The sequence below is a fragment of the Equus asinus genome, chromosome 2 (assembly GCF_041296235.1).
Source record: "Equus asinus isolate D_3611 breed Donkey chromosome 2, EquAss-T2T_v2, whole genome shotgun sequence".
In the NCBI taxonomy this organism is placed as follows: Eukaryota; Metazoa; Chordata; class Mammalia; order Perissodactyla; family Equidae; genus Equus; species Equus asinus.
In genome coordinates, this window is record NC_091791.1 from 191,249,799 (window position 1) to 191,321,887 (window position 72,089).

General features: G+C 44.1%; 2 long non-coding RNA genes across 2 annotated transcripts in view; both read right to left on the reverse strand.

Moving 5' to 3' along the window:
- Positions 1–19,250: 19,250 nt before the first annotated feature.
- Positions 19,251–56,790, reverse strand: LOC123283126 (uncharacterized). Its single transcript, XR_011506357.1, has 3 exons — positions 56,630–56,790; positions 19,661–19,791; positions 19,251–19,397 (listed from the first exon to the last, which is right to left on the reverse strand). It is a non-coding gene; the product is annotated as an uncharacterized lncRNA (long non-coding RNA).
- Positions 56,791–71,166: 14,376 nt separating this feature from the next.
- LOC123283127 (uncharacterized) overlaps positions 71,167–72,089 on the reverse strand; it is an 8,809-nt gene continuing 7,886 nt past the window's right edge. Inside the window, exon 2 of the long non-coding RNA XR_011506358.1 lies at positions 71,167–71,318. This is a non-coding gene — a long non-coding RNA (uncharacterized lncRNA). The remainder of the gene's footprint in view (positions 71,319–72,089) is intronic.

Consider the following 72,089-nt stretch of genomic DNA (forward strand, 5'->3'; position numbering starts at 1 on the left):
CTCAGGATTGTAAGAGTGGAAGATCCTTGAGGAGGGGAACCGTGTTTTACGTCTCCCATGGAGATTAGCAGAGTGCTAAACACTTACAGTATCAGGTGCTCAAAACCTGTGGAGTTTTTTTTTAATCTTGATATGATTGCTGATGCTTGAATAACTGATTCTTACACTCTAAAGTATGTCATTTAGTAGCACAAAAATCACAGAGTAATTCTTAAGGATGATGGGAGAAGACACCTATCTATTGATAGGCAACTTTCCCTCTCAGACTGAGGGTCGCCCCGTTCCTCACCGTTAGGCTGCCTGGACTGTGCGCCCCACTGTTCGCCCATCTCAGGAACGTAAGAAGGGCTGCAGCATCCTCCAGGGAAACTCTCTTACCTGCACTTCCCGCAGCCCATCCACTTGAATTTAGCCAGAATGGTCACATTTTTAGTCTTCTTACATCACAGCTCTTTGGGCAAGTTCCTTACTACATCGTGTTATCCCATTTATGATTTATATTCCACCTCCTTCCTAAAAGGATTGAAGATGGCTTAAAATATTAAAACGTATGATAGACAAGACCATTAAAAGTAAAAAGGGAGATCAAAAACCGGTTCAGAGTAATGAATAAACATATCAAAAAATGAAAATGACTCCTATGAGACGGCACTAAATTCAACTTCAAGCTTTCTCAAAGTCAAGGAGAAAAGGGAGTCTGCGATGTAAAATATGGTTCTCCTTGACTGATTCAAGGAATTACACAAACTTGTCTGTGGCATAGACAGCCAGGTATCCACCAAAGTCTGCCCTCCTCTTCTTCCACAGCACAGAGCTGTGACTGCACCACAGTAGGGACTGCACTTTCAGCTTCCCTTGCAATGAGGAAAGGCCAGGTTCCTGAGCTCCCGTTAATGTGATGTGAGCAGAACCAATGTGTGCAATTTCTGTGTCTCATGCTTAAGAGGAATTCTATGATCCTGGACTTCTGGTCTTTCCCCTTCGTACTGGCCAGAATAAGAATGACCAGAGTGGTCTTGGAAGCCATGCATTGAAAATGGTGGAGCCTCCATTGGCCTGCATCCCTGACTGACCACAAGGAAACAGAGAAAGTAGGCTTTCTCTTAGGAAATACAGGGTGCCTGACTTGAATAGTTTCCCAATCATCCAAACACTTCAAAAAGGTAATCCAAAAGGGGATATATTTGAGCTAAATAAAAAATGCTACTGATCATCAAAATAAAAGAAGCCTGAGGTCATAGTGATTAGGGTCAGACTGGTTAAAGAATTAAGAAAATAGTATCAAGAAAGACGATGCACTCTGGCTGCCACCTGGGGTCCAATGTTGGCACAATGGGCACCAGGAAAGCACCTCGGTGGCCTGGCACTGCCTACTGCAAAGCGCATTGAAGAGCTTCCCATTAGACTCCTTGGGCCACAGTACCCAGCTGATCATCACGTCACTCAAGTCTCATCCTTCCTTCTTCCTTCCATCACATCCCCCTGATCCCTGGCTCTGCAAAGATTAACTCTCACACCAGCACCCCATGCTCAGCCCCCTTTCTGATTCCTTCTCCCTATCAAATTGTGGTGGTCATGTGCCTCATCCCTTTGGAGACTTGCTATGGAATGAGCTTCTAATCTGATTGTCTGCCACCAAAGCATGTACACAAGGATGTGTGTTATCACAACTCCTTGTCAATGTTTGCCCTACCAGATGCTCCATCTGAAACATAAATGGATTTCCAACATCAAAGCATACACACACAAACACACACACAACTAAATCTTGGAATTTAGAGCATGTTGGCCATTGGAGTAGAAGTTTGGTTTCAAGGAGAGGGGGGAATAGGGAAAGGCCAGACTGTTCCTCTCGGTGTCAAGATCCCACTGTGGCATTCCTGAGTTACAGCACAGCTTAGAGGATAAGAAGTGTTCATTTCCAAAAATGATCTAAGGCAGTTTCAGTCCCTAGAAACCATACAAACAAGCAGTGTCCTGAAGCTTGCAACCCCTGAAAGGGGCTCCTATCCACGGCCCTCTCAGATATTGCCATGGACGTCCACGGACAGCAAGGTCCTCCAGGCGAGCACAGCGGAGTGAGCCAGCTGACACTTTAGAAGATTTGACTGAGGTAAGAGGTGGCCCACAGTGCCACAGGGCTATCTCTTGGTTGGATTCTGACATTCTAAAGGAAAAAAAACATTTAAGTACAAAAGACAAAATCCCTTTTACTATTTCACCATGCAATCTTAATCTTTGTTCTTAACTAGACGATTATCACCAGTTTTCCTTCTCAGAATCTGGTAACACGTTGTTAAGTACTTTGGATCTTAGGTTCTTTCCTCAACTCCTGCATCATTAGATTGAAAATATATATAGAGAGAGAGATTAGATAGATTCTATATATGAGCAGTGAAAGCTGAAGGCAAAGTAGTCTGTGATGAAACAGGAAACGAGTTATGCTCAGACAGCTCTGTTTGACAGATGAGTAACAGAAGGGTGTTTTAAGATGGAGGGCTACCACACTGTTTAGTCCTGGGACACAAAGGGAAGAAAATATTAGCTAGAGAATATATGTACGCATAGGACACAATGTCAAATAGCCTTCCAGTTCCAGCTTCCATTGCATTTTCAGTTCCCACAACAATCTTGCCAGGTAGGTATTGTTGACTCACTTTTAGTAAAGAAAACAGTTTCAGACATCAGTCAAGACCCATTTCTGTATTTACCAGGATGCTTTCACTTGCACAAGATCAAAATCCAGTTCAAACCATCCTAAGTCAAAAAGGAAAATCACTAGTTTATACAAACAAATGCTCAGAGGGAGATGTGGCCTGAAGCACGGCTGGACATGGGCACTCAGATGGTCTCTCCAGGACCCTATGTTCTCTTCATCCCTTAGAAAAGAGATGAGCATGGTGGGAGCACGATGGCCATTAGCAGCCCAAGAATCAGATCTTTAGAGTTTAGCAAACCCATCGTAAAGAGAGTATTTCCGCCAAGCTCTGGTTGGGGTTGCACATCCTTTCCTGAACCAAGCCCTGTGAGCAGGAACATGACTGTTCAGGCCTAGTCTATTCCACGCCCCTGTGATAGAGGGAGGAGGTGGGTTCCTAGTGGAGGAGCCCCCCTACCAGGACCTAGAATGGTCCTCCCTACCTGCCACCTGCACACAGGGTATTATCTGTTTAGAGAAAGGGGGAAATGGGTTCTGGGCAAAAAAACCTAGGACGTATCTACTATATTCATCACCCTTAACCTCCAAGCATACTGCAATTCTTTTTCTCATACATATAAATATAAAATTACTTCACTTAGCACAATGCAAATATTCACATACAACCAATAAGGCATTTTCCCAAGAGACATGATCCAAATTCTTGTAAACTCAGAATTTCTGAATATTTTACACACTTTTCCATCAGGATTGAATGTGGTTCCTCCAGATCTAGCAATCTGTGGCCACTTGATTAATTTAACCTCCATTTGCAGACATAGAAGGAAAACAGAATAATGACAAATGATGTCTATTTAGGAAAGGAGAGAAAGGGAAGCAATATTCAATGGTTAGCGGTTCCCAGCATTGTCCATTCTGTTGGACAAGAATAGCAAGGACTCACTGCCTCGATGGTGAAGTGAGTTCCTTTACCAGCTGGCTCACTCCGCTGTGCTCGCCTGGAGGACCTTGCTGTCCGTGGACGTCCATGGCAATATCTGAGAGGGCCGTGGATAGGAGCCCCTTTCAGGGGTTGCAAGCTTCAGGACACTGCTTGTTTGTATGGTTTCTAGGGACTGAAACGGCCTTAGATCTTAAGCAATCGCATCCTATATGCAAGTCCTGGAGTTTCTTCTTAAATACAGCCTCCTGAGAAGGCCCTGAACTCTCTGGGACACATACACTGTTCCTGAAAGTCTAGTTGAGCCTTCTTCTCAGCCCTAGTAAACAACACTAGGAAATCTTGCTACCTCAGCCCTCAGGGAACTGGACTGAGAACCAATTCTCAGAATCAGAGAACAGCACCATAATATCAGTTTCCTTTTTTCTGGCATTATTTAACACAATTCTTGAGATTTTCATAATTTAAGTACTGATTATAAAAGTTACAAGAGCTTAATAAAACCTAGAAGCTTCCTCGAGAGTCCACAATACTCTTTCAGAACAACTTGGAATTGTTAAATTAGATAGACTTTGCTCCCGAGAAATGAAGCCTGGCTTTTCAGTCTGAGAGCCAGGTCTCCCCATCAACCAGACCACTGCTTCCCTACGACAACAAGCACCAAGGCGAGTTTAATGGAGGTTTGTGTGGTAAGGCACTCCCCCTTCACCCCCAATACACACAGACACACATGCAAAGGTCCAAAAAGCCTGATTTCCATTACCATAAGAGAGACACAATTTGTTTGTTTTTGTTTGTTTTCTGCTCTTCAGAAGCCACTGTGTCTGGAACCACCACCGCCGTACTTGGCGCGGGAAACATTCGTCTTGCCAGCGAGTTAATAGCAGTTCTTCAATTCCAGTCAACAATGTCTGTTACACAACCCAGCACCCACGCCCCGCTTGACACCACCTCCACTCGGAGGCAGCGAGCTTTCTTTTTACTTCCAACTTATTTCTATAATAACTGTGAAGTTGCTACATTTAGGATAACGGTTCGGCCAAATTGCAATTTTCCTTATGCACAGTGAGTGAAAACTCTCCTTATATGTTGCTACACAGGGAGAAACTGAAATGTGATTTCAGAAAAGGAAAATGCAAGACATCAAGGCATCAAGACACCTTCTCTGAGTGTGTGCCTGACAATCACGTTATTCTTTCAGAGCTCTCCAGCACCTGTCCCAGGCAGAGGACAGTGTCCCCAGTTGTATCAAAGTCATCAATACAAAATCCCAATAATGGGAAATAAACATAAATATTATCTCTGTCTTCTTATGGGTTATCACCAAAATAAAGCAGCCATTATTTTGGAGAGCCAGAGCAGAACTAGGAAAAGAGGCTGCCTTGATCTGAAGGAAGATGGTTTATGCTTAAAGAAAAAAGAGAAAGAAAAAACTTGGGATCGGAGATGGCAAGCATTCTGTTGTGCTTGGCTTTGTCGTCAGTCTGTGGCACTGGCCCCTCAGGAATTTCAGGTTGGAAGTTGAGCAGAAAACAGTTAATGCATCAGGTCCTGGTTGTTCAAACCCTGTACTTTCCAAAGAGAGTCCTGACCCCAGGAGGACTGGCCCCTGACCGGCTCCTGGGAGGTAACCTCTGACCCCTCAGAATATCTAGCATTCTGAGACTGCTTTTATTCTCCTGAGTTCCTTTGACCACCTGCTATCCATTGGCCAGATAGCTTATGCTGACAGTGCGACTTAGGGTGAAAGCCTGAGGCCTGGGACACCCTGTATTAGTTTGACCTCTGGGTGGGGAGAGAGAGCTAGACACTGAATAGCTAAAGTCAGTCACACAGCTGCTCCATACCTACGTGGCTGACCTCGGAGAGAAACCATGGACGCCAAGGCCCCATGTGAGCTTCTCTGGTTGGCAACACTTCACACACACTGCCACGATCTGTTGCTGGGAGAATCATGCACCTGTGTGTGCGCCCCGAGAGGGAGGAAACACATCTGGTTTCTCTCCAGCTTCACCCATGCGCCTTTTTGAGCCATGCTGATTTTGATCCATATGCTTTCCCTATAATAAACCATAACCAAGAGTAAGACAGAATTTCTCAGCATGGGAGTCCTCCTAGCAAAGTATCAAGCATGAGGGTGGTCTTAGAGCTCCCCAACACAGAAGCAATTGAAAGAGATGGCTGGAGGAACACATGCCCTGAATATTTATCAGAGCTAAATATTTTGTGCTGTCCAACCAGAAACAGAAATGCTCGAGGGTCTGCAGAAAACCGCTCCCTGGAAACCAGAGTCCTGGAATCAAACCTTCCCCCTTTATAGTGACTATTTCAGAAAACAAAGGAAACAGTCGCTGACTGCGGCAGGCTTTCCCATGTTGGTCTAGTCCCAGAGAAACATTTTAGCACAGGCCTTCTCCCTTTCCTCTGTCCACCGCAGAATGAATAAATGTCCAGGACTCTCAAAACGCAGGAGCCCACCAGCTCACAAGTAAAGAGGAGGACTGGGAACTCTGTGGCACTTCACACTCCCTGGTCTTTTTTGTACAACAAATAACTTTATTTAGACAAACGTAAAGTTTATACAATTCATAAGACACGTTTCAGATATTTCATATTTTATTCTTATGGAAAAATTATGAAATTCTCCAAAATATTGAAAAATCAGAAGAATACACAAAATTAGACCATCATCTTAATTGGGATAAAATTTTAATTACATTATATTTAAAAGAAGAATTAAGAAAGTGAAGAGAGACAGAAATGAACTCCTAGGGTACCTGTGTCATAAGGCAGTTCAGACCGGCAGAGGACTTCTTCTGTCCAGAGCACCTCAGTGTGTTTCTCTCCAAAATAACCAGAAAACGAACCATCACACTCCAGTGCATTGCAGTGCCTGCACTGCTCCACTGTTCCTAAAAATCCCACTTTGAAACTGCTAATGTCCTTTAGCTTTTATACTAAATCTCCCTATTTCTGTCCATCAGTTTCTGACTCTCTCCTCTTTGTTAATCACAAAATTCTTCTTAGGATGGTTTGTGTTTAATCTACATCTTAAAAATCCCTAAGGCACCTGGGACAGGAACTACTATCGTCTCCCAATGAGCACAAATCAAGAAAATACCATTTGACCCAGCAAATCCCATAAAACTCATTGCCTGAGACTGAGCAGCCCAGTGCACCAAGGGGAGGCGGTGGAGGACTGGGGAACTCAGACCTCCTGACCGGGGCTGCTCCCTCAGGCTACCTTGGCTTAATGCCGCCAACACTCAGATGAGTGTCTGAATTAGAGACATAAAACATAATTGCTTCCCAGCTGGGAAAGGGTGTTTGGGAGTTCTCTTGTGTGAAGGACACAACAAACAAACAACAAACATCTCAAATCCTTTCCTCTGAGTCCTGCTACCAAAGGCTAATAATTTTAGCAAATCCATTATGAGCCTTGAAATTCTGGGTGGCATTAAAAGTCCTTCCGTCCTCGCCTTGTATAAAAGCATCACACAACCTCTGTCCTTGAGGAGACTGTGCATCTGTTTTATAGCCTCAATTGGAACAAGCAGCTAAACCAACCTGTAGGCCCACCACCACTGAATATACTCAAACTTAACAAGCCCTAAGCCTAGTGCTAGAAAAAAAACGCCTCATTCCATGGCGCAGTTTCTGAAAAATCACAGCTGTAGAGCTGCATCAACTAATTTGCCTACAATCGCTTCAAACAAGACTTGCCCTGAATAAAAACTAAAACTCCAGGGTGCAGAGAAGCCCCCCTAAATTGTTTAAGTGTAGGTAAAGAGGCATGTTTGGATTTCAGGGGTGTGAGAAAAGCAGCAGTCCTCGAGAACTGCCCTATTGGAGTGGGAATATTGAGGTCTATGAAAGAGTCCTGGCGGTAGAGGTTTGATGTCACTGGATTCCTTGGAAACCACAGAGAAGCTCAACATTCAAGCAAAAACTGAGGTGGACAAGAAATGCAAAAAAAACGTTATGCTGCTCGCTCAGATCATTGGCTAGACACTTGACATCATGTCCTCGAGGCAGGATAGCTCCGCTCTCCATATATTCGTGTAACGACTTCCCTGTTCCTCTTGTTCTTTCTCCACACCTTGCTTTGGAACACTTCTGCTATTTCCAGAAACCCTCGAGTGGGAACTTAGCCCCCTGAGGGATAAAATGTTGGTAACGTGGGACCTTCCAAACACATTGTCAAATTTACTGGTGGTGTGAGAAATCCTTGGAATATTAGAGAGAAAATGTGTCTGGATCAAATAAAATCCTCCTCTTGCCTGTTGCCAGGACTGTGGAAATGGAGTAACTGGACAGAGATTGGAGTATGTAATATAATATCGGAGCTCAGAAAAGTGTGGTGATCTCAATAAATGGAGACCTAACCATGTCCATGGATTAGAAATCTCAATATTGTTGAGACATCCACTCAACTCCAGATTATCTGTAGATTAAATCTCACAAGGAATTTTGGAGTGATGTCAGCATCATGGTTGCATTAAACGTTCCTTTCTTTTTTTTTGGTGAGGAAGATTAGCCCTGAGCTATCATCCGTTGCTGATCTTCTCCTTTTTGCTCAAAGAAGATTGTCATTGAGCTAACATCTGTGCCAATATTCCTCTGTTTTGTATGCGGGATGCCGCCACAGCATGGCTTGATGAGTGGTGTGTGGGTCTGTGCCCGGGATCCAAACTGGCAAACCCTTGGCTACTGAAGCGGAGTGCACAAAGTTAACCACTATACCACCAGGCCCGCCCCAAATGTCTCTTGTTTTTGTTTCCTCCTCAACAACAAAAATTCAGCATCTATCCTCAAATAAGAGCACCTCTGTGGGAGTTGTGGGACCCAATACCATATGCGAAGGGACCTGGGAGGAGTCTTGCCCACCTGTGCATTGGGTAAGAGGCAGACAGATCTTGGTGTCAGCTGTGGTCCCTGCAGTAGCCTGTGAATCAGTTCCAGCCCTTTTGGCCACGATCCAATAGGACCTGGAGAACACTGATTGGGCAGTCACCCACAGACAACAGAGCCTTTGTGGAAGTCCAGTTTCCAGAGGAGAAGTTCCAGTATTCCATTGGAGCCAAAAAACTTACAAGCTTTGATCACTAGAGTGGGTAAGAGGGACAGCTTGACTTTGCCCACATCACCTCTCCCCAGGCTGGCCCAGCTTAGGGCTAACCCAGGACTCCTCAGCCTGTGATTTCTTCCACAGAGAAAACGGAGGGCAGGTTAGTGAGTGCCCAGCTTCCCCAGCTATACGGGACATGGTCAAAGAGGCTCATTTCCCTCTTGCAGCAGTCAGAGTACTAGGTCAGCAGCTCCATGACTTGGTGGGAGGAAGAATATTGAGAGAGAGGCAGATAAAATTTAAGAGAGCATCAAAGGGATGCAGGCCCTGCTGCCTGCATTCTGTACCCAATCAAAGCCCACCCACAAGCCACTGGGAAAACATCACTCATAGATTCCCCCAACTGGCCTGCAGACACCCCAGCACCCAGTGTGCCTCCCCACAGATCCCCCCCACTCTGCAGCTGGCTCCCCAGGCACACTCCTGAGGGTGGCTGTGAAGCAGAGCTTTGGTAGATGGCTCTGGAGCTCTCACAGAAAGCAGGCCAGGGTCTGTGGGGCCAGGAGAAACCACAAACCTGAGCTGTAGCACCACCTTCAGGAAAACAAAAAAAAAAGGCCATCAGCCGTTGGGCTAGTGCTTGTAGGGTCAAAAGAAGACACACAAGCTTAAGAATTCAGCCACAAGAGAGAGCAAAGAGCATGAAACAGGTATATCCACACAAGGTCTGAGAAACCTCAGAATCTCTAGCAGGACTGAGGGAAAGTGCTTCTCCCCTGAAGGAAGCTAGTAAAGATTAAGGAGGTGACTACTACTCCAAATGCAAAGACAGCAATGGAAAACTCCAAGGAACATGAAAAATCAAGGAAATGTGACATCACTTAAGGATCACAATAATCTTCCAGTGTTCGAGCCCAAAGACATGGAGATCTATGATTTACCTGATAAAGAATTCAAAATAGCTGTTGCAAGGAAATATGGTGATTAAAAGAAAACACAGAAAGACAATTCAATGAAACTAGTAAAAAAAATACACACAAAAATTGGGAAACTCATCAAAGATATAGAAATCATTGAAAAGAACCAAACAGAAATTCTGGAGTTGAAGAATTCAATGAATGAGATTTAAAAATGCTGTGGAGAGCATCAACAAAAGAATAACCAAACAGAAGAAAGAATATGCAGGTTAGAAGATAGGAACTTTGAAATTAGCCCATTAGAGGAGAATCACAAAAAAGAAGAATGAAGAAAGCCTATCTGACCTGCGGGACGTCATCAAAAGAACCACTGTGTGAGTTATTGGAGTTCCAAAGGGAGAATAGTGGGAGAAGGGGATCAAAAAGATGATTTAAAAGAAATAATGGCAGGGCTGGCCTCGTGGCCGAGTGGTTAAGTTTGCACACTCCGCTGCGGTGGCCCAGGGTTTCATTGGTTTGGATCCTGGGCATGGACGTGGCACCACTCATCAGGCCATGCTGAGGCAGCGTCCCACGTGCCACAACTAGAAGGACCCATAACTAAGGTATACGACTATGTACTGGGGGAATTTGGGGAGAAAAAGCAGAATGGAAAAAAACAAAGAATATTGGCAATAGTTGTTAGCTCAGGTGCCAATCTTTAAAAAAAATAAAAAAAGAAAGAATGGCTGAGAACTTTCCAAACCTGGGAAGAGAATTAGACATCCAAGTTTCTGAAGTTAATAGGTCACCATAATTTTAAAGCAAAGCAATCTTCCCCAAGACTCATTATAATGAAACTGTCAAAAATCAAAGTCAAAGAGAAAATTCTAAAAGCAGCAAGAGAAAAGAGAGTGTAAGCTATAAAGGAATGCCCATCTGGCTATCAGCGAATTTCTCAGCAGAAACCTTACAAGTTAGGAGACAGTGGGATGATATATTCAAAGTGCTGAAAGAAAAACTGCCAATCAACAGTACTCTATCTGGCAAAGTTATCCTCCCAAAATGAAGGAAAGTGAAGATTTTCCCAGACAAACAAAAGATGATGGAATTCATCACCTCTAGCCCTGCCTTACAAGAAATGCTGGAAGGAGTTCTTCAAGCTGAAATGAAAGGATGCTGATTAGTAACATGAAAATATACAACAAAATTTACCTGTAAAGGTAAATATACAGTCGACTTCAGAATAGCCTAATAAGATAACAAGTTGGTGTGTTAACCATTTAACTATAGTATAAATGTTAAAGGACAAAACATTAAAAATAACTATAGCTTCTAAAATTTGTTAACAAATATACAATACAAAAAGAGATAAATCATGACCTTAAAAACATAAAATGGGGGCAGTAAGAGGGTAAAGTTTTGTTGTTATCAGTACAAAATAGACTTTTATATCTCTAAAATGTTTTATGTAAGCCTCATGGGAACCACAAAGCAAACACCTACAGTAGTAGACACAGAGAAGATAAAAACAAGTGAACCAGGGCATAACACTACAGAAAAGGACCAATTCACAAAGGAAGGTGGCAAGAGAGGAATAAAGGAGCAAGAGGACTAAAAACAGCCAGAAAACAATAAGATGTCATTAGTCAGTTCTTACTTATCAATAATTACTCTAAATGTAAGTGGATTAAATTCTCCATTTGAAAAGCATTAAGTGGTTGCATAGAATAAAAAAATAAGGCGCATCTATATATGACCTACAGGAGACGCTTCAACTTCAAGGACATACATAGGATCAAAGTGAAGGGATGGAAAAAGATATTCCATCAAGTTGAAACCAAAAGAGAGCAGGGGTAGCTATACCTATATAAGACAAAATAGACTTTCAGCTGAAAACAGTAACAAGAAACAAAGTCCATTATATTATGACAAAGAGGTCAAGTCCTCAAAAAGACATAATAATCATAAGCCCCTAAATTGGAGCACCTAAATATATTAAGCAAATACTAATAGATCTGAAGGGATAAGTAGAGAAAATATTATAACAGTGGAGGACTTCAATACTCCACTTCCAACAGCGATTAGATCATCCAGAGAGAAATCAACACGGAAACACTGAACTTGAACCACACTTTAGACCAGATGGACCTATCGACATGTGTAGAACATTGCATCCAACAATAGCAGAATACATATTCTTCTCAAGTGCACACAGAACGTTCTCCAGGCTAGATCATGTTAATACACAAAATAAGTCTTAGCAAATTTAAGAAGATTGAAATCATACCAAGTATCTTTTCCAAAAACAATGACATGAAACTAAAAATCAGTAACAGGAGGAAAGCTGTAAATTTTACAAATATGAGGAAATTAAACAACGCACTCTTGAGCAACAAATGGGTCAGATAAGAAACCAAAATGGAAATCAAAAATACCGTGAAATAATTAAGATGGAAACATAACATACTAACACCTAAGGGATGAAGCAAAAACAGTTCTAAGAGGGAAGTTTATAGTAACAAATGCCTATATTAAGAAAAAAGAAAGCTCTCAAACAACCTCACTTTATACCACAAGGAAGTACAATAGACCAAGCTCAAAGTTAGCAGAAAGAAGGAAAGAAATGAAATAGAGACCAGAAAAATGGTAGAAAAGGTCAATGAAACTAAGAGCTGGCTTTTTGAAAAAATAAACAAAATTAACAAAACTTTAGCTAGACTATCTAAGGAAAAAAGAGAGAAGACACACATAAAGCCAGAAATGAAAGCGGAAACATGAAAACTGATACCATAGAAATACATAGAGCATAAGACACTACAATGAACCAGTATACGACAACAAAATTGGATAATGCAGAAGAAATGGATAAGTTCCTAGAAACATACAACTTATTAAGACTGAATTATGAAGAAATAGAAAATCTGAACAAATAATGAGTAAGTAGATCATATCATTAATCAAAAACATCCCAACAAAGAAAAGCCCAGGACCAGATGGTCTCTCTGTGAATTTTCCCTAACATTTCAAGAAAAATTAACGCCAATCCTTCTCAAACTCTTGCAAAAAGTTGAGGATGAGGCAACACTCCCAAACTCATTTTACAAGGTCAGTATTACTCTGAGACAAAAGCCAGATAAGGACATCACAAGAAAAGAAAACTATAACATCCTTGACAAATATAGATGCAAAAATTCTCGACAAAACACTATCAAACTGAATTGAACAGCACATTAAAAGGCTCATACACCATGATCAAGTGGTATTTATCCCTGGGATGCAGGGATGGTTCAACATACGCTAATCAATAAATGTGATACACCACATTAATTGAATGAAACATAAAAATCATATGATCATCTCAACAAGATTGAGAAAAAGCATTTGACAAAATACAACACCCTTTCATGACAGAAATCCTCAACACATTAGGTATAGAAGGAACACACCTCAACATAATGAAGGCCATATATGACAAGCCCACAGCTAAGGTCATACTCAATGGTGAAATGTTGAAAGCTTTTCCTCTAAGATCAGGAACAAGACCTCGAAGTTCACCCAGGAGATGGCAGTTAAGGAGATGGCACCTGAAGGTTTGGGAGGAGTTTGAGAAGTGAGGGCATGACTCGGGCAGGACTGGCAGCAGGAGCCGGATGAGGGCTTGGTCGGACCATCTTCCTGGCAGAGGTTAGGGCGTGACCACAGATCGAGCACAGAATAACCCCACAGAGGTCTGGGAAACAGCAAACAGGGAGAACTGGCTGCAGCCCAGGATTTCCTCCTGGAATAGTGGGACAGAAAGTGAGAAGAACGGGGTGGACTTGACTGTGGAAGGCTCTGAATGACAAAGCTGGGCTTTCCTCCAACCAGAGGTTCTCAACCGTGTCTGCACAGTAGAATCATCTAAGGAGATCCTTAAAACCTCCCACACCTAGGCCCCGCCCAGACCATCGACAACAGAATCCCCAGGGATGGGGACCAGGAGATTCTGAGGAACAGCCAGGTTGAGAACATAGGCCCTAGACAGTGTCTATGACAAGGCCAAATATTAAATCTGACCCTCACAACATGCGAGGAAGAAGAGGCCATCTCTTCCTCTGACGTTCTTCCAAAACAGCCATCATCGCGTCTCAGCTGTGGGTCAGAAGCTGAACCTTGCAGCAGAGGCTTCTGTCCCCTCTAGAAGTGACCATCTAGTGGTCATTCCACCTCAGACAAGATGCCACCGCTGATAGCAAACATCTCACTTCCTCTGACACACTTCATTCCAGTTTTGAGAGATCTCGCTGCTAGAGTACTTTCTGGCATCCAGTTGAAATCTCTACTGTCTGATCCTGGTTTTCTCCTCTGAGGTCACAAAAAACAAAGTGAAACCATTTCCCACACAAAAACTTTGAAATACCTGAACATAGCTAACAGGTCAGCCCTAAGTCCACATGATGGATTAAACATGTCCACTTCTTTCCGTTGTCCTCCTATGATCTGGTTTCACCTCTCCTCACCATACTGATCCTGCTCTCCTGAAGACACACCAATTTGCCATGGTCTTTCTTAAAAGGTGACACCAGAACTGGATAAAACACTGCAGGTGTGGTGAGACCTATGTGATGAGAAAAGCAGAGATTGCCCCTGTGACCGGCACATTATTTTAATGCAGCTGAGGTTGACCTGGAGGTACTGCTGGGACATGCACACTGAGGAGACGGACGGGATGGGAGGCGAGGTTCTCTTCCCTTTACATGGTAAGCACAGTTTTCTAAGTCTGCATCCGATCCAGAAGATTCTAATTTCTCTGCTGTTGGATAAGATCACACCGTGTTTGAAACTGCTGTGATAGGGTTTTTCCTCTGACTCAGTGTCTTCCACTCACTCCCTCATATTCCTGGTTCTGACTCTCCCCTCTAGCTTCAAAATCTTCAGTTTCCTGACTCGTTTTTCATGATTTCCTCAGTTATCCTTTCCATTCTAAATAATAGGACAGAACATAGACAACTTATTGCTGAAAATTTTTCTCTTTCTCCTCCAGCCAGGAAACCAACATGTAAGTATAGTGTAGTACACTTCCTCTTGCTGAGGTCTGGGTTCTAGAACCATCCCATTTATAGTTACAACCCTACCCCCAACACTCCTTATGCATCTTCCTCCTTTATTTTTTGTGTACTTACCACCTGACTGACTGAGTCGTTTACTCACATTGTTTACTGTCTGTGCCCCCCTACTTGAATGTGCGCTCCCTCAGGGTGGGGATTTTCACTGTTTTGTTCACTGTCATGTCCCTGGTGTTTTCTAGACAATAGGCTTGGCCTACTCTAGGTTCTCAGCCATACTTGTTAAATGAAAAAGTGACAATTTCTTCAATAACTGCCACTGGCGTCTGCCAGGCCCCACCGCCTGTGCTCATTCCCTTGTGCTCAGACTCTCTATTCTGGACGCTTTCCCACTTTGCATTTAGAATCAGGCCAGGTAGGCCGGACTGTCCATTGCTGGCAAAACTTTCATTTACCATCAGTCTGACAGTTCCTCCCAACAGCCAACAGACAGCAACTCCCTGTGTCAAAGTGTGCCATGGAGATGATTGGAGAATTGTTCCATTTTTCCATTGTACCATTTCTTCTACTCAGCTGTGACAAGGTCCAAGTGTACCAATTCACACAGGGCTCTGACTCGAGACATGGTCCCCACACACAGCCGAGTTGGGTTGCGGTACTCAGTCAATGCTGCCAAGTTCCAAGGCTCAGCTATTCATACAATCAAGACACCAATTCTCGTAAATTTATGGCATGAGCTTTTTCTCATTTTGTAGCTTTTATTTCTCTGAATCTTCTTGGATTTCCATCAGTTTTATTTCAAAATGCTTGACCTCAGTGAGATCTCTTCCCTTATACTTCGACCCTGCGTATGTCTTATGTAAGTGTCTGTTGCAGGTGTGCTAAAAGGTGTGCTCAGGTAAACGAGTGACATAAGACAAATCGAAAGCAATTCCCAGTCCTGTAGGTGTTGATAGTGCAATTTATCACCCTGCTTCTTTACTCCAGGGAGCCAATTCAATGTCTTCTTATCTCCCCTGGCACATCCTAGTGACCTAACTTCTAGAAAAGTCAGCAGGAGAAACACTTTCGAAGGAGGCATTTTCAAAGTCCCATGACACTTTTGAAAACACAGCGGAAGGAGTCAGGCAGAGCAGACGACGGCCATCTCATCGCTCTTAACATTCTGAAGATGTGCCTGATGCAGGGCCAGGAGAAAACAGACCAAGAACTGTGAAGCGGAGAGCGCCCTGGGGAGACGTGTATGCACACTGCAGGGTAGTGGTCAAGCTCACTAAGGAGAGTGAGCAGTAGGCAGTTTGATTTTCCTGTGGCTAATAGAGAAATATGGCTACTTTGCATTATCCATAAGTTCCAGCAAGAAATTGTATTGTTTCAAGAACTTCCCCTGATTTTCCACGGTCATGAGAGAAAGAAAAAAAATATTCATACAAAATTCTTTGCACAAGAACATAAGCTGTGCTTGGCCCAGTTTCCCAAGCAGAGCCAGGGCATTCTACAAGCAGCACTGGAAAGGATTACACAGCCTTGACCATAGTGTTGATCAAAGAGTGGCCCTCTGGTAAAACTGGACCAAACACAAAAATCTAAACTGAGCCCTCCCATGGCTCAGCATCCCTGGAGCAAAATTTTGCCTGAAGCCCTCACTTCAGCCACTCTTGAAGTTCAGAATGTGAGTCTTAGGCTGCCAAATACCATCTGAAAATTCAGGGGAAAATAATGAAAACTCAAATGAATGGAATTGTTGTTTCTCTGTCTTCCAAAAGAGAACGTGGCGCGCTGTCATCTTCACATGGAGCAGGAGGAGACTGGTCTGCTGGTTCAAGGCTTTTCCCAAATTCAAAATACAGCTCTTTGCCTCCTCACTGAGTTACCAGAGCTGTCAATATGGCGCACTTCCACCATGCTCTCCCAGGAACGCGGCGGTGCAGGCTGCTGGAGCTCCGCTCCTTTGCTCTCAAAGTCCAGCTGTCTGTTAGTCAAGGATCTGTGGCACTACTTTTTGCCTTTGTTTGAATGAGATTATGAAATTTTCGGTGAACAAGGAGCACACTAATGAACGTTAAAGAGGTAACATGTTAAATCTACAGTAAATGAAAATTTAACTCCAACTGCAAGTAGTAGTATTTACTGAACCATAGACACTGGCTCTCCTTCATCATGTTCAGAGTTATTAATACGGGATTGCCGCTGCTGTAGTTGTAAAATTATCACTGAAACATGATTTCCCTGCTCGTGATGATGTAATTGCTGAGAAGCCGTGTGTCTGGTAATTACACCGTGCAGAGTACGGAACTGAACAAATGCCCTGAAATCTATTCATTGTTTGATTTTTTTCTTTCTTCTAATTAATTTCACTGCTGATGTGCATTTTATGTCTTAAATAAAATAGTGTATAGCATCCACATTCCCTCGCTTAGCCCCTGGAGAGTGGAGGTGTGGGAAGGGAGGTGGAGAGGATGTAACTGACTCTAGACTATTCTGAGTGACAGGGGAGCACACGCTGAACAGCTGTTACGTTACGCCACTGGCCATTCTCCCTGTCTACCACCAGCAAGCCACAAGCACCAAGTGCAACTTCCAGTCAAATTTATTAAACAGGCACGTGTGTGTGTGTGTATAAATATGTATAGGTAGGGTGGCTGTTTTCTACCCTTATTTGATAGGTTCTAACAGATTCTTGTTGTAATCCATATAAAGCACAGCTGGAAAGGAAAACAAAAGACAAATATTCAGAAAAATATCCATAATAAGCAACCACTAATAACTCTGTTAGTTTCTCAAATTTGACTTCATATGCAGATGAAACCACATGTCTGTGTGTCAAAAGGATTATAGTCCTACGAGTTGATGAAAGGTGCAGATTTCATGGGGCACTCACCCCTGTTGCTGGCCCAGTGGTCATTTAGACTTACATCCTGTCTCTCTCCCATATATGTGCATTGGTCAGAAGCAGTGCAGAGAGCGTAAAAGCCTGGGCCTGGAGCCAGCCTGCCCGTGTTGGCATCCTGGCAGGGCCACTTACTATCTGTGTGGTTTGGGAACATTGTCGAACCTCTCTCTATTATATTTTCCCCATAATAGTATCTTTCTCAGTTTTGTTGTGAGTATTAAATGAGTTGATATATGCAACGTGCTTAGAACAGTGCCTGGCACACAGCAAACACTACTCAAATGTTAACTGTTACTGATTATAAACAATAGAAATGATCTCTGGCTAGCTTAGGCAGAAAAGGAATATATTGAAAGGAAATCAGGCGGCTTACAGAATCGACAGGAAAGCTAGAGAAAGCACACAAATGGGCAGCAACAAAGGCCTCTCTGCAGGAGGACCCCCCCAGACTGTGTGGCCCACCACTGCCACCAGCACTGCACTGTCACTACGGGGACCCTGCTACTGCTGGCACTGCATACGGCTGCCATCACAAATGAATGCCATATGCTGCCACAAAGAAGTCCTTCCCAACAGCATTATTCACAATAGCCAAGATGTGGAAGCCACTCAAGTGCCCTTCTACAGATGACTGGATAAAGAAGATGTGGTATATATACAATGGAATACTCCTCAGCCATAAAAAAGACAAAATCGTCCCATTTGCAACAAGATGGTGGACCTCGAGGGTATGATGTTAACCAAAATAAACCAGACAGAGAAAGACAAACACTGCATGATTTCACTCATATGTGGAAGATAGATACGTGGATAAAGAGAACAGAGTAGTGGTTACCAGAGGAGAAGAGGATTGAGGGGTGGGCAAAAGGGATAAAGGGCACATATGTACGGTGATGGACAAAAATTAGACTACTGGGGGGTGAGCATGATGAAGCGTATTCAGAAATTGATAAGCAATGTACAGCCAAGATTACACAATGTTATAAACCATTATGATCTCAATAAAATTACTTGGGAAAAAACAAACGAAATGCTACCCAATGCTTCCTCTTTCTTTCCCTGCCGCAGAGTCAGAGCCGGGCAGAGCACTGGGTTGCTCAAGCCCAGGCGGCATGGCCATATGCTACCCACTATGAGGAGGTGGAGTATCGGCTCCTTCAGCTCCTGAAGTGGGAGACGCAGCTGTTTCCCATCAAGATTCAATAACAGCGGGATCCTCCAAAACAGGAAGGGAGCTTGTATGCGGGGCACAAAAACAAAATGAAACAGAAATCTATGTCTGTGTTACATTGCCTGGAAGAGAACTGACCTGTCAAGGAAGAGAAAGAAGAACGACCATGAGATCCAGAAAATAGAGATCCACCCATGTCACAGGTGTTCAGGTAGAAAGCTGAGGAAAGTCGAGAAGGGAGAAGGAAGCTAGCAGCTGGCCGTTGGTAGGAGCTATCCGTGTAGCAGACAAAGAGATGCAGGCTAGAAGGGAGCAGAGCGCAGAGACAGGGAGCACAGCGCCCTCGGAGACCAGAGCAAGGAGCCTCGCCTGCCCAGCAGTTCTAAAACCCACTGGTCTGAGGACCCTCTGCCATCTTAAAGATGCTGAAGACTTCAAAGATCTTTTGTTTATGTGGGTGTTTATTGGTATCTGTGGATACTTGCCGTATTGGAAATAAAACCACAAAAATTATATTAATTCATTTAAAAATAAGTAAAATAACTCATACACGTTAACATAAATGACATATTTAATGAAAAACAACTATAGTTTCCTCCAAAAAATGCAGTGAGAAGAGTGGCCCTGCCTTATGTTTTTGCGCATCCGGCCCATGGGAGCCTCGGGTCGGCTTCCGCACTGAGTCTGCTGTGATGTCACAAGCCACGGGCTCTAGAGGACTCCTGGTGTGAGAGAATGAGGGAAAATGGCAAATAACGTGTTAGTTATTTCATTATGAAAATAGTTTTGGCCTCGCAGACCCTCTGAAAGGGTCTTGGGGACCCTGCTAGAGGAGACAGAGGAGAGTAATAAATGACCTAAAAAGTGAGTGCGGCTTCAGAAGACGGTCTGTGATGGGGTGACAGCAGGGTGCCCTCTCCTGCCCCGCAGACAGCGCTTTGCTCTTTAGGAAAGCATCTCATGGACTGTGATATGGGACACTCACCACAGTCTCGGGAGGCATCATCTCCATTTATGAACGAAGACTTCAGCGTTCGAAGGGGTTGGCTGACATGCCGGGGATCACACAGTTTGTAAGTAGAGAAGCTGGGTACCATGTTCCCACCACGACCCTATCTGGAAAAGGGAATGTTTCTCATCAAGAGAGTATGGAAACACTGATGTAGATTTCTCCATTTTCTAGACAGGAATTTGAGGCCCAGAGTTTAGAAAGTGGCCTGCCCTTGATCTGTGAGCGGGAGCAGAATGGGATCTGGATCCCAGACTTGCTGGCTCTGCACTGGGCTTTCGTAGCTAAGCCAGCATACACTAGAGTTAAAAAAAAAAAAACTCTGGAAATTTTTTCCTAAAAAAGAGCTGGATTTTAAATCCGCTTAGTACATGAATAGCTGCTAGGTAGATACAGGCAGTGCCTCTTAATCTTATTCACTCGTTAAGAATTCTCTTAGGGCCCTCAGCAATTCACCCAAAAATAAGCAATGAGTAGCAGTCTCCAGCTCCTGGGTGGCAGAAGGAAGGTAGACAGTTTGATAAGACAATTTTCTAGTCTTATCCCCAGACACCTTTGTGAATCAGTCACGATCCCTTTGGTTACAAGTGACAGACAGAGACAGAGAGAGGGAAAAATGAAACAAAATAATGGGTGGGCTGGCTTAAATAATAAGGGCATTTCATTATCTTAGATATTAAGATGTACCAAATGGGGCGTCTCCAGGATAGGCTAGCTCAGAAGTTAAATGATACAATAGAGATTCAGGTTCCTTCCCTCTTTCTGCTCTGCCATCTTTAGCATGTCAACTCCCTCACAACCTTGAGATGGCTGTCAGAGTTCCAGATGTCACATGTACATATAACAACTTCAAAAAGAAGACGAGAGACTGTTTCTTCTTGTGCCTCCACAGGAGCGAAATAAATTTTCCCAAAAGCCCACATGCAGACTTCATCTCGCATCTCACTACCCCTGCCTAAACATCGCTGGTGAGAAGAATGTGGCCCAAAGATGAGCTGAGACAACCAACAGCTATTTCTCTAACTGAAGACGGGTCGGCTGTCACTGACACCGTTGTGGAGGGATCTGTCGGAAAGGAGGAAGGGCAAAGTGAGTAATAGTAGTTGCTACATTTTAGAGTTTTTTTCACCTATGAATTCATTCACTACTTTTTTTGTGTGAGAAAATACAATGCTGACATAAACCCTGTCCCATGGAAACAAAGAGAACTGAAGTCTAGCATAAAACCCATGCTTTCTGAATATAGTATTAATAAATGTAGATGGCTAGTTTTGATATAATGGAGCTAAGTAATTGGTAATTTACTAAATGTAACATGTTAATTTTTTTCAGTGTCTTCCATAGAAGAGTTGTCACTAAACAACACTCCAGAGACCCATTAAAATCACTGAATGCAAACAAATTCAATTAGTGTGTGCAGTCGAGGCAGAGTGTGCAATTCATACTAGGTCTGCAGACGTGGTAACGCAAGCATTAAGAAGTGCCCAAAAGCAATTTGGAGAATAAATGCCTGGGAGTGGGGCCAGTAAGAAGGGGAAGAAAAGATTAGATTAATTGTAATGAAAGAAAAGCCATCAAAACAAAGTTATGAGCGGCATCCTATGAGCCAGCCCCTCAGTGGGCAAGAAGCCACTCTCAGATCGTTAAGTAGCTAAATCATCATCATCTTGGCTATAAATCATCACCAGCACTAAACATCTTCAGTAAAAGTCTCCTTGTTCCTCAGGCCAATGAATTTAGTACCTTTGATTGCAACCAATTATCTCTATTTTTAAGCCAAAAAAAACACAAAACATGGCAGGTTTTGCAGAAGATGTTAGCAGGTGTGGCACTGGATGTATCTGAGGAGATTGTTGTACATGGATTCTTCTCAGTACCTGAGTAAGAATTATACTGCATGCTGGAGAATACCCAAGTCACTTTGATACAGCTAAGAAAAAACCCTCTTCTCCTTCCTTTAAGAAAATCTCAACCAGATGGAAGCAAGCTAAGGCAGTTTTTAGTTCACTCCAACTCTCACCCAACAAAACCTCTAAAGATAAACACAGCCACTGACAGTGACAAAGTCGGATATCAAAGCAAAAAAGGCTACAAGTAACCACCTCGTCTGCCCCCAAAAAGGGCTCACTGGGCATCTGCCCAAGTGACCAAGCCACAGAGCACTGTCTCAGAGATGCTGCCCTGGACAGGGGTGATGCCCATTTCCCTGCACGACTCACACGTCTCAGCCAAATATTCCAGACAGACTTTAGGGTGGCCCCACGATCCTGCCCCATGGTTTTCCTGGCCCCCTGTGACCCCCTCTGTTGGAATGTGGCAGCAGCTGTGACCTGCTTCTCACCAACAGACCATGGCAAAGGTGACGTGATGGCCTTCCTGAGATCACCTTATGGAAAATTCCATCTCGCCCGAGAGATATGGTCTAGAGGTGTGTTTCTCTCTCTCTTGCTGGCTTTGAAGATGTAGACTGCCTTGTTGTAAGAAGCTCCAGGGGGACGTATGTGTGGGAAGGAACTGCGGGCAGCCTCCCAGAGCTGTGCTCAGCCAAACAACATCCAGCAACACGCCGGGGCTCTCGGTCTTCCAGTCGCGAAGAAATGAAATTTGTTGATAACCTGAGTGAGGTTGGAAGCTGATCCACTGACCCAGCCAACACCTTGATTGTGTTGCTTCCGTGGACCCAGCTAAGCCTTATCTGGACTCCCAACTCACAGACACTGTGAGACGATAAACGTGTGCTCTTCTAAGTCACCAAATTTGCAGTAATTTGTTACACAGCCATAGAAAATTAGTACACTAACCAAGCCTTGAATAAAAAGACCCGTGGTGGTGAAGATGCCAACCGGATAGTCAGACCAGTTGTGGCCCAGACTCCACCAGCAATACGTGGCTTCCTACCCCATGTTTCCTCGTCCTCAAACTCACTGGCTCTTGGGTTGAAGGGCTAATCCAGTCGCACAGTTTGGGATTTACTCCTGCAGCTCTTTCTTTCTTCTGAGATGCCACCACTCTTTCCGGCTAATGGGAAACGATTTCACGCAATGAAACAAAATTTATGAAACTGTGTCCAAACAGCCTGATAAAATTTATGCACCACCAAAGTGAACCAATTTATTCCTCATTCAGACACATCACTTTCGTTGTCCCTCCATCCATTAATACAGCATCCTTCTCTGATGCTTCACTTGCTCTAAGCTGCATCAACCTCTTATAAGAGTTTATGATGAGAAAGAATTCTGAGAAAAGAAAGCTAAAGATGACATAAATTTTTTGCTTTTTTTTCAGGTTGGATAGGTAGATAGACAGATAGATAGATAGATAGATAGATAGATAGGACCATTAACAATAGCTTCATCACACATGTAGGGAAATGAAATATTGTTGGCATTTATACTATATGTCCTTTTTATTCAAAGTGCCTTCATAAGTGATAAATGAGGCTGAATTTTTGGCTCAAAAAAGATTGGAGGTAGAAATAGAAAAATATATGGATATCTTGTTTCCAATTCTGCAAGTAAAACATTGTACATGTGAATTTTAAGTTAGAAGGACAAATACAAAGCCGAGGTCAGGGGTGCGGGGGATGGAAATAAAAATCTGTGGAAGGTGGAAAGTAAAATTTTGATAACCTATGTAGTTTGGAATCGATACAATGTTTTAATATGAGAAAAGAAGATTAAAGTAAAATTCACAACAAATGGATGCATCTGCTTAATTGATCTATCACTGAAATTTACTTTCCTTATTAGCAAAGAGAGCAGCTCATTCCGTGAACATAACTGTGTCACCAGGCCCACCCAAGAGCTGACAAATGCACAGAAACCCAAGGGCTTCGTAAGAAAGCAGCAACGTTTCAGACCACGTCAGCTGCAAATTCACCAACACCTACGTGTTCCAGAGGACCTGGGAGGGGAAACTTAGCCTACAAAATAGGAAATATCAGGTCACAGCGTCTTAAACCACAGAGACCAAAGTGAGATCCCGGCTGCAAGCTGGTTTCCTGCAGAGATGCTCCATCACTGAGAGACACGGAGGCCCGGGAATTCCCTTATAAAAGGGCCTGAGAGGGAACCATCTGGATGGGAGGCGGGCAAGAGCCTTGTCTTACATCATGTTCACCTAGGCTCCACATAAGAATTAAGAAGCATCAATTATCCATTCTAAAGAACAGAATGCTGGGAAGGAAGTTGATAGCTAGAGCCACCTCTTGGCCCTACCATGAAGGAAAAAACTCGCTTCTGATGCCCAGGTTTTAAGTGCTTAGTATTGCACGAGAAACCAAGGAGTGAGCAGCCTGACTCCCACAAGGCGGTGCTAATAACCCCAACGTGTCTGTACTGCTTTCATGACCTCACTCCCCTCTGCTTCCCTGAATAGACCCGTGCCTCCGTCATTGGCCTCACCCAGCTTGGCACCTGCACCTGAAGGACAGCCCAGCCTCTGGTGTAGGAATGAACGAATTACTCTCTCCAATTTCCTAATTTGTCTTGTGGGTTTATTATAACTTAATTTGTCCTCAAAGCAATAAATGCTTCCTTGCCAATCCCTTCATCAAACAGAAACTGACAAAAGAAGGGAAGCTTCTGTCTTAGCCCTTTCCAAAAATTCTGGAACAGAAATACAAAGTATTAAATAATGCACTCCTGTCACAAAATGTGCTTATAAAAAGTAAAAATAATGGAGCCAGCCCCATGGCCTAGTGGTTAAGTTTGCTTGCTCTGCTTCAGCAACCTGGGTTCGCCAGTTCGGATTCTAGGCATGAACCTATACCACTCATCAGCCATGCTGTGGTGGCATCCCACATACAAGACAGAAGATTGGCACAGACGTTAGCTCAGGGCTAATCTTCCTCAGCTAAAAAAAGGAAAAAGAAAAAATAAGAAAAACAAATATCACTAAATTTACCTTACTAATTTTCAATCTGCCCCCTTAAAAGATTTATTGTTTAGCAATAAGAATTTTAATTTTTATTTTTCGGAGCTCACACAACCAAGTTCTGAAATAGTAATAATAACCACAACAATAATAATAATGACTGAGGCTCAGCCTCAGAGAAATCAAGTGATGGGCTAGAAAAGATGTTACGGACAAAACTTCTCCCCTGAAGTTGATACAGTAATTTTTCAGGCTAAGTCAAAGAAAACAAATGTGGGATAAAAGGAAAAAGCCCTGGTGGAATTCAGAAAGATGCTGTTTGTTGGAACGGCAGCCCTGCCTCCAGCTCTGGGGAAAGTGTGGGCTTCGGAAGCAGGGGCCTGCCGGTCCAGCTGCAGCTCCAGCGCCTGGAAGCCGTGGGGCTGGCAGGTCACCTCCTCCTCTTCCTCCATCAACTGTGGATAATGCCCACCCACTCTGCTGAGGACTAGCAATTACAGAGTGAGCAAGGCAGTCCAGAAATGACAGACACTTAGGTTGTGTTATATGCCATGCATTGTTTTAAACACATTTAATCCCCAGAACAGTCTCCTGGTGGAAAGAGCAGTACTGTTCCCATTCTGCTGGTGAGGAAGCTGAGGCCCGGAGATGCCCACCTGCACAGGGTCCCAGAGCCAGGATTCCAGCCCAGGCAGGAGAGCTGTGCTCTCAACCTCTGCACCCAGGCTGCCTCTCAAAGCATCAAGAATAAAGTCAGGAACACCCGGTTTTGATCGAGCACTTTCCTTGTGTCAGTTTATGTTAAGCATTTCACTTGCATCATATCGTTTCATTTTTAAAACAACCCCATTAAGCAGATGCGGCCAGCACCACCACTATGCTACACCATCTTGCTCTTCGGGCGGCCCGGGGCACAATCCAGCAGCTCCATAGAAGGTGGTTTTCAGTACCGCCCCCAACTGTGTTCATCTGTCTTCAAGCACGAAGCAAAGGAATGATCCTGAGCAAAACAATTGACATCAGAAAGAAACTCGCTTTATGGAATAATGTTTTCTCGATGTGTCGGAACACAGAAGACCGTGCCAGCGTCTTCTCCAGCCTCCCCATGCGGAAGTCACCTCAGGAACCAGGCAGACTCTCTCCTTTCTGTGGCCACCAAATCAGTATGGCTGTGTGGTCAGGGTTGTTTTCTGCTGTTGCTTGAAAAATTTAATCTCTCTGCTTCTGTTCAATGTATTGAACTCTCTAACCGTGGCATCAATACCTCACACACTTCCCAATCTCCATCTCCTGTGTTGGAAATTAGGGAGAGACTGTGAGAAACTGCTGCTGTGGAGGCGAGTGATGAATAAAATGAAAAATTCTCTGCTTGGTTCACCGAGAAAATTTCATTTTTAACTCATGCTACTGCTCCCACTGCAGAGCTACAAATATCCTTGGAAGAGCAGATTTCAGGAGCGTGGTTTCCTGTTCCACCCCTGGGACCATCTGAAGGGGTGGAGGTGCCGGGGCAGGGCGATAGCACAGCAGTGAATGCCGGAGGTGGCCTCCGGGGCACTAACCCACCTGCACACAGGGCCGCCCCACCTGCTGTCTGGTGCTGAGGAGAGACAGGATGGGGGTGGAGACATCACCAGGTGAGCAGTGTTCAAGTCTGCAGGGTAACAGAAGGAAGTGTGCAAGCCAAATGTAAGACAGACTCTTGACCGAAGAATGAACCCTATACAATTTTGAACAGCACCATTGCTAAATTAGCTTAAGCTAATTTTAGAATTAGTTCACATTTTTAAAGTACACGTGCCAATTAGTGGCAAGAAGAGGTGTACTGAAGGAAATCAGGCCGCGATTAACATGAGCACTGGCTCACCTTAGTTGCTTCCTTCTACAGAAAAAAAAAAGTGATTTTCAGATGTAATGTACATAAGAATCACCTGGGCAGTTTTCAAATGCAAATATCCAGACCCCGGCCTGAGGAGTCTCGTGCCATTGGGTTGGCAACCTCCCCTGAGGTAATTTTGGGTTTTCCAGCTTTATTGAGAATAAGGAAGAGGGAAGGAAGGCAAAACTACCAGCAGGTGTCCGCGTGGAGGCAGATGACCACAGGACTCAAAGACCCCCTCAGAGATCCTCAGACGTGAAACAGGAATTTTTGACACTAGCCCTAATGGTATTTTATAAAATTTATAAGTTGAATATAATGACAACTAATGTAGTATTGTTTAAATAGTTACCTTTTTATCTATTAAAATGTACAAGAAAATTAAACTGACTCTCAGGTGTTCTCCGAGGATTAGAAGGAAAATCTGCTAAAGCACAGGGAACAGCACCTGGCTGGGTGGAGTCCTCAGCGCACGCAGGTCAGCTCTTCTCATTCTCCATGACTCGGTGGTTCTAGCAGCTGTGCCCAGGCTGTTTTAATACAGCTTTACTCATCACCCAACGGCAACTGCCACAAAGGAGGGTGTTGGGAAATATAATTACAAACAAAATCTCCTGCCAACCTGGAAAACCTTGCCACAAAGGGAGAAGAGAAAGAAAACAGTGTGATTACTGAATGAGCAGTAGACCAGGATGTGATGCGCATCATGGGGTATCGGCTAAGAGACTACAAAGATGGAAGGGAGGGAGGAAGGAAGGAAGGACAGAAAGAAGGGAGAGGAAGGAAAGAAGAAAGAAGGATGGAAGACTATGAAGACAGAAAGACAGACTGCCAAGAGAGAAAGAAAGCTCGCCTTTTGATAGAGGCAGGCAGGAGCAACCCAGCCCACAATAGTTCCCAAGGCAAACAGCAAGTTCTCCAGTAAGAGGACTCGACAGCACCATTGTCACACAGAGTTCGTCCTGGGCTCACCCGGTAGCTGACGCAGCCATTTGTCTCCACTGGACAGCTTTATCCAAAGGAAGAATAAATCTCCTGCATCTTTACACCGGGAGGGAGTTTCGGAGGCAGGCGCCCCAGAGGCGAGCCTCTCCCCTCCTGTGCAAACAGGACGGGGCGCCATCTTGGTGAGGCTTATGTTTACAAGAGCTGGTTCCAGGTCCTTGAGAAAGACATTGTTGGGTCATAAAACTGTTGAGAGACTTATTTAGCTTTTAGAAAAGTTTCCATGCTTTTCAAAGACCCAGAGAAGGAACTTAAAATTGTAAGTTTTCTAAAATAAATCCTCATAGAAAAGGGAGAAGAAGAGTCTCTTCGTTTATTTTCAACAGAGAGAATTAAGCCTCTTATTCTTACTTTATATTTGTCTTTACAAGGGCGGATCTCTGGGAGGACTTAAAAAACCTCTTTGGTATCCTCCCCAACCATGTCAATTCTCCTAATGAGGAAACCCACACGAACATAAAGGCAGTACGGAAATCAGACATTTCCATAGAACAGGTGGGTAGTACAGAGGACTTGGAACATCTATTTTTATTAAGTCGGAAGAGAGAACTATTACCTCTGAAAATAAAAGTAATAAGTTGGCAAGATGTTAAGAGACTATGTTCTAGTGAGGGCCGTATAAAAGTTAAGCACCGACTTCATGATCATCACAGGCTTTCTGAAAACATTCTGAGGGACGTTGATATGGGTGTGCCAGTCCGACTGGGAGAGGAAACGATGTTGCTTTAAAATGAAGGCCTGGTTGACCGTTAGCATCCTTGTCCTTGGTGGGCACCAGGCTGCTGTGACCTTATGGGTGTTGTCACTCTCCTAAGAAATGGCTGCATCCCAGAGAACAGTCATTCCCACAGACGTATGCTCAGAGGGCATTCCAGGCCCCTTTATGATGACAGTGCCTTGTAAATGTGAGATATTGCCGCCATTAGGACTGAGATCGAGCCCTGGACGACGTCATAAACTTAATAGTGGGAGGTGGACCACCATTGCTTCCCAGTATTTCCGCCAAGGTGTATTCGCATCATGGCTCAAACAGCAGGGGCTGTCATTTCCAGGACGTCTGCCTGCGGACCCCAAACCATGTTTTTCAGATCATAAAAGCACAGGACACTATAAGCTTAGCTTATCCCCATCAGGTGGTAGATTTAAAGTACTACCCCTTAGAAAGACATATACATCAAAATGATTTTGCAATTCCACTTAAGATAGGCAAATAAATTGTACAGACGCAGTAACTTTTTTTAACACAACACTGGTTTTTATTAATGACAAGTATAATAAAGTGACATTCACTTTCCCTTAATAATAACTCAACTTCATTTTGTTTCTTATTATTTTTATTTCAAAAGATAAACATTTGAAAGTTAGCGAGACACTGTGCCCAAAACAATATTGTACCTAAAACAGAGGTGACATATTGTAAAACAGTTTTTCTACATTTTTAGGGCTCCTCCTGATAAAGAGATCAGCAGGCTTCCAGCCATGGAAAGGCAAAAGCCACCACAAACATGGGTGAGCTAATGACAGTGTGCACGGGTGGAACTGCCAAGCTGCTCCATGATATACAAAGTTGCAGATCTGCACCTAGTATATTTCTTTACTGCCCTTCCCCGCTTCTGAGTCCAACTCTCCCCCAAGACTGTGGAGTTCAACGTGTTGTTCATAGATTCCTAGAGCTTCAGATACCACTGAGGTTCTACTGAACAAGTGCCTTCTTTGCTTCCTTCTGCCTGAGGAGAATGGTGAGCTTCAAGCAGGGCTAGATAGGCATGGATTTCATAGGGAGAACATTGCTCCTAAGAACACACGTTCACGCTTCTGGGACAGGCTGTGAGCTCTCCCGTGAGCTCCCCTTTCTGATCTGTGCCAGCCGCTGCTAGTCTACATGTCAGATTCTGCTCTGCACATCTGTACTCATTGCTTATCTGCATCTGTACCTCCCACTCCACATTTCCACTCCAGACCAATTGACATAAGCCATTTAGAATGGAGACCAATGTATCCAAAATGGTCATGGGTTCCATCTTTATCCCGAGACCTCCATGTGCTTGTTTTATATTAAAAAGTGGACAAAAACAAAATTTCTTGGGTAGAGAAAAATTTCCTAGTGGACAAAGTTGCATTCAAGTTGTATACTGGTATTGATTTGTAGAGTAGAAAATGGCAGCCTGACCAACCAGTCAAACTCAGAACTCCACTTCTCAAAATCCAGATCCACCCCTGAGGAGTATAGCAGTCTGATTCAGAGGATGCACTCAGGAATCTGACAGGCATGGGTTTGAAACCCACTCCCACAAAGCATTACCCATATGACCACAAGCAAGATACTATCTCCCCAGCCTCAATCTACTCATTTGGTAGAATGGGGGTGATGATTCGTTTCCACCTCATAGGGGTGCAAAGATTTAAGGAAACCATTTCCCGCAGAGCCCTGAATAATATTAAGCACTCTATAAATGTTACCTGCTACTATTAGTATTACCATCAAGTGGCTCAGTCAATGCCAAGTAAGGTGGATGATCTCTTTTGTGAAATTTAACTTAGAGATCTTGAAAGCCAGAAGGCTCCAGCGGCGTATCTGACCGCCACAGGATCCCGCTCACAACTCCTGGTCTCCCTGCCCAGCTAGACCCTCATTTCCTGCAAGTGGCAGAAGCAATGAACCTCACCAGTTTCTCAACAGAGTCTCATTATTATTTGTGAAAACCCAGTGTCCAACCTGAATAGCACTTCCTTAATCAAAGATCTTCCATCTGTGCCTTTCTCCAGCGGGTAGCCATCACACAGACCCAGATATTAGCAGTGCCTTCATGCCACAGTCTGCTTACCCCGGAGGGACCACATGGTTGTATAAAGTCCTCTTCTAGGTTTTTGGTGGACTTTAGGTGACCTCGGATCCACCACAATGGGTTACCTCTTTGACTATAAAGACCATCTGGAGATCTTGCTTCAGGGTCCAAGGTTCATTGTTAGGCTTTTATCAATAGGTACCCAATCCCTGGGAAGGAGTTTGGTGCAGTAGAAACCCCCTCCTCAGCACATTGATGAGAAGGTAATTCAAATATATTACCCTGGTTATACAGGCAGAGTCAAGGAGAAGGGGAAACTGCAACCAGCCTCACAGCAAATACTTCCAGAATAGAATGACAGAAAGTGAACCAATAGCATCCTAGTGACTGCCACCCTCAAAATGCCTCAGAAGGGGAGGGGAGCTCATAGGGTCACAGGTGGAATTTCCCTATAGCCTTTGACACGGCCCCCAGAGCCTTCCCTGAACTGACTACACATTATCTCACAGTTTCATCACTTCCAGTCCCTCCCTGGCTCCCTACCGTCCAGGCTTATTGAATTAATGAGCTTCCCTTTCACCCCTTCATCCTGTTGTCCACCATCACTCCCTGTACCTGAACATTTGCCTATTCAAATTCAGCAAATTCATACTTTTCCTTTAGAACTCAGCTGGAGCAGCCTCATCCTGCATGTTACCTCTTTCATAGCACTTAACATATGGTACTGTGATGGCAGGTTTTCATGTTAGTCTCGCCCACTAGAATATAAGCCCTTGAGGGAAGAGACAGAGGGCGTAGCTCAATGCAAGTAGCTCAATGCAAGTACTCAGTAGGCTTTCAAAAAGTTTTTTTGATATAATGTATATTTCTATTCCTAATGGAAATTTTACTGTACTTTTTATCTACTGTATTTCAATGTTATTACTGGTTTATAAGAAAACTATTAGCTTTACATTACGCTCCTATCTTATTTCTAACTGGTTTACTGAAATTTCTTACCAGTCATAATAGTTTCAACTCCTTCTCTTAGGTTTTTTTAGACCAAAATTTCATATCATCTGGATTTGATGATATTTTAATCTCTTATTTCCAAATATTGATACCTCTTATTTCTATTTCATGATTCATTGCAATTTCCATAAATTCAAGAATATGGTCAAATAATAATGGTGATTTCAGAGTCCTGTCTCGTTTCTGATTTTAGGACAGTCACTCATATTTTCCCATTAAGTGTGATGTTGGCTGTTAGTCTTAAAAAGTTAATTCAATTAAAAGACAAAATTTCTCAAACTAAAAATCCAAAGGCAACCTCTTTAGAACAAAACTGCAAAATTAAAATAAACAGATTGGCAAGATAAGTCAAGCAGAAGAGAAGCAAGAGTGTAAAGGGACAGTGTTAACAGCAGACCAGTGGGCCCTGCAGCACTTCGTCTGCACGTCTTTCTTGGACGTGGGATATAGAGTTCCAGTTTTTTAGCAGCAATGGCTAGAGAAAGGATTTGGGGGCTTGGGGTTCATTGCTTCTAAGAAAAATTCTACAGTGGACTGTTTAGGAAGAAAAGGGAAAGATTCTGTTTGAGATTATTAAATAAACCACAAATTTAAATTTTTGTTCACCCAGTCCAGGATCTGACTTAAAAAATTGGTCTTTATTTTATATGATTAAACAGTTTGTTTTCATAGAGGATATGCCACTCCCTCAAAAAAGAGACAAAAATTCTTAGCTGGTTTATATATTTCTCGAGGAGCTGAAGATGATGAGATCCACGCTGGGCTTCAAGGTCATGAGGTCATGAGCTTCCCAAAGTGAAGGATTTTGCTGGGAGCACTGCTCTGTCCCCTGCAAGTAGATATTTGAAGGGGAAGCCTGTGTGTTCTTCTTTGCCTAACAAGGCTGGGCACAGAGGGAATCTCGAGCTGTATGACCACACTCTTTCTTCTCCTGCCTTAACCTCATGTGTCCCACACCCAAGAAGGGGAAGGAGGGGGAAGAAAAGGATAACCCGCGATATTTGCAAGTGGTCTTTATTCTATTTCAGTATTCAACAGTGATCCTACCCTACTGTCGCTCCCCACTTCTGAGTCTAAATTTTGATTTGCTTCTTGGTTATCTATAATACGTCTTCAAGTAACGTTATCAGGAAGGATCCCTAGGTGGTGAGTGTATTTATTTTTATTTAGAATATTTAAGCAAGTATACAAGGACATAAAATAAGACGAAATATTAAAAATAGGAATAAAGGAAGAAAAACAATGATGAAAATATAAACTAGAGCTGGGACTGAGACATCTAAATGCATTGTATATATACATCTTATCTGTACTACTTAAAATACAGCTAAGGTGCCAGAGAATAAAATAGCAATGAATTTAAAAGATAGAAAATTCCCTGTCACATAAAATTTCGAGCAGGTGAGGTGGGTTTGCTCAACACAGCCTTGGAGGCTCAAGCTTCTTCATCTGTCTTGTGGTTCTGTCATCCCTACGGCATAGTCCACATTCACATGGTTCTGGATGGCTCCTCATTACATCTGCATTCCCATAGCACACAGCCATTCCACTCAATCTCGTTGGCCAGAATGTATTCACATGGCCACACCTAGTGGCAAGGAAGATTGGGAAACACCATCCTTACCTGGGCAGTCACGTACTCAGCTCCAAGTTCTATTGTGTAAGAGTGAGGAGGAAAGACAGATCTAAAGGACAGTCAGAGTTTTCACCTCATCATAGTGAGCCTAAAATACATTTGACTCTTCACATTCTTACAGTCAACATAAAAAGAAAAGTCAGTGTCGTTGTATAATTCATGGTGATTACAAGATAGAAAACGATAATTTTCCTAGAGGAATTACACGTTTTTTCCCAGGAAGACCAAACTAGAATTTTTCCAAAGTACTAGCTATATGTTCTGAAACTTTGCACATCAGAGAAATTCCCCCTGCTTCCTTATCCGTGAGCTCCAACTTGGAGAGACGTACAATTCTGAAGCCACACTTTTGTCCCCAAAATAAATATCATCACATGATATTTGGTGTTCTGAAAAAGAAATCCAATGCCAAACTCATTTTTATTCCTTTGGACTATGGGTTAGATATGTGAAGAAATTTGATGTTTTTTTACTGGAATAAACCTAAATATAACTTTCTTTTCTTGAATTATACATATATCATAGTGAAACTTCCTTCTTAAACTCAGATCATCTAGTTCATAAAAGTTTCTTCTGTTATTTCTTTGATTATTTACTCCACATTATTTTTCTGTTGTATTCTTCAAGAATACTTATTATGTACCTACAATATATAATGAAAATAGCTTGAATTTCCATATCTGTTTTCTTATCTTTCATCACGTTTCTCTTTATTCTTTTCTTTTGCATTATGATGGTATCTCTCTAGTTTGTGCTCAGTACCATGGTCATAATTTTTCACTAAACGGAAACATTTCTGTTATTAACGAAAATATTATTTATAATTATAATTGTGTCACTTGTGAATTCCAACTTTTGGCATTAAAAAGAACTAGCTTTACCACATGTATTATTATTTGGTCTAAATTTCACTTTGTTATTAAAAGCGCAATCTCTGCTTTCATCTTCATTTCTGTAATCGTTTTATGTTTTTCTTCAACCCCTTTCCTAGGATGGGGAGAGGTTCTCATTCTTTTTTCTTATTGGAAGCGCTACCAAAGGTATGTATTGCTAGTTTTTACACCCCTGTATGTTTAGAGACAATCAACTAACTCATCTACCAAGTAGTAAGTACTGGTCTCAGGGACTGTTCTAAGCATTTGTCATGCAGTAGGAAATGAGGAGGACATGCTCCTGGCTTCCATAGAGTTTACAATCTAGCAGCAAGCAGGGTGAAGCAGAGTGAGTCATGCCAAACAGAAAGTGTTTGCTGCTGGAGCTCATATGGCAGGGCCCTTGACCCAGGCTACGGGTGAGGAAACACCTCCCTCAAGAGGTGGCATTGAGGCTGAGACTCAAAAACTGAATGGGATTCAAGAGTTGAGTAGTCAGCCTGGGAGAGGCAATGGAGTGTGGAAAGTGACAGGAGGAGAGGTGACTCAATTCAAGAAAGTGACATACAGAAGCTGGCAGTGAGAGGGGAGAGCACAGCGTCCTCAAGGCACTTCATGAGGATGCTGGCTGGAGCTTGGAGTGTGAAGCATCAAGCTGAACAAGTTGTATCTGAGGGGTTAGCTGTGCCTCCAAGTGTGCGGTGGGGGAAGAGAGCAGCAATGTGATGTGAGAATGAACTAATGGCTTTCACGCCCTCCAACCCTGAGATTTTATAACACAGTCTTCTCTTAGTTAAGTCCCCCAGTACCAACTGAGGAAGGCTGAGTGACAACCCAGAATCTGCCACACGTAACAGCAACATCTAACCTGAGAGAATGATATCACGACAGTTAGCTGAGAAAGTCTGTAGCCAAAAATCATCTGACACAAATGAAGTTTAACCTGTGGATGCTCAGTCAATATCAGTTGGTTGGTTAGCAGGTTGATTGTCTCCAAATGTACAGAAATGAAAATACTAGCAATTAAAATATACCTGTGGGTTAAATTTTAATTTAATTTCCAGACTTGTCTAAGATCTTTAACATGAAAATGAAAGTTGGCTACAACCATAATATATGCACATCTTAAAAAGGATTAAGAGAAGCTGTAGTCTTTCAGTCACACAAGTTCATCTTCAATGGCTCACCAGGATCATTGAGGAAAAAAAAGGAAGATGGTCAAATGTCAGTGCTTCCTTTCTAAACAGGAACGGAGGGCGCAGGAGTGCACTTCATTACAAGAAAAATCAGAGACATCGTGGACCGAACGCAGCTCATGAATGTCACCTCATCCTTGTGGTGCCAGTGACTGACTGTGGGATGCTCGTGACCCCACTTAACCTCACTGTGTCTTCCTCCCCAAAATGTAAAACAGGGTTAATAATTTTAACCCGCTTCTCAGAGATAGTAGGTAGATTAACCATAATAACAATAAACTGACTAAAAACACAAATCATGAGAATGTCTTGGCAAGAGCTATAATTTCTCGTAGTAGGCAATGTGAATTTCCTCTTCCCCAGAACTGTTCCAAATGCTGCAGTAACAATTGAGAAGAATGACAAATACCCACTGACCTTCCCTTCCAGCAGTTGAAGATACTTTCTGGACTGAATCTTTTTTTTCCAAATAAAAACTTAACTTTTTTTAGGTGTAAAAAATGAGTTTGATCCTATCTCAGCCAAGTAATTCAATGGATGGCAACTCAGCCAGGAAGATTTAAGAGCGCCGTCCCCAGCGCTCAGGACTCCACTGAAAAATACTCATTTAGCACTTTGAGTTACCTTGACCAAGAATTTATGCCAGAAACAACAAGGGCGTGAAGATAAAACAGCTTTAGCCCACTAATCAAAATAAACTCACTCTAGACAAATTTACCGAATAAATACTGGGCTAGCCAATTCATATCTACCCAACTTCACAGTTACAAGACTATAAATACCATGTACCCAAATACTGTTCCTAAAACAATGAAACCTATTGTTGCTCCAGAAATTGGAATTATAGGAAAACACTGAAGTTCATTGTCAAGCATCTTTATAAGAGTTTCTAAACAGTCGATCCGCATCTGTACTTTATGGAAACATTCACACTCCTGTCGTATCGGATGCTAAAATTCTGGTGCAGAGAGCAAGCTAAGCGAACATTAAGGCATCGAAAGCTGCACAATACATATCAGTGTTAAACCCTGGCTGACTGTAATTTATTAACACCCACAGATAGATTACTTCGGTTGAAGTCAACAGCCTGAAAAAAAATGGATTTTCTATAATCCAGCTACCCAGTTTCCCTTCAATTTTCAAAAGATTACAACTTCCATTTTATGACATGACCACATTTTTTCCACCTGAGGGCAAAAGATGAATCACGTTGTGTATAATGGAGGTGGGATCCCAGGCCAGGAGGATGATAAATCTGGCCTCCAGAGGGTGTGAACGCTCCCATCCATGACAGAAGCGAGTGTGCAGGAGGCGGCTTCCACCCAGCGTCACCGCCACATGACTTGGGCAAAGTAGGTCAGGAAGTTCCCAAAATAGCAGCTACACAGGGTTTCCGAGGTCACAAAATAACACCACATGCCTTCTATTGCCCTCCCTTCCGATTCAGAGAGAGAACCACCCAGTTCTACTGCTACGGTGCTTCCTCCTGGACACATTTCAATCTATTTTGATGAAGATTTTTCCAGTGAGAACTTGAAATTTGAAGAAGGAAGTGGAAAATGAATTAGAAAGCACAAAGTAAAAGTCGTGGATTATTTTCAAGTTGTTAACAAAGGGGAACGTTTATCATTTTTAAAGTTTTTATCCTTAAAAATATGTTAAAATGAGGATTTTTAAGTTATAAACTGGTAAGTTACATAACCATAAAATGCTGGATTACTCTAACTATGTAGGTATGATCATTGTTTCTAGAATAACCAGAGTGAAATTCAGAGAACGTTTGAAGTAGAATAGTATTAATCACGAAAAAAATTATATTCTTGTTATTCAAGCTAGATATCCAGGAATAATGAAAATTTGAAGAGAAAAAGGAAAGGAGTAGATTAGTTTGAACTACTCATAAGATTTAAGGAAGTAAAGTAAGTCTTTTTAATAAAAATAGAGGAAGCTTTCCACTGGTACTCAGACACTCCCAGATGAGCCACACCGGCACAAAGCTACCTTCTACATGCATTTCAGGTAGAAATTTTTACATTCACTGCACCAATTTAAATGATACAAATGGATAGAGGTAGTCAAAGCAGAAGGTACATCAGACAAATTTCCAGGTCCAATATTAAAAATGAAATTAGCATAATATTCAACTGTCTCTAGCTTCAGCCTTTCTATTCTGTCCTTGGAATACCTGAACAGGGCTCCTTCTGAGGTCCCTTCTATAAGATTTATCAGGAAAACGTATCCAGATGAATCTTTTAATTTTCCCAGGGGAATGTTTGACTGTAGTTTCTCACTGCACAAAATAAGTGTGAAAGTGTCTTAGCAAATATGATGGAAATGCTAATTAGAACATTAAGGCAATTTATTCAACACAAGTAAACATAGAAATAAGCATTATAGGTGCTGGAACATTGCAAGTTCTTAAATCAAACTTTGTGTATTTGGAGAGAAATGTGAAATGTGTTATTTATTTATTTCTACACTACATTATTAATGTGGATAGAAATCTAAATCCCTTGATCTCCGATGAATAATCAAAAACCATTAGAAATACTAAATAAGAAGTAGTCCCATAGTAAAATGAATTCCAATTTCTACTTTCAATTTCTAATATGTATTAGGAAGAGATGCTACCTGTGAAAATCAGAATCTGAGTCTCGCTCTGTCCCGTCCAACGTAAATCATTGCATTTCCAGGTACAGTTGTCAGTGTGGTGGACACAGCAAGCCACACCCCTCCTGTCTATCCCCACACACAGACTCCACAGAGTTTAAGAATTAGACTTCCACAGGAAAACAGAGATGCTTTGTTCTTTACAGGTTAAGGTGAAAAATAAATTCTTCCAGAGGAAGGATTGGTATAAACTTTAAAATTCTGGTTCCGAAAAGCTTGTTATAGATGCTGCTTCTCTCGCTATTGCAACTAAAGGAATTCATAAAAGAAAGGCCTTCATCTTAACTTTGAGTCTTCTCATTGGATGGTTGTGGGTTCAATGTGATTGTTGAAGGGGTTAGAATTTTGATTCCAAAATTTACTAAAAAGTATTAATAAGCCATTTTTTATGGATATAGTAAAGACAATCATATATTTTGGTCGGTGGAATCCAAAAAGGAAACACTCTGTCGCCTCGCTCCTTTGAACCAGGTCACACCCTTCTGTAGCATAAAATCTATCAGTGGAACCCACTCAATTCTTTGTTTAATGTCAATGTGCTCTTGCTAAAGCACTCGTGTAAGTTAGCGTTGTTTTCCTCCTTTAGCACACATTTATGGAATCAGTTCCTATTCTTTAGGAACTTTTATAATTTCATCATTACATTGCCAGTTGCTACAAATACAAGTCACTTATCGCCTCCACGCAAGGACATGTGCAGAGGTAGCTCGTCATTGTGGGTTCTACCACCGTGAGTTGGCCAGTTCCTTCCCTCACGTTTATACCACCACCCATTCAGAACCACCCGGGATGCTGACGGGGGGCCAGTCCCTCACACTTCTAGAATTAGAAAGATGTTCGTTTACCAGAGATCCCCTAATAATAACAACTCCCATTTCTTGAGCACCATGATGGCCACTTCAATGACCTCTCTGCCCCGCAGGGCCCTGCAAGGCTGACCTCTGTGGACCGCATGACCCAGGCTCTGAGCCCTGGGTTTCGAGTTCAGCCTGGCCCATGGGAGCCACCCACAGGAGACCCAAGGGCAGGAAGGGAGGTGGGGGATTCCTTCTCTGTTCCCTCCCGCTTCAGTGCAAGACTCTGACAGTGGTGGCTTGAGGGCCACAGCTTCCCCCGCAGTCCAGACTCACCCCAGTCCTGCTGTTGCTTCCTCCTTCCTCCTTTGCTCCCTTTACCCTGCCCACCCCTCTGCACATAGTCTCTTTACTAACATCTATTCACGTGAACAATTGTGGTAGACATAATTCTAAAATGGCTCCCAAGATTCTTGCCCCGTCATGCACACACCTTATATAATGCCCTCCTCTTGAGAGTGGATGAGCCTGACCTAAGCAGATGAGCCCTTTAAAAAGAGGGTCTAGGGCTCAGAGAGGGAAGAAGGCAGGGAGGTTCAAAGCTGCAGCAGAGACTCTCCTGAAGGCCTTGAAGGAGCCCACTGCCGTGTTACGGAAAAGGCCTCACGGCAGGGAGAGGCGGGCAGCCTTGAGGAGCGCAAGTGGCCCCAGCTAACAATCACCTACAGAATGGGCACCTCAGTCCTACAACTGCAGCCGGAAGACACTTGGAGGGGGCTCCCAAACTCCAGATGAGATGACCACCCTGTCAACCTTAATTCCAGCTTTACGAAAGCCTGAGCAGTAAACCCAGTGACCCGTACCCAGACTTCTGTCCTACAGAAACCATGACATGATAAACAGGTGTTTGCACCATTATTACACAAATATGTCACCTTGGTTCATTAAACAGAAATGCTAAGGCTTTGCTTTAATAGTTAGAGTAACTGCATGTACTTAAAAGCAACATATCCTTTTCCTTTTTCCTACCCTGTCTCACTCCAGAAAGGATTTAAAGGAGCTAACCTGGCTTTCCATATATTCTATAGTTCAAACTTTCTAAAAGATACCCACTCCTTAAAGTTTGTCTGCACTGTGAGTTTGCATTGTCTTGAAAACTGATTTCTTAACTTCGCTTGAATGAATTATGACTCTAAATATTAAAAAGTCTTTGTCTCCCTTAGGCATCTTGATAACTTGCAAGTTGTACTGTTCTGGTTCAATATCCTTTTTCTTTCCTCCTAACCTGTCACAGTTTCAAAATTAGGTGAATGGCTGGCTAACTCCTTTCATAAATCAAATAACATTCTTCCCGAGGTTTCAATGGAGTAACTCAAGCTTCAGAACCCGGCACAGACACTCACTGTAGCGCTGCTCCTGCCTGGTGGACCCCCAAGGAATGAAAGCCTATGACACAGGGCTCCATCAGCTGCACCCCCACTCCGTGTCATCACAGGCTCTGGTGCAGTCGCAAACAATGGAATGCTTTGAATTCTAAATCAGCCCTTCAACTCTCAGAGCTGTCACTCCTTCTCCTGGACGTTTCTTCTGCCCCAGAAAAATCTCCATCACTATTGCTATTGCTTCAAAGTTCCAAAATCTTACCCTTAGAATTTTTCCGGAAACCAAAACCTTTCATGAAGCAACGACTACTGGTGAATCTAAGATAAGGAATGACCTTTCTCTGAAGTATATTCCACTTTCTTTCTCTCTCTCTCTGTCTCTCAGATTTCCCTCTATAAAAATTTAAACATCCTCAAGTTGCTCTGATTTGAAAAACTCCTCCCTCACACCCGTATAGACCTTTATCTCGTATTCATTCCTCAGCCAAATTTCTGGAGGTTTCCATCCCTGTTCTCTTGACCTGTCATATTGGCTCCTGCCTCCTCTGCTGGACAGAAACAATCCTGGCTAAGATCACCATGACCTCCACATCATTAAAGCCAAGGGATGCCTCCTGTCTTCACTTTATCTACTCTCTCAGAAACGTTCTTCTTGAGATCTATCTTTCTTTGGTCTCTGGATCGCTTTCTTGGTTTTCTTTCTCCCCCTGCAGCTGCTTCATCTCATACTTAGTTGTAGGCTCTGTCTGGTCTACCAGCCACTAAATGTTGACCAGAGAGAAGTCCTAGGGCTGACCCTTGAGAATATTTTTGGAACCTCCCTCCTAAAAGTCTAATTTTACCTCCAAATAGTTTTCAAATCCATCTATTTCCCCCACCGCCATTATCACTACCTCTCATGCCAGCTGTAGTCATCTTTCCCTGTAGGACTACAGCAGTCTCCTCACTGTCTCCTCATGTGCCCCTGTCTCCCCTCTGACCTGCTCTCCACAATGAGGCCAGGGGCTCCTTTAAATATGCAAATCAGACCATGTCATCCTATCCCTTTCACATAAGCCTTTGCGTGGCTTACTATTGCTTTTCAGATAAAGACCTTTAAATGACCCCCGTGTTCTTTCAACCATCTGCATGTCCTGCCTGTGCCTTTCTACTGTCACCCTGCACCATCTCTCTCCCCACCTTCTCTGCATTCCTGTGGCTCCTTGAGCAGTCAACATCCCTCCATGGTCTTAGCAACAGCTGTGTCGCCTGTAAAGAAATTCTCACCTCTCAACTTATTCAACAGTCAGTCCTTCAGGGAGGCCTTCTCTGACCTCTCAATCCAGGTCATATTCTTTTCTTGTGCCTTTTGTAATTAAGTGTGTTGTCGTTATTTATGTTAGTGATCCTGTGATTATCTAAAGTCTGCCTTCTCTCCTAGACCATAAATTCCTTGAAAAAAGGAGCAGTGTCCATTTTGTTTATAGTTGCAGGATCTACTCAATACAGTGCCTGAAAGATGCAAAAAAGGTGTTCAATAAATTCCTGAATAAGTGAAAGAATACTATTAAAGCCATGTGTGGGAAACCGGCAGGGCTTGACCCTACCTCTCTGCTCCTCTGCTTTTAAGGAAACCATAAGAAACAATGTGAGGAGTTAGTAAAAATAATGAGCTCCTTCCTCAGTGTCCTAAAAGGAGTTTTTCACAGAGATGTACCAAATGTTTTGTGAAAGTTCATTAAAAACACACACTGATGGGTCAAGATGCCTATATAACTCTGAATGCCTGCAGGTCCTAAGCGCACTAACCAGAAATACCACTCCTGGACCTGGGCACCTGGGCCTGTTGACCCGGCCTCTGTCTAGTGGACCTGTTCTGGCCCTCCACCGGCCAAGCCTCTCCCCACAGAATGCGGAGGGCACAGGGCCAAGGGCATGAGCCCACCTGGAGATGTGCCTCCCCTTCAAGGTATCACCCAGGTGCCCAAACATCCCTGAGCTGGAACCTACATCTGCCTCTTCCCGGGTCCATTCTCCCAAGGACAGATAGCACTACAAGCAACCATGTCCATAAATCCAACACACAGCCACATGGCCACAGAGTGACTGTTTTGGGGTAGAATGGAGGTGGGAGACAGAGCCTGTACCTGCATCCTGGGTGTCCACAGGCATATACAAGAGGTCCCTCCAGGACAGGGCTGAGCTCAGGGTGGGAAGACAATGCAGTCAGGCAACAGACCAGGGGCCTCCATTTGTATGAAATAAGTGAAAGAAATGGCAGACCTAAAGCTATGCAAATATTGGGGCAGCCACATCGATTGGGTGTCTATCCTTATAACAAAACTGACTTCAGTCTCTCCCCATCTGCTCCAACCATTAGGCCAGAACATTCTTCATGGCTCTCTCTCCCTCCTTCAATATTTTGCAACCAACTTTTTGCCTGCTCTGAGGAATACAAGCTTCCCTTGCAAGCCCTCAGAGCCACTCCCAGGGAGCCACCCTGCATGGTCCTGCATTTGCTGGAAACTCTTCCTAGCAAGCCCATTAAACACACACACACTCTTCATTCACGTTTCCAGCTCTGTGCTTTCACCTCTGCTCCTCCCTGCCTCCGGTATGTCTGCACCCCTCAGTCTATGCAAAAACCGTGCCCACATCTCAGAGCCTTCCTGACGTCCGTGTGTCTCATCAAGCCTCTGTGATCACCCAAAGCACGTGCTCAGTGTTCTTGTGCCTGAACTTCCATTGCCGGGATGTCATCCAGTTTCAGCTGTGGGCCACAGAATCAGAAAGCCGGCTGTGCAGGGCCCATTCCAGCCTTAGAGCAATGGCAAGGAACTTATCTTATTAACTATCCGGAAATGGGGATCTAAGTGCCGTCCCAAAAAGGATCAACTTTATTTAGATGTAAGTGCCAGTCTAGCCTTAGGAGTAACCATTAACCATTTTACCCAGAGAGCTCCGGCATTCGGCAAACTGAGCTATTCTTTAAAACAGTGGGACGTTTTCAGTCGGCACATCTCACAGTCCCAGCTCCAGATCTTCCTGACCAGGGTGATTCTTGGCTTCCCTTTCAATAGTTTCAGAAAAGAGAACGTGCTTTCACAGACTTTCCAGAGACAAACACATTGTCCGGAGATTCGCACACAGCAAGGATTTCCAGGAGAGTCCTGAGGTTGATATTCTCTTCGCCAAAACCCCAAGAATACTTCTGGAGGCACACAGTTTGTTTCAACTCCTTCCGTTCTTTAAACTCCCCTTTTCCACACGCACAAGGCCTCACGGAGCCGGGCTTCTAATAAAGCTCAGTAAACACCTGCGGCTTGGTCAGTGGAGGCTTGTACGAAACCGCAGTGTTTCCATGTTGCCCTTAACTGCAGTCACCTACCCAGAGGCAGGAGCTGAAATACTTGGCTCTTAGACCAGCAAACAAAGGCAAACCACGAAGACGTCTTTGGACGTCTTAAAACAGCACTAATAGATATAGACGCTATTTTAATAAATGTTTCCTGACATGCGATTTGCTACATTTTTCAGTGATAAATTCATGTAACAAGTCACTTACTGGCACACGCACATAGCAGTTTACTGTGTAACAACTAAGAAGGGAAATCCAACAACTCACAAAACCATCAGGGGAAAAAGCACTGTTAGTTCTACCACTGTAGAGGAAAAGCTTTTTTTTTTGTCTTTTTTGGTTCATCCATCTCTCCTAGTCAGGTATATTACGCACATCATAACCTTCTGAACTGGGACTTCTACATTTTTGACTGATTGAATCACAGTCAAAAGAAGAAATAATAAGAAAAGAAACAAATCCTCTAAAGAAATCTGGGCAAAAATTGTTTTCATATTTTCCCTTTATTATGAAATAGGCAAACAAAAGAATATTGAGGGGCTATTTACCTTTTTATACTTTATTTTGATAAACAGTTGCCTCTGTTTCGTATTAAAACTAACCTACTCACCAACAGGTAGAAAAAATTGACTTAATCTTGCTCTATTTCTACTCTAACAAGATATTTTACCACATTATGTTAAAGAACTTTGTTGAGTTTCTATGCTTTAATGTTTAAAATATTATATATATACATGAGAACAAGCTTCCTGTTCAAATGGCTAGAAATTGTGAGCTCATGAGATCTTGCTGTGATTAAATGAAGAAAAGACTCTGCTAGACTGAGAGGCAGATAGATGATAGATGGTACTGTAGGTAGGTAGGTAAATTGATGATAGATAGATAGATGTTCAGTAATTTTTTTCTGTATATGACATTTTAAAGATCTTATCAATTTCTCAGCAATGAAAGTTTTCTTTTCTTAGAGAAGTTCCTCTTCAGATTGTTTTATTTTCTCCAAGTCTTTTAGGTGAATTTACACAATGACGAGGACAAGAAAACGGACAATGGTGTCAGGCTTTATTAAGTGTTTTCAAATATATGAACGTTATGAGAAAGGCCCAACTCCACAAGAACCAACAAGATAAGGGGGTTACATCACTTTAAGGTGTTTCCCTGTCTGTATTTCAGACGAGGGAGAAATCTCACTGTGTATAAACACACATGCGTATAATTGGCATGGAATACGCATTGTCAACTCTCACCCCACCTTAAAATTCCTCTAACCTGGTCCCTTTCTGTATGTCTACCATGAGTAAATCTTATCAAAGAACCTCTGCACAAATAAATAACTGTTCACCAAAAACACGAGACTATCTATTGTGAGTGAAGATAAAACTGCAAATAAAAGTGTTCCAGAATGTGAAGGCAAGTCAGAAACTTCTTATCCTCTGAAGTGAGAAATGAAAAAGCCACCCTAAAAAGAACGTTTATTTAAATTAGTTCAGGACATTTCTCATATTTAATAAGGTGGTTGGGGCTGACATCAAGCAAACAACTGATGTGTAACTTGTTAAACAAATCAATGAAGGATCATCCACCACTTGGCTTTACCTTGACAGTGGGAGACAGAGCCACGGAGAGCACAGAGCAGGGATCTGTGTGCAGAGAGGGAAAGGAGACCCTGAAGGAAGAATTTGCCAGTTTCCGCAGATGCCCATGATGGAGGGTCCTCTTGTAACAGGCAGAAACATCCCTGGTGTGTAGAAGAATGATCCATCCTTCCGGCCTGAATCCTTGTAGATATGCCTGACCATCATCTGATCCCCTTGGTTTAGAGTCATGCCTTCATTCAACAGCTCTCCATTAAGTGCTGACTTCTGGCGGGTCCTGCTCCTCCTGAGGAGGGTACCGGGAATAAGATGTTCAAGATGAGTCCAGTCTAGAGAGAGGAGACAGTAAACCCACACCGCGTGGCGTCTGACAACTCCGTTCACTGCGTCACTTGATGACGTATATTCTCTCTCCTGAGGGCCTACTGTTGTTGTCCTGCTTCTTGAGTTGGGTGTAATTTCTACCACAAACTAATAAAGCAGTATTCTGTTTATCAGTAAGTCTCTTGTGAATTTATTAGCAAAGCCAGGCTCCGTGTAGGCAGATATACCCAATTTAATTTCTGCATATGCCAAGTTGAGGTCCAGACCCCAAACCCATGAAGATTCCATCCCGTGAGGCTCTGCGTGAAGCAGCCCACTGATAGCTTCTTAAGAACGCTCAGATGCAAGAGAAACCACTTATCAGCAACGCTCAGCCCTCACGTGACAGGACTTCTATTACACAATAACGTTTCCCAAAGTCATTTTTCATGATGATTGCTCGTGGACTTTCAGCTTATTCTATGCCAGTGACTCTCAAACTTTAGCAAATATAGTATCAGAATCCCCTGCGGAGATTATTGTAAATGCAGATTCTTGGGAACATGAAGAGATTCTGATCCAGAGAGTCTGGGAGTGGGCCCAGAAATATGCTTTTTTTTTTTTCAAGCCCTCCAGGGGATTCTGATGTGGATGTATCAAGCCATACTTCAAGAAACATTCTTTAATATGACACAAAATGGTGTCCATAGATTCAAGGTACATGCTTTATTGTGGAGGTGCTAAGTGACCTCCATAATCTTATTTTTAATAGTAATTACAGACTCATGACCATTAGTTTTAAAATTCACCTCGGAGCATCGCAGGATAGGGTCTGCTTAGCCCCATGGCTTTGCTCAGGCATGCCCTGTCCTACCCTGTCCCCACCACAGCCAGGAACACCTGGCCTGCTCTGCCGCTCTGCCTCCCGAGTCATAGGCTTAACGTCTCCCAGAAGCCTCTGCCCAGCAATAAAAACTCACGACAGCTTCTCCTCCCCCTGCTCATCTCTAGCTCTTAGTGTAGTTATGTAGATTATTCCACACGATACACATTTGTATAAATGTCGTTTTGTTTTTGTACATGCTGTACACCAGTTAGAAATAACACACCAAATTACTGGATGATTTTTAAACCCAAGTGATGGTTGGGCACAAGCAGAAGCGAATGCACTCTCCCTCTGAGACTGGGCCAGAATGCGCCCTGTGATCTCCACACCAGTGTTTCCCTCCTTCTAAACTAGATTGATCTCGTTCACATCAGTTACGCGTTTGGTCTGGACACGAGCAAGTTTAACACCACAAGGGGACCATGTGTGACTAGAGGAAGTAGGAGAGCATGAAGAGCTACCAGGTCTGAAAATTGTAGGTACAAAACTAGGATTCTTAATAGAAATCAGAGGTAACCTGAGAGCTTCAAAATGTTGAGGGAGAACTTAGACTGTTGCCTCAGAAATGGTTGTGTGAAGACAAAGGTGATGAAAGAGACATCAAACACTCCACCTTTTAAAGAAATCTGCAGAAAATGGAGAGCCAGACACGCTCCACTCACTAAGAGAAAGCCAAACCAGACTTGCAACCCCTCAATGATCACTTTAGTCCCCAGACCCTCCTCCACCCCACCATGGAAGGACACTAAGGAAAGCGGGTGGAGAAGAGTTAAGTGCTGTGTCTGGTGAGGAAGGAAGGGCTCTAGCTTTCAAATAACCCATTTGTTAACTGACTTCCTTATTGCCCTTTGTATGCCGCACACTACTTGATAGCTCAGTTGAGGACATTTCCAGTCGTTGTACAAAGATGGCACCTAAGAGTCAACAGTTCACTTTCAACAGAGTTTCCATCTTTGTCGGTACAGCACGGCAACGGCTGAAGGTTAACGCCCATAGTCTGAAACACAACTTTCTATTACACAGCCTTTGTAACCCTGTGACTGCAAGTCAAACATTTAAAAGTTATTTTTACTTTCATAGATTCATTTTTTTTAACCCTGTGCTGGTAGGGGTTAGCCCTGAAAATCAAAATACCCTGCTTGCTTAGCAAATTAATTTCAGGTCTGGTGCCACCCAGGTTAAGCACTCCATTGAGAAGCAGACCTCAGCAGGGTGCTCCTCTCACCAGATGTGCCAGCAGAGCGATTCTCCAGGTTGATGGATTGTTAACCCTCAAGTGAACTGGAAAAATAATCTGAGGCTTCTGCCACTGTCCAGAAGACATTCAAGAAAAAAGGAGACAAGAAGCGCCATATTTCTGCTGTGAGACGTTGGATGGAGAAAAAGTATCTCAGATTGAGTAGCCTGGCAGCTCTGAATGAGCCAAACGATTCAATGATTCATTTTGTATCATCCATTAAATGAAAATGATGCTCTTAAGCTTTCAGACACAGTGCCATTCTGTCATCGTCATCCCCACATGCTAAGATGAGAGCAAGAATCCATTTATTTCCAGAGTTCTTTGGTGAAAGATGCTGCGATGTGTGATGCGGTGTTTACCAATGTATCAATTCACGATTGATTGCGATTGTCACAAAAATGTTAAACTTCATATAACACAAAATAGAGATGGACCTTTGCCATAAAATGCAGAGGATGATCATCCATCTGAGTGTGTCTCTGCCTCCTTACTTTCAGTAACTCAGCATGTGGACATGTCTAAACTACATTCCATTTCCATCCAGAACACAATCTGGACCATGTTACACCAAACACTTTACCTGATGGCAGCTAAGACATAAAGGCAAACCACATTGGCCCTCGAAAAATCTGGACTGGGTCCATGGCTTCATTTTGTCACTTACCAGCTGGGCGGCCTCAAGCACATAGTTTAAAAATGCCCAGAACCTCAGATTTCCCATCTATAAAATTCGGGCAAGGTTTTAACTCTTTGGATTGTTAGGGAGTTTTAAGTTAGAAATAGTTGTGGAAACACCTAGCACAGATGTTCAGTAATTAATCTTCTCAAAAATCTATTAATAACAGTATCTTTCTAAGTTATTCTCCATGTCGCTCATTCCCTTTCCTTCTACCTGTAGCTGTGGCGCAGTTTCGGAGTACATATGAAGTGACCCTCGTCAAGCAATAAAGAAACAAATTCTAGAACAGCTCTTTCCCGTCCGACAGTTGGTATGCATACGCTTCACTGACTTGACTGCTTAGCCATGAAACCTTCATCATAAGTGTCATTTGGCTTTAACTTTGCAATAAGGTAATTATACTGCTGGGCTTATTAGAAACAGATTCCATCACAGGAGACTTTGACGGATGCTGGTTGAACTTCTAACTTGACAGGCAAGTGAGATGAGCAAGTGCATGGCAGAGCGAAAGACATTATATTGCAAATGCTGTTTATTTTCTGTCAACTATAAACTATGCAGTAAATAACACATTATAAAAGAGATCCAGAAATAACATTAAGCTAAAATGGAACCATCAATTATTCTCCCTTCTTTAGCTTTTGGAAGATTATTTTCGCCTCACTATTGGTACTTTTTTCTTTATTCGTTAATTGCTTTTTCCCCTCACTCCTCTGTTCTGCTCCAGTGCCTATAAATCACTGTAAAAAAGATAAAATGTTACTATTATGAAAAGAGTGTAAAAACGGTATTTAAATAAATTTGCTTTTGCCATTGAGCCAACTTTCTCCAACCTTTAAGCAAAAGTTTAAAGCTTCTACTGAGAGTGTGGTAAACTCTTTTCAGAGAGCACACGTATTTCCAGCACCAACACTATCTGGGGCACTGGGCAGAGTCCACAACTGAAGCAGTCATCAGAGTGAGGGTTGAAAGCAAATTGAAAACATACTAGGGAGGAAGTTTAAGGTTTTACGGTAAGGGGAGCAACTCCGAAACATATTCACCTATGCAATTGAATCACAAAGGATCCTGGATTAGCCAGTTGCAACAGCGGAATGATAACAAATGGAGTAAATGGGAAGAAGGAGAAGAAAAGAGTACGTGAAACTTAGGTCTAACCTACTCGGCTCCACACTGGCAGCCATGCACACGCGATGCCACAGGAGGCGTTCCAGTTTCACTGGGTTCCACACTGGCAGCCATGCACACGCGATGCCACAGGAGGCGTTCCAGTTTCACTGGGTTCCTTTCCCCACTGGAGGGTCCAAGATTCACACCTGGATCAATAAGTAGTTTCTGAAACTCTACCACATGCCCAGCATCGTGCCAAACACTGCTTCTATAAGGGAGTCATTCATTCAAACCTTTTGAGTTCCTGAAATATGTCACATATTGGGATCCAGTTGTGGATGAGACAAGAGTGGCTCCTGTTCTCAAGAAGCTTACACTTTTCTTTATCTGCTCTTAAGATATTCAAGCTTAATTCTGAAAACACTTTCATTTTCTCCAGGATAATGCCCATTGGATATACCTATGTTGCCACTATGGAACCCCATTATTACACAATCCTTGATGAGCACTGTTACAGGTAAAACAATGTGGGGATGGAAGCCTTCAGTTACTCCAATTAAATACACCCACATATGTGGGTCAAGCAGAAAAATCAATGGAATTGAATGAGATGGAACTAAAGAAAGTTCTAAAATGGGGCTATGTACATACCTCAATTCCATCAATGGGTTATAGAATTACTATTTAGTCAACAACTCTATGCACAACAGAAACCCACGAAGACAAAGACACATACAGTAAAACCCGCTGAGCACAGTCCTGTATTTCAGCTTCTCTAAGAGTTCAGGTTCTCACTGAAAATGTTACATAGCTGCAGGGATACAGTGGTATAATTGGCAGTGGGCACTTTGAATAGTGGCTGAAGTGACTTGGAATCAAAGCAAAAAGGGCTACCAGTCTCTCATTGGCTTTTTCAGCCATATAGAGATAATTCATCCTATGTTAAAAATAGTAATCAACAAATTCTAATACATTTCATTAGAGAATTTTAAATTCTTTGTATCCCGGCAGATAACTGGAGATCACCTAAAATGTCACAAAATGCCATGATTAGGAAGACTATCTGCTTATCAAAGTGTTACGTGAATTACAAGGCTTTTGGAAATATTAATTGAAAAGAGTGTATATGGGAATGCAAACTGGTGCAGCCACTATGGAAAACAGTATGGAGATTCCTCAGAAAATTAAGAATAGATCTACCACATGATCCAGCTATTCCACTGCTGGGTATTTATCCAAAGAACATGAAAACACAAATGTGTAAAGATACATGCACCCCTGTGTTCATCACAGGCTTATTCACAATAGCCAAGGCTTGGAAGCAACCTAGGTGCCCGTCAAGGGACGAATGGATTAAGAAGAGGTGGTACATATACACAATGGATTACTACTCAGCCATAAGAAACGATGAAATCGGGCCATTTGTGATGACATGGTTGGAGCTTGAGGGTATTACGCTAAGTGAAATAAGTCAGAGGGAGAAAGTCAAACACCATATGGTCTCACTCATAAATAGAAGGTAAAAACAACAACAAACAATCACATAGAGACAGATGTTGGATTGGTGGATACCAGAGGGGAAGTGGAGAGGGAAGAGGGCAAAAGGGGTCGTTAGGCGCAAGTGTGGTGATGGACTGTAATTAGTGTTTGGGTGGTGAGCAAGATGTAATCTACACAGAAATCGAAATGTAATGATATACCCCTGAAATTTATATAATACTATAAGCCAACATTACCGCAATGAAAAAACAAGTGAAGAAAAGAGTGTGTGTCTCTTAGAGGTTTTTGGCTGGCACAAAGTACCCTGGGAATAATTGGAAAGTATTTGAAAATACTACCTATTACTATAATTCAACAGGAATAAGATCTAAGAAACACGGATGTACTTGGATAACAGGATTAAATCTCATTGACAAAGTTCCTCGAAGCAATCTCACCACACCAGGCCAGCACAGAGAAATGCTGCCCCTTCTTTACCTCTCGGATCACTAAAATCCTCTAAAACTGTCCAATGGGGCTCCGTTAATGCCATTGAAGTCCTCCACTGTGAGGAAAGTGAGCACTGTGATAAGCAAATGTGTCTGCTCACAAGAGGAATGCCTGGGGAAGGCCTACGCGGCACTGAAGACACAGCCAGCCGCACTGAGTCCTCCTCAGTCTGGGAGCTTCTTAGAGCTGTCCCCTCTCTAGAACGCAGACATTCACTCCCTGTCGATTCTGCCACTTTTCCAGCAGCATATCTGGGTGCATAGGTCTCCCTACATCTTAGAATATAAATGTGTTTTTGACACTTATTGGCGAGGTGGGAGGAACACAGGGACAACCAAAATCAGGGAGACTCAAATAATGACGTCACTATGAGTTATCTCATTCGTGATGCTTTGGTTTCCTCAACTATAAAATGAGGACAACATCAGAATCTTCAGCCCAGGCCTGTCAAAAGGAGCCAATGAAAGAATCCATGCCAAGGGCCTGGCACTGTGCCAGGCATGGTGGTTGCCGTAATTACTATCATGGGTGCTGTTGATATGTTGATGATATCTTTACCAACAGTCTAACTGACATGTCTATATCAATACTTATCTGCATACACAGAGACAGACAGATAGACAGTCAGAGACAGAAAGACAAAGGATTTATGCAGAATGGGTGGGAAACAGGGCTGAAAAATGATGAATTTTTGAAATAACTGAAGTCTGACTTTCAGACCTAAAATCATCTGAGAACTTCTAAACAATAACTGCATCTTCTTCCAGGTCTCCAATGCGTGGAATTCTACCCACGTATCCCACTGATCCCCGGCAGCCTCCTGCTCCTCCATCCGGCCAACCCGGGTACCCTTCATGATCGTCGCTCCCGCAGGGCCTGGGCCTACCTGCATGGCAGCACTGCCCTCACAATGCTGAGATGATTTCTCCCCCCAGACATCTCCCCACCTCATGGCCCACACCTGAGAAGTGCCCTTCTCTATCTCTGAGACCCACAGCTGTGACACAGTGCCCCGCCCCAAGTCTGAAGGAGGAGGAAAGGAAGAGAAGAGAGCCGAGGAAAGGCAAAGGGAACCAATGAAAGGGACAGAGAGAGAAGAGGCAGGAAGGACACAACCGAATCTCTAGGTTCTCGTCTCAGAGGACGTTGCCACTGATTTCGAGAGCCCACTCTAGAACTCAGGCTGTTTGCTCTGGGCCACACCCTCGGAGATTGTGGATGCTACTGGTCCACAGGGAGACCCAGGAAGCCACAAGAGAAATGGTAAGAAATATCTAGCTATGGGGCCGGCCCGGTGGTGCAGCGGTTAAGTTCACAGGTTCCGCTTCTCAGCGGCCTGGGATTCACCGGTTCGGATCCTGGGTTCAGACATGACACGACTTGGCACACCATGCTGTGGTAGGCATCCCACATATAAAGTAGAGGAAGATGGGCACAAATGTTAGCTCAGGGCCAGGCTTCCCCAGCAAAAACAAAAAGAGGATTGGCAGTAGTGAGCTCATGGCTAATCTTCCTCAAAAACAAAATAAAAGTAAATAAATAAATGTCTAGCTACTTCTTTCTGCATATGGCAAGAATTCAAGAAAATATAAATCCTATAGGTTTTAAGAAACTCTGATGATGTTTTTACATGAACTCCTGTCACTGTTTACTACCTACCATAACCCAGGTTGCTTCATTCGTTCCACTGATGTGCGGATCACCTACTATATGCCAGGCCCTCTTCTGGGGACTGCAGCCTGCCTTTGTGAAGCCTACATTCCAAAGGGCGGAGAGGACAAAATATCCGTAAGTAAATTATTAGGTGATAGCTGGACCGGGGGTGCGGGAGCGCACAAGGCATGGGATCACCGTGCCGGGTCAATTCTCAGTAGGCTGCTCAGGTAGGTGACTGAGAAGGTGGCATTGGAACAGAGCACACAGGCAGCTATTGGGAGCATTCCGCATGAGGGGAAAGTGACACAAAAGTGCCTGGCGCCCTTGAAGGGCAGAAGGAGCCCAGTGCTGGTGGAGCATGGTGTGCGGCCATGAAGTCGAGGAGGTCATGGCACAAAGCATGCACAGCCTTGCAGCCACTGCCAGGACTACCATCTGACTCTGAGTCATGGGCCCACCCATTGGAGAGCTGGCCTTGACTCATCTTTCTGCTCCCAGAAGCCGCTCTAGCAGCCTCGAGTTGCTACCCCAGCCCTCTCTGGATGGTTAGGGGCTTCCACAGTTAACCTGCCTGCTCCCACTTTGTTAAAGCTCCAACTACAAGAGCAGTCAGTCTGATACCAAAGCTGCATTCCTTACCCCTGGAACCTGGGCCCCTGTCCTGGAGCCATACTTCAGCCATCCCACCCTGCTCTGGCCCTCTCCCAGTTGTGCCTGTCATGGGGTGAGGAGTCCAAGAGATTAAGGGACTCAGTCACCCACACCTGCCTTCCCCCTTCTAGACCACACTCCACTGCCCAGGAACCTTCCACCCAGAGAGGAGACTCTCACCCGGAGGGCCTGTGCAGCCCCATCTCCTGGTCCACCCTTCCCAGCCAGGCAGTGTCACCAGTTCGCAAACCCCGAGGACGGGGGGCCGGAGCGGCTGTTTGCAGAGGGGACAGAGCCTGGTCTTTCAGGTTAGGGGAGGGGGGTCACATGGATTGACTGGGGGCCCCCTGAGGTGTGGATGGAGCCAGAGGGGGCGGGCTGGGACCAGCACCCTACCCACACTCCAGTTCCAGCCCTTTGCGTGTCAAGTGGACTAGGTGTCACGGCTCTTCAAATGATCAGTGAGCACACTGGACCTCTCCAGCCCAGAGTCGGGGTGGAAGCCGTGCACTCCAGCGGCTCCAACAGCAACGAGGAGCTGCCCTGAAGTGCCTCTCTTCCCGCTCACCCAGCTCATCACTTCATCAAAACAGAGCTCAGATTCACGGAGACAGGACTCCTGCTGCTCCCTGAGCACCTCTCTCCAGGTCCCCATGCTCCCAGGCGGCAGCTTTCTATGAGATCAGTCCCAACCACCCCTGAGCTTCTCTTTTCAGCCTCAGGTCATCAGACACACCTCGGAAGTTGATTATTCTACTCGCTCCAGCCGGGAGGCAGTAACTGTCCATCAAAGCGGCCGTCACCCGCAGCAATCACTTGTAAAAGGGACTAAGCACTTAGGAACAATTTTAACTGAACAGAACACATTTTCAACAGTTAAATAGTAGCTTTCCCCAGAAGAGTACTTCTTTTTAGAAGAGCTTTCCGATCTATCATCTTCTTTTATTGTCTTAATGTGAAGCAGGTAAAGCAGTTGAAGGAACAGAATCCCAGGGAGGACAAGGGTTTGACCACCGCCATGTACAAAGGGCATGCTCCTCCCAAGTCTGTACTTCAGTGTAGACCCACTCTGATCACCTCCCCAGCGCGCCGTGCAAATCCTCACCCCTCATCTGCCTTCTGAATCCCTCCCTCCCCACCGGAACATCCTCAATTTCTTCAGCCATTTCCAAATCTCGTGTCCTCTCTCCTCCTTCCTGGGTCTGCACGTCAGTGTTCCCCACCTTAGAATGAAATAAACCTAAGAGGCTACACGTTCTCCAGCAAGACTCCATGTCTCTTCATTCACTCACTAACATTTGTTGAGTGCCTCTTCTGTTCCAGGTACCATGTCTGGGGAATTCGAAACTGTCAACATCCCTGCTTTCCTGGAACATACATTCTAGAGGAGCACAGTGGATACAGATGCTAGAACGCACCTACAGGCACAGGAGGGCTCTCTGGCTCCTCATCTCCACACGCACCGTCCTAGCGCATGAGGTCCAACAGCATCCTCCTGGCAACGCCTGTGGCTTCACTCTGAGACTTTCTCCCCCTTGCCTGCCCTCACACAGAACAGGCCTAAGGGCTGGTGACTTGACAGGCCTGGCAACAGCCCTCAGCCCATGACAGATTAGAGTGAGTGGGTAAACACCTCGGCTTCCTCACCTCCCAGGGGGACAACGGTGGGGCCTGCTCTTCCACGCCATGTCTCAGGCCTCCCAGCGGCCAGGAGCCCCACCTGCCCAGAGCGCTCACCTGCCCATTAAAGTACCTGCATCCATGTCCATTGCTTCCATCCTGACTTCCACACTCCCCTACCTGTGCCCCCTGGGATCACCTAGCAAAAGTACTTAATCCCAAAGCCTTGTCTGGGGGCATTTCAGCACAATGAAGAGAGAAGTCAGTGTAACGTGAAACAAGGAGACAGAGGGAAGAAGGGGCGATATGAGACTGCGTGCTCAGGGAAGACTAAAGGATGAGGTGCTGCTGAGCTGAGACTTGAATGACCAGGAGGAACCTGCCGTGGAACAGGGGACCCACGGGGCAGTGCTCCAGGAGAGGGAACAGCAGCTGGGAGACCCCGAGGCTGGAGGAAGCTCGGGTGCTTGGAGAACACGGCAGGCCAGAGAGGCTGGAGCAGGGGAAGTCAGAGAAGTGAGAAGTAGCTGTCCCAGAGAGCCCTGGGGCCACAGGAAGGATTTCTGGATTTCACACTAAGCACGATGGAGAAGCCAAGCCACAGAGTGACGCGACGCAGTCCAGTTCTTTCAAAGGTCATTCTGGCCGCCGTTCGACCCTGTGCCCTCCATGCCAACACCACACAGTACACACAACCAGTTCCCTCAGACGGCTGAGCCAGACAGCATGGGAAGTGTGGTTAGAGTGATCTTCAGCAACAATCCAAAAGATAGTGATTCAAGAATTGTCCTCTGGTCAACAGAGGACTTCCCTAGTCTCTAGCCCCACACGTCCCTCACACCCGACGTCAGAAACGCACTCGTCAAGCCCTCTGGGAAGAAAGGTCATGGCTATAGCACTTGGCACATTCTCACTCCCAAACTTGTCTCCAGCAGCAATGTGCTCAAGAGTTCTGCCTCATGTACAGGAAGTTTAGAGAATTCAGGTTCTTCCCCAATAAGCCATTTAGAAGGAAAAGTACAAGATGTGTTTTGCTAATAGGAGAGAAACGAAAGTGGCTATATCTGACCATCTGGCCCCGGATTTCAAAAGATCACGGCTTCAAAGCCTTGCTCTGGTCGGGGCTGGACCCCTGCAGACGCCGCCTGACGAGAACAGCTTTGCCATTCTGTTATTTAATGCCGATGCAGTAGAAACAAAGGTTAGACTCCTGCACCTTTTAGGGCAAAAGATGAGGCTAGTTAAGCTGATGCTTGACAAGCAGGCAGAATAAATTGGTTCCCCCTCTCTGAAATGTGCCTTTGTCACCTCTTTAACTCAGCTAACGCTGCCAAGAGCAGAACATCCGAGAGAGAGACGCAGCGAAGCCTACTCCAGACCACTGCTGGGGTCAGAGGCTCGCGGGGCCCACGCCCCTGGCCCTGACAGCAGAGGTGGGTCCATCCTCACCCTGTTTCCAGGAGTGACCACAGGGAGGCAGATTCTTTTGTGGGAGAATGTTACTCAATTCCTTAATCCATGCGCTCTCTGAAGGAATTATCCAGGGAGAATTTCTCTCAAAATTAAGCAAAAGAAAGCCATCTCCCACATTTTTTAAAGTGAGATTTTGCTTAAAAGAATGAAAAATAGCAGTTTTATTCACTTTTAATTCTGGATGTTTTAGATCACAAAATAATCACCCCTTGGTTGGACGCGTTTGCAACTGCAGCTCTCACAGCATTGTCCTCTGCGATCTGAGTGTGGCGTCACCAGGTAGTGATGGAAAGTCACACATACCTGAGATCTGAAAGGTGGTTACGTTCAGCTGGAGAGTCGTGTCTGCGTTCCGTCGTCGGCTACGAGGATGCTGACGGTGCAGGAACAGGCAAGGTCTCCTGTGAGCCCTTCTGCATTCAAAGTCACTGTTGGTGGACAGGCGTCACACGGTTCGTGATTCTGACCCCATCTGAGCAAAATGGGAAGTGACATTTTGACTTTTGAACTTCTGCTTTGTGTTTTAAGTTGCATCACTTTTTCGTTATTCTCAAAGCAATTATCCATTTTGCAATATTTTGTAAATAACCATTCAAGCTTGTCAAGTGTGTCTGTGGAATAAACCCCAGTGAAATCACCTGTTTTAATTTATACATGTGAACAATGTAGAAAAACATTGAGTACAATTTCTATATTATTAATGTGTGTCAATATAGTCATCAAAACAATATGGGAGAGTCATCATTCCATCATTCATTCAACAAACGTTAGGGGCAGCCTGTTCTGTCCCAGGCACTGTGCTCGGCCCTGAAGAGCAGCAATGAACATGAAAGACAAACCCTCCCCGGGGGAGCTTCCATTCTAGTGGGGAAAGATGCACCAGCAACAAGCCAGACACGTGTATGTTTATGCTGGAGGCAGTGAGTGGCAAGGAGAAAAGTAGAGCTGAGATGAGGAACATGGGGGCTATTTTAAATAGAGGGTCAAAGAAGCTCCACCGATGAGGCAAGATCTGAGCGGAAACCTGAAGGGGAAAAAAGAGCCATTCCTAAATCCAGAAGAAACATTCCAGGCTAAAATAATGGCAAGTGCCAAGGCCCTGAGGTAAAAGCAGGCTTGCGATGTATGAGGAACAATGTAGAGGAAAACATGGCTGATGCTGAACGAGCAGCAGGAAACAAGAACGAGAGGCAGAAGCAGAGGGCTGCAGAGACCACGCAGGACTCTGGGGGTGGCTATAAAGGACTGTGTTGCAAATGCCAGACACCAAGGTCATGGCAGCAACTAGGACAGCCAAGGGCCCTGCCGTACAGAGTTTACTCCTGGTGGACACACACACATGCAGACACACACAGACATACACACAGACACACACATACACAGATACACACAGAGACACAGACACACATACAGACATACACACAGACACACACATACACAGATACACACACAGACACATACATACACACACAAACACACACACAGACACACACATAGACACAGACACACACAGAGACACAGACACACACACAGACACACACATAGACACAGACACACACACAGACATACATACAGACACACACATACAGAGGCACACACACAGACACACCTAGAGACACATATACAGAGATACAGACACACATACAAACACACAGACAGACACACACGCATACACACACACAGACACACCTATATACAGATGCACGCACACACACACAGACGCACACACAGAGACACACCTACACACCCAGACACACACACAGACATGTACACACACACACACAAACACGCACACAGAGATACACAGACACACACATACAGAGGCACACACAGAATCTGCTTCCCTCCCTCACCCCTTTCCTAGTCTTCCAGCCACTTCATAACCCTCCCCAGCCAGTCAAGGAAGCCAGACCAGATTCTGCGGGAACTGAAACTGCCTGCCCCCATTTTGCCCTGAGCGTGGCTGGCCCTGACTCCCAGCTCGTAGGGAGCCGACGCAATACATCACTTGTATTTTGTCAGTAATGACAGCAAAACACATTTTAATATCAAGAAGTTCTATTTGTGTTAAAACAAGATATTGTTAGCAAAACTAAAACAAAGTTCAAATATAAAAATACCTCTTCTCTGGAGTAACATTTTAAAAAGCAAATCTGAACCTAAGATACAGACCATTTCCAACAGCTCCCAGGACTGCTGGGCATCATGTTATTAATAATTCTTATGAATTCTTGCTACATTTTAACTTGGAAACAAGCCATCGCTGTCTGTTCTAGCTCATTCCTTGGTTTAGGTTAAGTCTTCAAAGCCCCCAGTGTTTCTACTTTGTTCCTGTCAGGAGCAAATTCACCTGCCACCCTCCGATGTTGTTCTGGCGACAATTAGCACTGCAAGCATGGGGCCATCCACTACCCACCACTCACCACCTAAACGGGCCACCTGAATAAGGGCAGCCAGGGAACACCTGTGTCTCTCGGGCCATGTTCCCAGACTGAGCGAATCCAGACCTCCTGGACCCCACAGCACTGCGTGCTCTTCCTGCCCGAGCTGGAAGGAACTCTTAGCCATCCAGGAATTTCACAGCTCTCACCCACCGCCCCCCCACTGATACACACACACACACCCCTGCACACTCAGACACCCCACACACATGGTTAATAGGGCCCTGTTACCACCTGCGAGGCACTAACCGACAGCTCATTTCAGGCTCGAGCCTTCATTTTACTCCCTTTGAGCATCTCTTCTCCATGAAGGTCCTGAGTTCACACCCTGCCTCTTCATCCCCCTCCCTCACAGACTCCTAAACCACAGCTACTAACTTCCTATTGGGAAATAGAAGTGGACAAGGCAGGAACGGGGCTGGAGCCAGGCTGCTCGTCCCCAACCCCCAAGAGCAGTGAAGCACTCCCGCCCTGGCCCTCTGCTTCCAGCCGGACTCAGTGGCTTAATCTGTACACAATGACAGAGGTTAATTAATTAGCTGCCACTGCCCTGGTTGCCCCTAGCAACAGGCTTGGCTCATAACTAAATCCCGGCTAGAGATATTTCTTACAGATTTTGTTAACCTATAATAGAAATTTGAGCAGAATTTAGAACAGAAAATTAACTGGTTGTAAGAGAAAACTTTTCCATTGATTAAAATCTCTAAATCCCCATCTTCTAACAGCAGTTATGTCCTCATTACTCAAGGGCACAGTGAGAAAGACCCTGATTACCTGATGTTCTGTCGAATTAAAGAAACAAACATTTATTGGCCTTTAAATCAATCAAAAGCCCCTCCTTGCGGGGTCCTCGAACTCCAGTATGAACCAAAGCGAGGCCCTGTGGGGGCTGCCGAAGGCTTCACAATTCCCGCTGGCCGGGCTCGGCCGCGGCCATCGTTGACTGATACACACCCCAGCCAGCTGTCCTCTCCCTTATGGAAATCACTCTGTGCCATTATGGAAACTGTTTGTGCCTTTTCCAGCCCATTAATTTCTCTGTATTTAAGAGGAGCAGCATTTCCATCTCTTAGATTAGATTTTGTTCATTAACCCCTCATCTCACTTCCCAACCTGCCAAATTTTCATCAGTAGAGATCTGGGATTCAGACACCACACCTATTAACCACAACATCTTGGAATTTACAATTTTGCTTTACAAAACCCTCTAAAGACAATATATCTCACACATCTGAGCCCAGGAAAAGATTAAATATAAATGGATGTTTTCTAAAGCATTTTGACTATATTATTATCAGCTTAACACTTTACAAACTAGTTCCACTTCGAGAATATTCTTAATCCTACGTAATACACAAAGACTGGAGAATCCAAGTTCCTGCTTGTGTTTAATTATAACTACTTAAAGTAACCATTCGTTAACTTTCTTTTTTAAATTTTTTTTACTATAATTAGTGAGGGAGGGAAATATACATGATGGTTTGAGAGCATGTTGTTTGAAAGTAGAGGATGCTGATGATCAAATTGTACCTCGCCAGAAAGGGGGCACTGAGTGGGAAAGCCTGATGCCATGGAGGGAACAGGAGAGCCCGGTCCCTCTGTTTCCTTGGGTGTGTCCTCCGTGATCAAAGGAGGCTGGTCATGGAGGGAGGGTTAAGTAATTCCAGGGGACAGCTGGGCAACATCACCCTTCCAGGTCAGCCCTCAGACTTCTTCCTCATAAGCAATGGGGCATCACCTTCCAAAGAAGGAGGCGCCAAGACCAGTTGGACGGATGTTGCTTGCAGATGCCCGAAGCGTAGAGACCCCTTCACCGTGATGGGGCAGGAGAGGCCCCAGAATAGAGTTCTGTCCCACCCACCCACTCCCACCTCTGTCCCCCTGGAAAGACAGCCCAGGGGCAGACAGCTGGGAAAACTCACAGGCGGCAGGCTTGATCCAGATGAAGATGAGTTTAACGGCGGGAGGAAGCAGCGTTAGCGGTTCTGCAAATAAGTCCTCAGCCTCGGGAGACTTGGGCAGGGCTGTCCTCTGAGGCAAGTCCTGTGCAGGGTTACGTATGGGGACCCGCATTCTAATGTGCAGTTAATCGTATCAGCAAGGAAACAACTCAGATACAATTTCTCACGTTTCCTGATGGGGCTGCTCCATATGTGATTAACACGGTGATCACAATAAAAATGTTTTATTTCGTGGCTGACTGTAGGTGCCGGTATCTACGGTTTCCAAATGTCTCCTTTTATTACCCTTGTTCAAGAAAGTCTTAATATTGAGGTGATTTACTGATCACTTAAAGTGCCAGCCTCGCCATTAGGAGGTACATTCAGTATACGTTGCTTAATTTTATAGTACATTATTTCTTTATAAACAGACACATTACTGTAGAACGTTAATTAAGCCTTTTCCCCATTACGCACTCCATTCCGAGGACACCAGTGTGACTAAGTGTGGGCCTGATGCATGTGCCTGTGACTCCGTTTCCTGGCTCCCACAGAAGGCGCCCTCCATGAGCAGGGGTGCTCCTGGGACTCCGGGTGAGGCAGCAGGCGGCTCTGATTCGTGAAAGGCCGGCCTAATGAATACTGCATGCCGATGCGCCTCCACAACCCAATTTGCTGAACTATTTAGCATCAATAACCTAGCTGCAATAGAAACAGCAGGCCTTTTAGAGCCAGGTTAGGGGGAGAGTTTTAATAAAATGACATCCCATCACATCTGCATCAGTAGAGCCTACTGTTCAGATTGGTATAAAAAGAAAACTTTTGAAGCCACTTTTTTGGGAAGCCCTCTCCCAGAAATACGTCGGCAATGGTGCTGTGCCAGGACCAGCCACTGGGGAAGGATCTGAGGAAGCACTGAGCAAGTCCCCTCTGACAAGGCCACGTTGGACCTCAGAGACCCTCTTGAAAAGGACTCTAGTGAGGAGCACACAACCACAAGCAAACTTCCCATCTGCTCGGAGATGGAAGGACAAGCACTACATCAAAATTTCCTGTGGAATAACGTATTTTCTAACGTTAATGGAAAAGGGCAAGAGCAGTGTCAGAAACTAATCTTCAGTAAATCATTTGCTAAATGTATATGAATTACCTATTTCATATCTCCCAGTTGACCCCTACTCTCCAAAACTAAGAAGCAAGAACAAAGCCCATGGCCTAATACCTGAGAAACCATGAAAATGCTGTGAACAAGGTATCCAGCTGGCATCATTTCAATGACAATTTGTAATTTAGTACCTTCCCATTGATAAGAAAGACACACCCGCATCAAGTTTCCCCCAGACTAATAATAAATGGACAGAACTAAATTTGACAAGAATAGAATTTTTCTGCTGCATCAGCAGCATTTATTGAGTGAACAGAGGTGAGTTCAACATTCAGTATTAATCGTGCACAATCTAGAGCAAAAGATTGGTCTGGACCCCTTGCTCCATACTCAGTGGCCAAAGCCATCTTCCAAGGGGAGCACATTAAAATTCCCCCCAAACCCAGGTTTGCTGTGTCCTCAGAGGTCTTGAAATCCAGTGACCTCTCTGAAGCCTAGCAGTTGGCCAAGCAGCAGCTGGGGCCTGGGTTCAAGCTAAGAGCTAACCCAGCTTTAAGCAGACTCTGCCATGGTTCAAGGTTTTCTAGCCTTTGTAAAACATCTCACATGCGCGTCAGACCACATGTGGGAGAAAGCTCTGCCTCCGCAGGTGACTTAACTGCTGTTCAGATGTGAGCAATTAGGGCCTCGGAGAAAGCTGTAAATGCAAGACCTCGGGCTTCTGCTGAGAAGGGAACTGAGGAGTGCTGAGTAGCTTCTACATGCCAGCATAGAGCTGGGTGACCCACACCCTGTCAGTAATGATTAGAAAAGACGAATATTGGAATCGACAAAACAAAATGAAGGTAAAGTGCACGGAGGAACCAAAGTAGATATTTTTCTGATGCAGCTTTGAGAGAAAGATAAACTGAAGTAAAGACAGGCCGACAGGGGCCTGTGGCACTACACTCTTGTCTGTCTTGGAGAAGGTGCTGGATGAGCACATTAAGAGGTTCTGCCACATCCTGGCATGGCATTTACCTGAGCAGCAGGAAGTCATCTGTCCCATGTACTGAGGAAAAGGATGGAGAAATGGCCCACAGGCACATTTCTCCTTAACAGCCTGACCTCAGTGGGTTTATAAAAATGCCCAAAGCTTCTCCTAGGCCAGGTATCCAGACTGTTCTGCTGAGGAGTCATTACTCATAGGTGAGGCAGGACTCTGGCTGGGGAATTAACTCATATTTTACCTCAATGAGCCTCTCACTTCGTAGGAGAGGAAACCAAGGTTTCTAAATGTAAACTGTCCATGTCACAGACAGCTGTGGAAATTAGATCTGGCTGGCCCCAAAGCCCTGAAATAGTGCCTCCCAGGTCCGAATAGAAACAGAGCATTCAAGCCAGGGATGCAACAGCATCCAAATACCGTGACTGAGTCAAAGATTCTCATTTGTGCTACGAATTAATTTCAAATCCTATCTTAAAAGAGGAAAAGATATTGCAAAAGTCCCGTAAATTCAACATGTCCAAGAACAACTCATGACTTCCCACTCCCAACAAAGTCTGTTTCTACCCGTGTTTCCTCTCTCAGTGAGTGGTACCGACACCCATCTAGTTCTGCCAGCCAAGGATGTGGAAGTCATTCTGGACCTTTCCACGACCCCCACAGACACACACACGTACACACCATACCCAGTCCATCACCAAATCCTGCCGATTCTACCTTCTAAATATCTATCAGAACTATCCACTTCTCTCCATACTGGCTGCTCCCTCTACAGTCCAGGATATCACCTCCCCTGGACATCTGCAGCCTCTCAGCATCTCACCCCTACACCAACCGTAGCCTCACCCAGCTCCTTCCATTTCGTGTATTGCAGCCAGAAGGTTCTTTTTGGAATGTAACCTGACCACATCCACACTTGGCTGCCCTTTCCCCAGTTCTTAAAACATCCCAATGGCTTCCCATTGTTGATAAGACAGAGAACAAAGTCTTCAGGATGGCCCTGCATGGAGTGACTGCCTACTTATCTCTGCAGACTCAAGTCGAATTATTCTCCTTCCCTGTGTGTTCCAACCACTTGCAGTCTTATTTGCAAATGGTCAAACATCCCAGGCTTCTTCCCTTCATAGACCTTTATAGGCACAAGGAATCCACGCAGAACATTCCTCCCCACCCTCATCCGACTGGTGACTGCTCTCCGTCCTCAGAGTTCAGCTCAAATGCTGCATCCCAACAGAGGCTTTCCTTAAGCCCCTAAGCTGAGACGTGCCTTCTCCTTAGACCCTCACATAGCGTCTGGCAGCTTCCGATCGTCACCCTCATCAAGGCTTAAATTACACTTGTATGTATGTGATTGTCTGCTCCTCACCTTTGCCCAGGCGTAAGCCCCGTGGCGGCAGAGATGCACCTGTGTTCCTCCTCTGAAGCACTAATACCAAACGCGATCCCTGACACCCAGGAGGTGCTCACTAAGTTCTTGTAGAGGACAGAAGGAAAGAAGAAAGGAATGTGCTGGAGACTGCTAACCTGCATCCTAAGTCTGGGATTGCCTTGGGACGTGGGCGGGGTCAGGAGCCCAGCCACTAAGAGCGAGAGAAGAGCTGGTTATGAGGAGGCTGCCGCCAGGGCTGCTCTACCCTCCCTGCAAATCGCCTTGCTTGGCCACCTTAGAGAGGGCCTGAGCTGGAATCTCCCTGATGGGACCTCCTTCAGCATCTGTCCTACTTTCATATGGGGCAAAATCAGAGAGTAGTTAGGATCTGAAAAAACATTAATAACTTGCATTGAACTAAAATTCTGACCACATTTATGTGAGCATTACCTCTCCAGTACAGTGACTACAGAGTACTTGGTTTAGGTAATCCTTGCATGTCTCACAAAGTGACTGCAGGGTACTTGTTTTAGGTAAAGCTTGACCTGTCCCACAAGGTGACTGCAGGGTACTTGGTTTAGGTAAGCCTCACCCATCCCACAAGGTGACTGCAGGGTACTTGGTTTAGGTAAGCCACACATGTCCCACAAGGTGACTGCAGGGTACTTGTTTTAGGTAAGCCTCACCTGTCCCACGAGGTAACTGCGGGGTACTTGTTTTAGGTAAGCCACACATGTCCCACAAGGTGACTGCAGGGTACTTGTTTTAGGTAAGCCTCACCCGTCCCACGAGGTGACTGCGGGGTACTTGTTTTAGGTAAGCCTCACGTGTCCCACAAGGTGACTGCAGGGTACTTGTTTTAGGTAAGCCTCGGGTGTCCCACAAGGTGACTGCAGAGTACTTGGTCAGTCAGTGTTGTGCTGTGTTTTCCCTCGCAGCTGTTCAGTACTAATGTTTCTGTGTGGCCCCACCAGACTCCTTTTCCAGGTGTCACCACTGCCCAGACTCTCTCCCTGCAGCGTCACCTTCCCTTCCCCTTGTTCCCTGTGGGGTCTGCAGTGAGGGAACCTCATCTAGTTCCACTTCCAGCTCCTGGGATTGCTTCCTACCTCAGACCTCCTCCTCTGTGAGGTTGGCACCTGGTGGTTCTTAGAGAGACACTGACTCGCATACGAAGCATAACACGCCTCTGGGCTGCCATGTCTGCACCATGTCAATCCTGCTTCTGTGCTCAAAGGGCTCCAAAAGCACGTTAATTACAGTCCACAAGCTGATATCCTGGGTTTAGCGCAGACAGAGAAGGATGTCTGTGCACACGGCCTCGCCTGCGCCTGAGTGCTCTCTCCTGCTCAGGTGAGAGGACCACTTGAAAAGGCACTACCCGTCGCTTCCCTGCCAGGGTGGCTCAGCAGCACCACATTGCAGACACTCAGAAAGCTCCTGCCACTGGCACCAAGACAATGTTTCTGGGAAACAGAGAGCAAGAGGCTGCAATAATGCTGGCAGCACCCAGGGCCCATCACTTATCTACTGATTGCGAAACAAACCAGGGCTTCAAAGAGAAGAGCGTGTGCTGAAAAGTCTATTTGATCCGCCCTTTAAAGTGAAAATGAAGCCTCTTCATGAGGAGCAGACCGACCCCATAAGCTTATAGCTCCAGTTTCTTACACCCACCAATACAGCGTGCAGGTAGCTCACCAGGAACTAAGACACCATCTTCAAACCGAGCTCCCATTCTGGAAGCATCGGCTTCAGCAGACAAAAGGGAATGCAGACCCACCAGCTAAAAAGAGTAATGTTTTTCCTGGCCTAGAGGCTTGAGTACTTTCATCAGAAAGAACTGGGTGGGAGAACTCTCGGGTACGATTTGGGTGGGCCCCTGCCCAGTTCTGGAGGGGAAGCTGCCAGGAGAACATAGATTAAGTAAACATGTCCCCACTCCACCACAGTTTGTGGTCTGGCGCTTGCTCCATGTGGCCCCGAGAGGTGGGAGCTACAAACACAATGGGACAGAAGCTACAAAAGGACAGATTTGGGTTCAACATGAGCAGGAAATAAGAGAGCAGCCTCAAGACAGTGTTGGCACCCTCTGCAGCCACGAGCTCTCAGTCAGTGCATGTCCCATCACCCATACGTGAGTGAGGAACCTCAGGCTGGATGGGGTGAGACACCTGGCATCCTCCTCCAAAGGAATTACATCTGTAGGCAGCGTCTCAATGGGAATCACAATCAGAAAGCCCAGAACATCATCCAAAGGAGAAGAAAAGGAAAACAAATACATCCAAAAGAAACAGACACGCAGGAGAGAATCCTTATTCAAAGACAAAGGAAGAGAAGCAAAAGCCAAGATTTAAAGTGAAGGATGAGAAGCAAAGCCTTGCAGGAGCTCCTGAGGTGACCAGCAGACTGAGACAGCCTTCTGGTCTCGGGTTTGAAGCACCAACGTTGGGCCGTGACTTGATCAATCTAAAGTGGACAACTTCTTGTTTGGGTGTCATAGAAGGTAGCCAAGCTTTGGGTGAGTGGTGGGACTTCATCAGTGTTCCGATGGAACTGCTAGATCTCCAAATTATATGTCATCCTTCGTGAGTACAGGCCCATGTTTTTCTGGAGAGTTGACAGCTTTTGTCAGATTCTAAAAGGTGAAACACCACAGTTTTAGATAAACTTCAAAGCAACTTCAAATTCTATATGCATATTTAATATCGAATACTAGGATATTTGGAAATATTCACTTTCTTACTTGTTATTAAATAATTAAAAGTGAAAAGTTGTAACTAGTATTAGTCCTTGTTCTTTGGGAGCCTAAGAATAAAATAGTAGATAAATAGTCCTCCTACTGAATGATTCTACTTCGGATGGTCTTCAAGTTTGGGAGCTTTATGGAGTCCCAGGAATACAACATAACATCATGCCTATATATTGAGTCCAGTACAAGGGGGGATCGATATGGTGTGTGCAGTGGACATTAGCCCTTTGCCTGCCCAAACTCCTTCCCCCTTTCTGACAATTGCCTTAATTTTTGTTTGAGGATCTGCCCCTCCCACTCTTAAACAATGTAGTCTGGGTGGGCTCCCCCACAGTTTGTGGGTGACGCTCCTTCAGTCAGAGTCAGACCTGCCGCGGCCACAGTGACTGGTGTAGGGTCGGCAGGTAGCCTGACCCCATCTAGTCCTGGTGACTCTCAGGACGTTCCCTGGGAACACTGGGACAAGGATCTGCACGTTTTCACTGGATTTAAATCTCTGAGTTGCTGACAGGCACCTCGCAACTACGTGACATCCCAAAATAGAGCCAACAGTAGAGAAGCAGATCCAAGAAATGAGTAGCCAGAACTCACTCTTGGTGTGTGGTCTGAGCGTGAATCGAGGTGCACCTGAGGCTGGATCTCATCTAGGATGTGCCAGTAAACCCTCTGTCAAACAACCCAAGACAGATGGGGTTGGGTGTTCCATCACTTACAACCAAAAGAGTTTTGACTAAAATAATCTGTGAAAATGTAAAAGCTATAGTGTGACAGTTCCCATGAAGTAAACCTTGGTCCATTAACACGACTTTCCCCAAGCACACCAAAATGTGAGAGCCTTTGACCTGCTTTCTCCTCATTTACATCTCTGCTTCCTCTCTCCTCTTCTAAAGTGCCTCCAAGACAACAGGAATTCCCATGAGGATCCGCATTTCCATTTAAAACACACTCTGAAAGGCAATCAGCTCTTGAAATCATTTCACAGAAAGCTTAACAAGGCAGAGCAGCAAAAGGAAGGTAAAATGTAATATGGCCAAGGGTCTTGAGCAGGGGGTGTTACAGCACGATGAGGAGACAGACCTCCTTCCAGGCTCGTGTACCCCAAGAAGCCAAAATCATGGGAAAGGCAACAATACCTTTACACAGAAATAAATTAATTTTTTCATGGAGAAAAAAATTAGTTTTATACCTTGACACCTAATCCTCTATTTATAATTTGTGAAATTTCAATTCAAATGGCAATTAGCAAGTGACCAAAAACCAAACCTTGTTCCCTGAAGACTTGAAGGCTGTTTACAGAAGAGGCAGAAATGAAGTTAAATAAATGAACCACTCTGCCGGTTTAGTCAATGAGCTCACGAGTACTTAGTAAATTGCCAGTTAGCACAGGCCTTTCTGTAATTATTTAAACCACATACAGTGACATGGTGGTCAGCCAGACACACATAGTCACACCTAACTGATCATCTAATTAAAATTAGACAATCAATCAATCAATAAAACTACTGGCCTAATACAGAAAGTTTTTTTGTGAACAACTGAAATAGCAGCAAAAGGAGCTCAGAACTGACAAGGTACAGAATTCTGCATATTGCGAAATTAGCCTAGAAGACAGACTATTTGATAAAGTAGCCATAAACAGGAATAAAAAGGAGTTTGGACAATCTCTCCAAGATGTCTTGAGTCTGAACATAAGAGTTCACAAAAAAGTAAATATATGTAAATCCCCAAATATCTAAGAATTTTTCTCAGTGGGATATTTTCCTAGACTGATTTATATACTGTCATTCTAGAAGTAAATAAAATATCTGTTGAATGGGTTCTTGGGTATTCTCAAGTTCATCTAGAGACACATATGCAGATGAAATAAGTGATTAAGTCACCCAAGTAAATTAAACTCAAACATATACAGTTTCCTAAATTTCTCCAGTTCTAAAGGTTTCCTTTTGTACTATACTTAATTGCAGAACTTTTGCCTCATAAAATCATCTCACCATCCCTTTAAAAAGACTAGCTCAGAGGAATATTGGTCAGGCCCAATGACTCAAAGCCCAAAGATTTGGAAAATTGTGGTATTAGATTTTCCAACATCCTTGCTCTCCCATTTCCTATGAATTCTGAAGCATTCAAATTGAATTCTAAGTAAGTTAATTTTAAAACTTTTGTAACAGATTTTAGGATAATTGGACAGCCATACCGCCTGATCAGATCAATGTTGCAGAGCCCTCTCAGAGCAATCCTAACCCAGCTCTTAGAGAAGCATGGGCTGTCCTGGTCTTGGGGCCAAGTTCTGCCCACTTGAAGGTCCAACACCCTTAGAATTGACTAATGTCAAAATATAATGGCTGAAAGTAATCAAGTCTTTAAAAGATATTTAATTGTGTTTACACTAAGCACAAAAGCTTATGAATAGCAGATCAAAAATATAAGCAGCTCTTTATATGGCTCACAATTTTACAGTCTGTAAAAGAATATAAAACTAGCCACTTGAGATTTGATGTGGCGATGGAAATGGGATGTCGGGAAAAAGTGATACAAAAGCATTCCCCAAAACCTGTAAGCATTTAAAGCACAAAATATGCTAACGTATAAAAATAACATCTTACAAATAAGCTTTCAAACCTAAAATAAAATGGAAATACAATGAAGAATAAATTTGGAGCCTAACACACAGTTCAAATGAAATTATTTCATTTTTAAATGCATGCATTCCTTAAGTAGTTTGTTCCAGGAAATAACACTCATAAATGAATCTATCTTTTCTGTAAAATAGTAATAGCTAATTAAAGTTACCAATTCACACAGCTGGAATATGAATTGTTAATGAGCTTAGGGTTGATAATAAGATAGCATAAGAGGCAGCATCACACTGTAAAATACCAAGAAACAGGAGAGTCAAGGGAGGGAAAACCAGCTCTCCGAAGGAAGAAAAATAAAGCAATCTCTACAATTGCACTTCAAATATTCATAAAGCAAGGAAACTAGAGATTCCTGGTAAAAGTAAAACCCAATAATATAGTTTTAAAAATCTATTAACTAACATTATTGATGGAGTTAACTCCTAGACAGAGTAATAGCTATTCTACAGTCAGCACAAGAGATACAGGTTTTTCTTTGTATTGGTATGGCTATCTACTTGTTAATGTCTGGGGGCCGGCCCATGGCTGACTAGTTAAGTTTGGCCCAGGGTTTTGCCAGTTCCGATCCTGGGCACGGACATGGCACCACTCATCAGGCCATGCTAGCCTGGCGTCCCACATAGCACAACCAGAGGCACTCACAACTAGAATCTACAACTATGTACTAGGGGGCTTTGGGGAGAAGAATTATTTAAAAAAAAAAAGAAAAATGTACATTTGAAGGACTATTTTTCAAAGCATCGTATAAAGCTAACCAGCAAGTGAACCAAAAATATTAAGGCTAGCTCTGAGTTGCAACTGCATAACACCAAAATTCCCGCCTGGAATATCCTTTTAGAAGCCAGCGCTCCACAAAAGAAATTGACCAGCAACAGCACAGAAAGGGATATGGATATGCCAAGCAGAGCCAAGAGTGTAGGAAAACAGGACAATTTGGGACCGCAAGGCAAGAAAAAATGGCTGTCTTTCACCACTGCCCCACCTTCCAGAGAGTTCTCATTTGTATGGATTTATCAGCAGTTCCCATTCATCAACTCAGCAGTGCAGAAGAAGCCAAATTCATCATCCAGGTTCTGACATCCACTCTGTTTCCAGGTTTTCAACCAGAGTGTGTATCCATAGCCCTCTTAGCTGAAAAATTTTAAATGAGAAAATTGGGACAGTTAACTATGGTTAGAAACTTCGAGCAGGTAATTCATTAAGGTACTAGCAGGAAAGAACCTCAGTTCAATACTACTGCATTCTCACACTGAAATTGAGAAAGTCGGGCAGCCTTCTTGAAGGGACTTGCACGAGAGCCTTAGATCAGTAAGTTGTTACCCACGGTAGCCCTGTGTTTACCCTACCCGTTCCATGAGTGTTAAAATAAGCAATGTGACTTTTCCATTCACATGTGTGTTTTTTAACTTCTCTGATTGTTGTAGATCTTCAAGTTCTATAATCTGTGGAATTGAAAAACTCAGGTATCCTTGAAAACAAAGGCAATTATTATCTGCCCATACAGGAAAAATGATATTTAACTCAATTGTAAATCAGTTAGCACTTAATTAGTGCCTACTATGTGTCACAGTCTGTTCATAGAAAACATAATGAATGAGAACACAGAAAACTCTAATCACAGATAATTTCAAAACTTTATTTTAGCCGAAGTTGCAACCTAATAACTGATGACTCGGGTCTTTTCCAGACCCTTCGATGTTGGTGGGAGTTCTCATCTTCCCTTGCCTCTTCCACTTCTGCTGCAGGGTCTCACAGGCTGTGGCAGATCTGAGGGTGAGACAAAGAAGTGGAACAAAGCAACAAGACTCCATAGATCACCACCCATCATCTCTCTCTGGAAAAATCTCATCTTGAACTTTTATCTGCTGGTGACCAACATTATATTCGAGAAGACCAAGCTGGCCTGAGGCAAGGCTCCCAAGGTAATGGGCTGACTTTCAGAGGCCCGTTCACTTCTTTCAGCACATCTCTGTCCCCACAGAGTGGCTGGCTCCATCCCAGCACAGAGCCCAATGTCTGGCCCAGAGGAGGTGGTCAATAAATATCTGTAGCATCAACTAATTACTTACTTAATAGGTTGATTATATTCCTGGATTCCTTGGCCACCATCGGCCAAGTTCTATACCACCAATGAAGCGTGGCCCCTATCCTTGAGCACCTTATCACAGCTGGCCATCCTGTGAGAGTCATCTCAGATTCAATTAAAATGCTCACAACACAGAGTGGACACTCAAATTTGAATATCCCAGGACAGATAAATCAACCAACAACTTTTTACCTGAGAGCTTCCATTAATACAATGAATCTCCAGTGTTAAATTCTCAGACATTATCAAAAGCTGAGGCCAGCGGGGAGTCCCTCAGATCCCATCACACCTGCCCCTAATCAACTTGCCCCCTCCTGAAGGCAAGCACTACCAGCTCTGCTGGAGAAAGGAAGAGAGGGGAGTTTTTTCTTTATTTCTGTGTATTTTCCATTGTGCTCCTCATTACTAACAAATGAATTTGAAAGCAATTATGCCAAAATCATTTTAAAATA